We start from the raw sequence: 72,089 nt of genomic DNA on the forward strand, positions 1-72,089 counted from the left end.
TCACCTCTCCCCCATTGTTTTTATTATTAATGTTTAATTAAGTTCTTGATAATTTAATTTAATTTTGAATAGTTACAAGGTTACACTTCACAAAGAATGAAAACTCTTTCAAAGCAATTCTACCATGCACACAATATTAAGAACATAAATGAATAAAAGCAGCAGGGTACATTAAAAATATATTGAGTTTGGTAAAAAGTGCTAATGTCTAGCATCTAATTGCAGATTACTTTGTAAATTCAGGGGAAAAGCTAAGTGAATGCCTTGGAAAATAATTTAGAACTTTAAAAAAGCAATTAGTTAATGAGTTCCCCCAATCTTTGCTTTAAAATTGCTCTTCTGTCAGGCTGACCAGCCAAGTTTCTTTATTGGGGAGGGAATGTTCGTAAGGTTTTGAATGCTGGTTTCAAAATGTGAGTAAACCAGCATGGGAGAAAAGTGCTTTTAAAGTAATTTGTTTAAAGTTAGCCCCATAATTTTAATGAGTCATGCAACTAATACAAGGAAGGCTGATCACATGAGTCTATTATTGAGAGCTCGTTAATATCTGTATTTTGCATTCAGTTACAATTTCCAAAGTGACTAACTTATGTTTCTGAATGTCATGAAAGTACTGATAATGGAGATAAGGCAAACTCTGTACAGACAGGACTATAGTTAAAGAACTAATCATAACTGATAGAAAGTACTTTTCACTTCACTTACTGTATGCAACATGATCTTATTAAATGAGATCAGTTGAAGGAATTATGGGATTGGGAATGCATTGCAATTTTTGTGGACCATAGGAACTTTTGCTTTCATGGGCAGCATCCTCCATAAAAATAATAGTATTAAAATTATACTTCATCTGATTTCCAATATTCTTTTGATGGCATTTAAATATGACTGAGGTCTTACTTGGAATTAATGTATGTTTATTATTAGCAATAGCAATAGCAATAGCAGTTAGACTTATATACCGCTTCATAGGGCTTTCAGCCCTCTCTAAGCGGTTTACAGAGTCGGCATATTGCCCCCACAATCTGGGTCCTCATTTTACCCACCTCAGAAGGATGGAAGGCTGAGTCAACCCTGAGCCGGTGAGATTTGAACCGCCGAACTGCAGAACTAGCAGTCAGCTGAAGTGGCTGCAGTACTGCACCCTAACCACTGCACCACCTTATTTTGTGTCTCTGTATTCTATTTATGTATATATTTTCAAGGCTGAAAGGCAAGGCATGAAATTAAATAGCTCAAATAGCTACTTAATTTTCATTCTTTCTGACTTAAGCAAATTAAAGCATTTTCCTGGGTCTTGGATACTGTGCCTATCGTGCCTAATAGAAATGTCAGCTCTGGTTGGAATACTTCCTAGTCAAAAGTCCTAACTGTTCAGCATGCCTACGCAAGAGCAGCTATTCACACAGTAATGTTTAATTTCAGAATGTGCATATCAAAGGTTGCAGATGTGATGCCAGTGAGAAGAATTAAAGCATGGTAGTGCCCTATGGGTGTGGGAAATTTGTGTATAAGCTCAGGGGAATTCTTAAACTGTACAATTGTTTTTTTAAAAAAAATACAGATGAATTTCCTCATTTGAGATAAGTTGTAAACTCCAGCATACCAAGTTACCCTACATACAACATCTCCATCTTGTTGCAATTATTTTTATTAAAATTGCGTGTTCTTCATGTTTTTATCATTTTGTGAGCTATAAACAGCTACAGTATATAGTCATTATAAATGCATAAATAAAATTAAAACTCATTTTTATTTCATTGTTCAAGGTTATGTCAATGTAGTTATATCACTCTGATTTAAGAATAATTCCCAAGGCCCTAGATCACTCAATTTTTAAAATGTGGATTAGAGGCTCTTTCACCGAAAGAAGTCTTCCCAAAACTCAAAATGCACAGTAAGTGTTCTCAATTTGGAACATTGAAAAGATTTTTAAATGAAGCATTACACTTTGCTCAATTAATAACATGGAAAAATGTTAAATTACAGCGCTTTATAGAAGTAAAATAAGGCAAAAACAAAACTAGGTTTTAATAGTATTATTGAGAAAGATCATTATGATGAAAATTAGCATAAATATATTGTTCTTATCTCTTTTTCCATAATAATCTAATTCATGATGCGTCAGACTTATATGTATGCAAAGCTAAACAAAACAATTCAGTATGTGACTGTATGATGAGTCTACAAAACACTTTATCAGAGAAAGTTGCTCTATATGGACTATTGGGCAAACTAGGAAGAAAAATTCTGGTTTCTAGTCTAAAGCCACCAACTGAGACACTCAACACATTCATCAGAAGTGAAACTGCTTTATCTTGTAAAAACAGGTTGAGCAAACAAAACGTATTAATGGAAACCATTTGATAAGGGCTGACACAACAACGATTTGCTAGTGCAGTGAAGGGGACTTTGGCATTACCTTAACCTTGGTAGCAGAAGGAAATATGTCTACCACAATTTGCCAAGTGATGGGCTTTTGTGTCTCAGCCCTTGGATTTGCGGGCTGTATTGCGTCCACAGCAATGGATCCATGGAGCACCCAAGATTTATACAATAACCCAGTGACATCGTTATTCATGTATCAAGGCCTTTGGAGAACTTGTGTGAGCCAGAGTACGGGTCTTACTGAGTGTCGGCCTTATTATACAATTCTTGGGCTTCCAGGTATGGTCAAAGCTACCACAGTCATAAAATAAAAGTGAATGCTTTTTGTAATATGGCAAAAACAATATTTTAAGCAGCTTGCCTATATAAGTGATGATTATATTGACTACAGTAAGTAGATATATGTACTTTTAAGGTATTGTTGTCATTACAAAAGTAGTGAATAGAAAATACTAATGTTTAAACTTTGTTACCATTACAAAGGAAAAGAAATCAAAATTGATTTAAAGTTGTTAGCTTTCTTTCTGAGCCTGGTTTTTATTTGTTATGTTAAAACTAATTTAATATATACTTATTCATTATCTACTTATCTGAGTAAAAGGCATGAACTTTTTCCCCCAAGACAGTCTGATATTTTCCACTATGAAAAGTAGATTGCTGGCCTTAAAATATGAGAGAATAAAAACAGTCATTTTAATTATTTAAAACTTCCACATTTTTATCAGAATTTCCTATGGTATTAATGTTGTGCCTAACTCATGAGAATATAAACTTGAAGGAAGTTAGATATACACACAGCAGTTATTGAAAAAAAAGAACTTGAACTACCATTTGAATTGTACAAATAAGTTGCATATTATAAAACAACTCTGAGATCGATCAACTTTTAGAAAAAGCTCAATGAAACACATCAACTAGTATGTTAAAAGTTTTGTTTTGTCTAGCATGTTTTTTTCTTCCTATGGTCGCATATCCTTCTTCTTTTTTATTGTTCTACATTTTTTGGTACAAATTATGATACTCATTATGAAAGTATGTATTTACATGTATCATGTTAGGAATTTGAACTTTAGATTTAAATTACAAATCTAATTTACAGAATATCTTCTAATAGTCTTATTTTAGTACTAAAATAACTGGTAAAACCATGATTTGGTTTTACTTCAGTATTAACTATTTCATATTTTTAAGAGCTTTTATTTTTAATGTATTTATTTATTATTTATTTATTTATTTTTCTGGATGTGTTTGTTTCATCATCAGAAATATATCGTACACTTGGAATTGTTGGACAAGCATATGATGAAAAAAGTAGTTCTGAGCTAGACTGCGATGCTATAAATCTTAATGTTATTGATTTAATTTACTAACAAATGTTTACATTCCTTTTTTCAAATAAATTTTAAGATTTAATAGGTTATTTTTCAGTAAACATTTCTATAAACAATGATTTTGAAATTCATCACATCCCTATCTATTGAAAAGGATGCAAACCCAACCAAAATATTATTTTTTTATATCACAAAATGAGTTTAGAAGTAGCAGAGTGTGAATATCAATATACGCAGGAATGAAGTTCTACATCATTTTGGTCCCAAGTTTACTTCTAAATTATACTTATCAAACAACTACATAATCTGTATAAAACATAGTTTGTTTCTTATGTAATTCCATGTAAAAAGTAACAACTTTACTCAGTTGTTTACAATAATTGTATAATACTTATTACAATAATTATTAAAAGGAAATAAACTATTGTATTTAGGCATTAAGAAGTTAGAAGTTATCTTTAGCAAGTGAGTGATAGATTTTTTCTTGGGAGAAAGGACAAATAAATCAATAGTGAAGATATTTTATAAGAGGAAGAGCAGGAATAATATGAGTTCTTGATAAATATGCTTTCCAAATTTACTAGAGTCATCATTTCAACATTTCCAAGCTATGGAAATCTAACTCTGGCCTTCTCTTAATATTAAAAATTGAATAATTGCTGAAGCAATGAGAAAGAAGAAAGGAAATCAACCAAAATTTATGAACTAAATTTTGTCCATAACAAACAATTTACACAATATAATTTTGAAAAAGTAGCATATAAACATGTGGCTCATCTAGTGATTAGCAACGTATGCCAGGAAACTTCTGGCTTTTTAGTTCTTGTTTGGATATATTTTATTTCTGAATTTACAGTACACGTCTTTACAGAAGTAGGACCCAGTGCTTGTAATAAGATTTCCCCGTCAATTAAGTATATGCAAGAATATAGAATGGCAGTCCAAAATTGGGTTAGAAGAGAATCAAAACAGTAGATTTCTTTGCTTCTTTTCCAGTGTATGGAAGCAATAGACCATTACCTTTTTACCTGGCAGATATATTTCCAGTTTTCATATTAGCAGTAATGATACAAAAGCTGAAACTTGTGAGGTTTGTACCCCTGATTTTTATGCCAGAAAGAGACAGGGGATTTACAAATTAGAGAATAATGGCAAGATTTCCAAGGTCGGGAAAAGAACAGCTAAAATACCTGTTAAATTGAAAATGTGGAAGGGAGATGTACTGGATTTATACCTTCATAGGTTTCTTATGTGCTGCTAGAAGCAGAACATTTTCATTTGAGAACTGAACTGGTTACTAATTGGCTTCAGTAGAATTTGAGAGGTTGGTTGTTGCCTTCACAGCACTTCAGAATCCAGCCCTGGACAACTGAAATATTAAGACAAATATAACATTGTATAAATGATCATTCACTGAATAATTTGTTTTTTGGGGGGTTTTTTTGGAGGGGAGAAGCATTGTAAGGCTGATATGTATATAAGACTCTGAATGTTACACCAGGTTTCTACAAGTTGGGAAAGAACAATAACAAAAACCAAGGGACATTTCAGGGTCCAGGTGCTACATGCAAACATAGAACTGATAAGAGACACACGTACAGGCTTACAATTTAACTTTGTTCTACCAGGAAAAATGGATACACATGAAAAGACTCTATGAATGTGAACTCTTTTGAAAGAGATTTGGGATTTGCTTAAGAGATTCAGCTATTTCCTTCTTTCCTATGGATATTTTACACTAGCTTTGACTAAATTTCAACCTAGATCAACATCTAACTGCTGACTATTATGGCTATGCCAGATACTTCCAGGAAATGAATATTCAGATACTTCTAGATCAGGGGTGTCAAACTCAGTTTTATTCAAGGTTTGTGTTTGATCTTGAAAAGTGGGGGTAGCTAGCTTGACTCTTATTGGGGGCACCTGTGGTAGCCCAGCCAGGGCTGGGGGGAATCCATTGTCTCCAGAGGAGGAAGCCGAGACCAGGGAGAGTACCAATCCCTTGTCCTCCAGAGGAGGCTTGCCGTCTGCTGGTGGACAAGTGCTAAGGCAGGACTTTCCTTCCTTCCTTCCCTCTCTTCCTCCCTTCTTCCTTCCTTCCTTCCTTCCTTCCTTCCTTCCTTCCTTCCTTCTTTCCTTCCTTCCTTCCTTCCTTTTTACCTGCTTCCCTGGCTGCCTGACTTTTCTTCTTTTTCCTTCCCTCTTCATTCTCCTTTCTTCTTCCTTCCCATCTTTCCTTCTTTTTCCTTCCTTGCTCTCTTCCTATCTTTCCTTCTTTTTCTTTGTCTTTCTTCTTTGCCTTTTTCCTTTCCTGTCCCTTCTTGGATGCCCCATTTTCGCTGGCAGAGGGCTGCAGGACGTCGTCCAACCAAAAATGGGACCGGTTCTTCACTGTTTCCAGGGCATCCCCATGGGTCATAACTAAGCACCCACGGTCTGGATCCAGCCTGTGGGCATTGAGTTTGACACTTCTATTCCAGATACACAAGTATCTTGTGTGTGTTTTTAAAAATAAAAATATGACTTTTGACATGTTTATTCTTTTTGTGACTTTTTTGCTGTATGCTACCCACAGTTACTTTTTGTGAAGGGGGGCAGTTTATGAATTTGATAATTAAACAAATAAATTCTTAGCCAGATAGCTCAAGACAGCAGAGATTCTGCTAGTCAGCCTACCAATAGCTGGCATTTGTTGAGAAAAGGCCCCTGAAGATTATACCGTAATAGCAAATAGGTTTCCTGAATTCAGTTAGTCTTTTTTTCCTGAAGTCCCTTAATACTAATGCCCATTAAGGTCTTGTGTTAGCAAACTGATCATTCAGCTTTCTCTCCAATATTTTCCTACCATTCCTGAGTCTATGATGAAAAAACAGTGGCTGACACCCAGATTACTTCATGGTTATATACAGAATTATGAACAATGTTTTTATGTATTCATTCACTTGAGACATTTTTCTCCATGTCTCCCTCTACTACTTTTTCCTCTTTTTAACAGCGATGCTCCAAGCTGTAAGAGCACTGATGATCGTGGGCATTGTGCTGGGTGCTTTTGGTCTCCTGGTGGCTACATTTTCTCTGAAATGTTTACGGATGGGCAACATGGAAGATTCTGCAAAGGCAAGCATGACTTTGGCTGCTGGAGTCATGTGCATTGTAGCTGGTGAGTTAGATTTTATATAGATTCCATCTATTTTAAAGAGGTGTTTGAAATTAAAAGATGGAGAATGTTTTAAAATGTTACAAGTGTCAAGAACTGTTAGTTGACCACATCCCCACCACTTCCCAATTACTAAAAATTGCATAAGGTTCTGATAAACTTACCTTAGCAGGTTACCTTTCTCATACCCAGTTCAAACAGGCTTTTACAGCTTTAGTAATGAATCCCTGATGGGTCTTATAAGAGCCGGTATCAGAAGATCACATCTGAGACACATTCTCGTATTTGAGGCTGAAGAGATTTGCAACAAAGGGGATTTTGTAGGAAAAGGTCATCAAATGTACTGTCCCCCCCATTCACCTACAAACACTGACCAAGCCACCACCACTTCACACTCCATTCACTCCTAGCCAGAGGTGGTACTCAGCAGATTGTGACCAGTTCTGGAGAACCAGTAGCAGAAATTTTGAGTAGTTCAAAGAACCAGTAAAATCCACCTCTGACAGGGCCTGCTCCCATCTATTCCCTGCCTCCTGAGTCCCAACTGATCAGGAGGAAATGGGGATTTTGCAATAACCTTTCCCTGGAGTGGGGAGGGAATGGAGATTTTACAGTATCCTTCCCCTGCCATGCCCACCAAGCCACGCCCATTGCACCATGCCATGCCCACCAAGCCACGCCCACAGAACCTGTAATAAAGGTTTTGAATCCTACCACTGCAGTCCTAGCCCATTGTCATATGCAGATTTCAGGGCAGGGAGCTGGAGATGATTGTTGCCTGCTATTTCATATATTGTTGCTTATAATATTTATAATGATTTCAATCGATTTCACAATTTGCCTGCTGCTTAAAATTATTTGTTGAGAACAGATCTAACAAATTATTTCTGCAGGACATTCATGTTGTCATGAAACAGAAATCCACCAGATGTGTTTAGTGCAGTACAACATCAGAGGGTGTAATGGTTGGAAGGGACTTGGAAAATTGTCTAGTTCAATCCCCTGCTGAGTACAGGAATCCAATATTATGCATGCCAAATAGAGGACCATTCAGACTCTACTTCAATAACTCTTTGTTCACTATTGAACAGCATCTCAGGAAATAAGATGTCCTCATCTCCAGCCCAAATTTACTTTTTTTAGTGCATGTCCATTGTTCCATTTTTTTCCTTTTGAAAAAAACAACAACAACTCTAGACAATTTCATCCATCTTGTGCATGATAGCCCTTCAGTACTTGAAGACTGAATGTTTTCTTGAATTCTACTTAATTGATACGCTCTGAACACCCTCCAGTTGTCAATGTCCTTTCTAAAATGTGGTGGCCAGTACTAGATGATATATTTTATGTCCAGTTTTACCACCACAGATCAGAAGGGAACAATAATTTAATGTTTGGTCTCTAGCAAAACTCAGGGTGATGATACAGATGTAATTCAAGGACACCTGCATTTGCTTCTAGGTAGTTCTTCAATGTATAGTGTATAATTAGGAATCTAGTGAACTGGGCGCCTTTTCATTCACTTGTGCTGTAAACTGAAACAAGGTGTTCTTTGCTGGATCTACAATTTGTCTATATATAAGTACCCAATTCAGCAATGGATAAGTAAAAGCTTCTGGGAGTCCCAAAAAAAGAGCATGAAGATAATTGATCATTGTTCCTTCCTAGCAATAGATGATTATGGTTTGAGGATATAGTACACATAGCAATGATATTCCTAAACTTCATGAATATTACAGTGAAGTAAACCTACGATATTTCCTGAGAAATAGAGCTTAAATTTGGTAAGTGGAGGTTTAAAAAAACCCACTTGCATGATCATAATATTGCCCTGTTTGCAATTACATAATAAATAAAAAAACTGTTTTTAAAGTTTTGATAAAGTACAGACTCATTGGGTCTGACTGATACTAAAAATCTCTGCTCTGGTTTGATAGGTATTTGTGCTATCTGTGGAGTATCTGTTTTCGCCAACATGCTTGTCACAGACTACTGGATGTCAACGGCTAATATGTACCAGCCAGGAATGATGCAGTCACTCCAAGTAAGGTAAGTGCTTAGAAGGAAAATGTTGCTGCTCTTTTCTTAATATCAGCACCGAAATAGTAAGCTCATTTTAATAATCTTTTCGCTCTCCACGTAATGGACTGTGAGAATAACCCCGAGGAACAGGGTGAAGAGCTGCAATCAGGACTATGATCAGAGAAAAGAAATTTCCAAAGCAAAATTATAATTCATCTACTAAGCCCTGGCCTTTCCCCCAAGACATTTGGACCCAGACTAGCCAAGGCTTTTTGATCATCATTTTGTATATCGAGGTTTTACTAACATTACATGGTTACTTTCCCCCCCTGCATTTTCTTTGTTTCTCTTATACGTTGCCCAGAGTCAATGCTTCAGTTCGAAAGGACTATACATCAATCAAACAAACAAACATTTATTTACTTACCGGTATTTAGCATATGGAAAATACATGGACTTATTTGAAAAAAATCAAACATTGGGGTGGTGTAAGCTCTTGATGGGCATTTGGACACAATGTGATGGATATTTTGTTGAGGAGCACCAGAGCATAATAAGATAGGTAGGTAGGTAGGTAGGTAGGTAGGTAGGTACATACGTACGTACATACATAATTTATATCCTATAAACAAGATTAATATATGTAATATTATTTTCTCATGTTAGAAATTATAATTTGGTAGCATTTTGGTAGAGTTTCTGGGAATCACATCCACGTTAAACAGGAAATGCATACCATGGAATGGGCAGGAAGAGTGCTTTAGTCATATTGCAGCTAGTGAGGCAAATTTGACATCCCGGATTTAAGCCTATCTGAGTTCAGTGGAATTAATTCAGAACTAATTTAGTCTGGCCCAGTTTATTCAGAAAATTAAGCCCTGCCTTTTCTCTTCTTTTTGCAGATACACATTTGGCTCTGCTCTCTTTGTGGGATGGGTTGCTGGAGGCCTGGCCTTCGTAGGAGGCATTATGATGTGTGTTGCTTGCCGAGGACTGGTACCTGAAGAGACCCAGTGAGTGCTTATTCTTATACATGAACAATGTTGTTATCAGGTTGCTACAGTTGTTGGTGCCAGTTATATGATGAAGGACTATGGAAGATTATTTTCAGTTATTCTACCTTTATAAAAAAAAATATGAGCAACTTTTACAGAAAGATGCAATAACAATCAACAAACAATGTTTAAAATCAGAAGCAGGAGATAATCAAGAACAGTTTTGGAAAAAATACAGCACATAAATTTGTTTCAGTATTAGTTGTTTGTATATTACCTTTTCTCCTCTAGTTGATTTCTTTAGTAGATATCCAGTAAAACCCAACTTTTATATTAAAAAGAATACCATTATGTAGCACAGTAGTAGTTATTAGTACTACTATAAAGTACTAATAGAAATACTTGTAATTCATACTCCTAGAAAATCACATTTAATGTGAGAAAAAATAGATTATTCATGTTTTCAAATGTAATTCAGGCAAATAACCCACTCTATTGCTGAATTATGAGTTTGCTTATAGAAATGAAGTTTTAGGCATGCAAATTTCTCCCACAATAATATCACAAGAAGACCAGCTCTTTAGTGATGAAGCTTGATTTTTATGTGGTTAAGCCACTCATTCCCTGGAAAGTCTGCAAAATTCCAGAGACATTCTCCCCTCATTTTCCAGTTGATTATCTATCATTTTGGTGTGTAGAACATTTTGTTATTTTCATTTACTTTTTTCATTTCTTTCTAATGCTTGGACACTGTTATGTTGGCCAATGTGAGAAAATTAAAGAAGTGAGTAATTACTTGGCAATGGCATTGTTGCCCAAGCCCATGAATAAGGATTGTGACTTAGTGTGGAGTCTCTCAGTTGGCTGGAGATGATTGTTTGACTAGTTCTAAATAAGGTGCATAATACTGACATAGTTTTAATTCATTGTAATTGAGAGAGTGTAAAGGTAAGTAAGAAAGACTTTGGGAGACTGGGCAAAGATATGCTGCCAAGGAATGGGCATATAAGAGACAGCGTAGCTTTCTACTGGATAGTAGGTGGGGCAAGACACTCATAAGAGACCCTTCCTAGCTTCCTTGCTGTAAAATATATGGGTGGAGAGAAATGTACTTTCAGATTTGCAATCTGAATTTGTCATGTAGATTGCAATAAAATAGAATTAAATCATCTGATTATTATTCCTATATGGTTTTCCCTGGGAGAAAATTTATATTATATAGTTGTGTAGTCACTAGATATTTATAAAGTGTAGAGAACTATATTGAAAAAAAATAGTGTGGATAACTCCAGGATAGACTGTTACTTCCCACTTCCACTAAATGACACCTTGATTTACTTCTCTTTCAGTTACAAGGCAGTCTCCTATAAGTCTGCTGGGTATAAATCTGGAACTGCTTATGAAACCAAGAAGACTCCAGTAATGGATAATAATACTGTCAAAAGTGATGAAGGAAGACGTTCCTACCCTACAAAATATGACTATGTATAGAAATTGCTCTGTTATTATATAGCTCCACACTCTACTTGTTAAAACTTTAGCTTTAGTCGAAACTAAGTGAAGTGTTAACGGTATGTTTCATCTCTCTTTGAATTATTCTTAGGTTTGCCCTTATGATGCTGGAAATCCTTATCCAGTTGTTTATTAATGTTTGCTTTATGATTGTGAAAATCGTGGTAAGCTTGAAATGAACTGATTATTTCACTCTGCAAATAATTGCTTCCTTTTCAAAGTTGAAAACACCCCACTGCCCATTTACTATATTTTAAATAGGTGTAACTATATAGTAAAAAAATGGACATTGCAGTGTACAATATTGAATCCATTTCAGGTTCATGGTTTGAGACTTTACAGCAGTGTTTTTAAAAGTTTTGAGAATTTAAGATGTAAGGACTTCAACTCACAGAATTTCTATGCTGGCTAAGGATTTCTAGGTGTTGAAATCCACATATTTTAAAGTTCCCAAGTTTGAAAAACACTTTACAGTTTTGGACAAATCTTGATAAACTACTCGGGCGTTTACCTAAATCATTCAAAATTCAATCCAAGTTAAGAAAATTAGTTTATTTTCATTTCTAAAAGTAATAGGTAACATTAGAATGAATTAGGGTGAATATGAATAACATAAAACAAATACCCTTGCTGTATTTCAGCAGGTATTATGTTCTAGTGTGTTTTCCTTCTTAATTCATTAACTCTTACAAAAACACTGATATAATAAACATAAGTCAATTATTGTAACTTGCTTACAACAAATGTTTCCTTTATTTTTGAATACACTTTCAGCCATGGCACATCTTGTATGATGCAACTATGTTATAGTTCTTACACTTCAGTCTTGAATACTCTACTGACAAAATAAATTTGCAACATTAGTATCACATATTGTCTTGAGAGTGCATTACCAAGGTAACATTGGTCTGCAGCATTTTATCTTTTTGTTTAGGATGCTATAGTTGGAGAACAGCAAACTCAGAAATTAAATCCCCTGCTAGAGGTGTATCATTTTGGATGTGTGTGGGTTACTTTTTGTTAAATTTCTGGTTGGAACTAAATTACAAATGTTTATAATCCACAGAAACTTCAAAGAAACCTAGAGACTTGTATTCATGCTTATATTTTCCAGTGCAGTTTTCCTTTTCTTCACATTTTTGGAGGCATTTTTAATAGAATATATTTTGTGAGTTTTTTTTTTCTAATATACACTTTTTAGTATTGTTTTATATTACTTAATTTTAAAACTGGATTAAGTGTTCATGTATTTTTTGTCTTTTTGGGGATTCAAGATATGTATAATCATTCAGACATTTTGATGGGCCATATTTCTCACTTATTCCTAATTATTATTAGCTTTCTTCCAAGCTAGTAGTTTTTAGAATAACATAGAATAAAAATGGAGGTCAAATATAAAAACAAAATAATTAAAATAAGTATTTTGAGTTCAGTGAGTTGTTTAACTTGCATAGAACTGTAACCTAGTTAAAATTCTTTTGCTAGATATTGATAATTATTAATTTGACAATGCTACTGTTTTGCTTTCCAATCCTACTAATGAAAACTTCATTGTTGCCATTCTTCAAAAAATATTTAATGCTATCTGTTGTGTTTAGAATTAATACTTTGTCTTAAAATTGTGCAGTTCTATTATTTTTATAAAATGAAGCAAATTTTATAGTATTTTCCATAAGGTTAGAAATCTGAGAGTCCAACTTCTATTCCATTGCACTGATCTTTGACGGAATAGTGTGAGAGAGGTCTACACTATGTGACTCCATAGAAGTTACATTATATTCAAGCTTGCCAAAGGAAAACAAGGCAATTGAATCCTTGAAGGCCACAAAAGCTGCAGGAAGAAAGAACAGTACTGTTAACTTTGGACTGAAAGAATAAAACATTTTCCATAATCCATAGATTAATAAGCCAACACATATATTATAGTAGAAAATAAAGTCATACTTTTTGAACTACTCTTTTAGTGTCTAGTATAGTTAGTGTAACTGCTATTTTAGTTTCACTTTGTCTTACTCTTAACTTACTGTATTAGCTAAAGCAAAAATCATGGTTTGTTTCAAATTATCCAATTAATTGCAAAGCAATCCAACTTCTTCAGTTATAAAATTGAGTTAATTAGCATATTTTGTTTTAAACCATGATATCTGATCTTTATAAAAGAATAGGAAAGAGGAAGAGGAAAAGAAGTCCACTTCGCTAGTCTATTCGGTCACCATCTAGGAAGTCCAAAGCATGGTCACACTCATTCCAAGCCTTATGTAATGGTTTAGCATTATATAATTTGATGTGAATCTATGCTGGCAGTCATTTAATCAAGTGACCTACATTGACAAGATCTGTTATTATTTTATGAATACATCTCATATTGACTTGTTTCCACAAAACTGATAGTATAGAATGTTGAAAATATTGAATGTTTGCTTATTAAATTACTTACAACCAGCACTTTTGTGTGTGTGTGTGTGAATGTGACTGTTGTTACAGTCATGCATTTTCTACTCCTGTAGAAAATGAGCTTTTGTTCTTTGTGTCTTCCATTGAAATTACTATAAAGTTCTTTATACAATGCCAATAATGGGACTCCAAGTATTGGCATTTATTGTTTATCCAAGTGCATTTGGTACTATCAATAAAAAAATATATAAGTATTGTTGATCCCATAAGAAAACTAATATGTTGATAACAGTAGAAATATGGTTTTCCAAGCTTTGATTTTCCTAGACTTTATCTGAAGCAGCTGAAACAATTTCAAGTTGAACAATAGGAACACTTCTGCTGCATCGTGACATACAGTAATAACCCTTTAAAATATTGTACTCATACTTCACTGTTTTGTCCCCCATTTAGGTAACTTTAAATAGTAGCTTGCTTACTGAGAATCTGAGCACTCAGCCAGTTACACTATGCACGGTGCTCCCAATGTCACTAGGATGTTACAAAAGAGATAACATGCTTACATTTTTGTCTGCAGCACTACAGAATTACCATGGCACCATTTGAGATAATCTCAGGCACACTTGCAATGTGCCAATTATAATAAAGGTCAATTTCCCTTTCTTAAAGGCTACTAAAACACTTTCCAACAATTAAGAGGAACCTTGTCTAATCTTTCTCCTTTCCCTTCTCCCCTTCCGTCCCCTCCTCTCCCTTCTCCTTTCCTCTTCTGTACTCCTTTTTCTGCTTTCAGTCCATTTCAATTGCCTGACTAGTTCCTGCAGTTTTTTTGGCAAGATATTTAGAAATCTTTTGCCCTTGCCTTTTTTTCTTGCTGCAAGTGACTGGCCCAAAGTCAGCCAACTAGCTTTGTGTCTAATTTCCCAATTTCTAGTATGATGCCTTCACCATTAGACAGACTGACTCATCTGTTGTACCAGTTATATAAGGATTCCTAAGTAGATTTTTTAGGTTTTTAACAGGTATAACAGATTATATTTTTTTTACAACTGAACAACTGGAAGAATTGTACATAGCGATATACAGATCATGTTCAGAAACAAAGTCTTGGGGTATATACCACACTCAACCATTTTAGTTTAATTATTCTTAAAGTAAGAAAATGATAATTCAAAGATACTGTAAAACCCTGAACTGAAAAAATAAGCATCTCAAAACAGAAGAGTCCATTAAAGTTTAATGAAGATTAAATGATTAATGAAGATTAATGAAGATGTTTCACAGACAGCTGCCACCCTCCCATCTCTCTCTCTCTCTCTCCGCCTCCCCATCTGACCTCGGCTGCTCCACGGCGGAGACCCCAGAAGGCAAGCAAAAAAAAAAGGGGGGGGCTCAGGAGTGGGGGAAGAAAACAAACCCCATCATGTTCCTATCTGTGAAAGCTCCCCGCTCCCTTCCTGGGCAGCCAATTGCCAGAGAGGCAGTGTGTGTACGTGTGTGTGTGGGGGGGGGGGGTTGGCAGCCCGCGGCGCGCCTAGTCCGCTGTGGAACGCGCCCAGCGCTCGCTCTCTCGCTCTCTCCCCCCCCCTCCAATCTCCCGCTTCTGCTTCGGCCGGCCAGCAACTTGTCCCCGCTTGCCCGGGGACTGGCCTCTGATTGGCTGGCGGGGAGAAAGCCTCGCCAGGGAAGGAGGCAAGGACTCCGCGGTGATGTCATGGGGACGGCGCCCCCAGGTAGCGGCGAACCGAACGCGCTCCGTCTCCACGGGCTACCAAGGCGGCCGGGCGGGCGGCCGGGGTGGGAGTGGGGTTTGGACCGGAGAGGCGGCTCTCAGGTTCGAGTCCCGGGGTTGATCTCAGGCTGCGCGTGTGGGTGAAGAGGCAGCAGGGATCATGGCCCCCGGCCGCTGCAGCGATCATGGCCCCCGGCCGCTGCGCGGCCCGGTGCCAGGTACTCCACGGCCCGGCACCGGTCCGCGGACCGGGGGTTGGGGATCACTGCATTAAACCATACTAAGTCTTATTGTGCTTTATTAATGCAAATATAACTTGCTTCCTTTCTCCACATTTAGAGAACACTGTCTGAACCAGTAGTAGGCATGTAAAGTTCTGCTTTTTTTGCAATACTGTGGGAATACAGTTTCCTGATTTGCTTGGAGTTTTGTGTGATTTCATACTTTTAGCATCCACTTTCTCTCTGTTCTGTTAGGAAAGAAAATCATTGTGCCAGTGTTCTTTTGACTTACCACATTCATGGATAGGGGAAGTCTGCCAATTTACACCATATAAAGATCAAATCCGAAGATTCCAGACAACAATTTTCTGAATGTTATTGAATAAAGGATCCATACAAGTCATATTATATATTAACATCCCTATTTGCATAAAATGCATCTTCACATTGGGCACAGACCTACCCTAATCCCAGTGGTACATGCTGGTAATAGGATTTCATTGTCTTGGGTTGTTTTCAAGTCTCATCTTTGCAAAAAGAAACACAATTATTTTGGATTAAGCTTTTGTTCATTTCTATTTCCCTTGTGGGAAGGCTAAATTTGTTGTCTCATGTCATTACAAACAAATCTTTGTGCCAAAGAATTATCAGGGTACCTGTTTCTCAATTCAACTTGATTAAAAAAAAATAAGTTCCTTCCCTTTAATGCGAACTTTAAAAAAACATTGTCTGCGATGGATTTACACATTTATTGTGTTCTCTAAGTCTGTAATCTCTTTACGTTCTTCCTTTTCTCATATGTATTATGAGTGAGCAATACACTAAGAACATGAAATAATTTTAATATATTTTTGAAAAGGTAAAGTATTGAACTTTCAAACAAAAAACAATTGCGAGTGGTTACATCCATAACAAAGACAGAAATGCTTAAGGGGATCTATTGATGCTATAAAGCAGATAATACCACTTTGTCAAATATGCTATAAAAGGCACACTGCTATTAGTAGGCAAAGAAATAGGAATGTTTAATTGGACTATTTTTATAAGGTATTACTTTCATATACTTTCATTTCTGTTACATTGTTTCATTAACCTATTCTTTTAAACATTTTTAACATAACAAATCCTGAGATCTGCATGATTTCACAATTGATATTAGTGAATAAATATTAATTTTGTCCAAAGTATACATTTCAATATGATTTCTAGTAAAATAAGTGTCACTTTTCAAAGTATCCATACACTCATTAGCCCTAGATAAAGGTGAAAATAACTCAAATATCCATAATGAAAAACCTGCAGACAACAAATAGAATGAGTTTGGAAAGCACATTGCTGAGAAGACTTAGGGAGTTACAAGGGTTATTAATCATGCTTGCCTAGTCGATTCTACCAGTTATACATGTGTATCTTCAAATAAAAAGATTACATCTCCACCCCTTCCATCTCAAGCCTCTCTTCTCACAAATAAACAGTTGTTGTACCTGGAAGTTACTACCAGTCGAGAAGGTTTGAGTGGGCTCTCATGTTGCCAACAAGCACACAGTTGAAGAGATTTCACATTGCATTACTGGCCTTAGTGCTGTTCAGTATTGATGAGGTGAATGAAGAATCAACTCAGCACATCATGAGTTGAATAGCAAGCTGAGTACATGCTTCCTCTTTGTGGTCCTTTTCTAATCATTCAAAGGAAAATCAGGAGGGAAGGTTACTGACAAGGGTGAAAGGTGATGTCAGGAACTAGATAGTCTGGAAGGTCTATTTGCAGAATTGCACAAGGACAAGAGACTCGGTCATTTCATCCTGACTTTTGAACTTTACTTGCTTCTGTACAAAATGTATATGCAATCTGACTGACAGAAAACCCCAAGCTTCTTAATTTGAACAGGCAGGCAGTAGAAGGGCATGAAAAATATTTGGGTTGCCAAAATTGTCATTACTTAGTTAAATCCTGCTTTAGAAAGTATCTATGTGGATTCAATAACACATTTTAACAGAATGAATGGCTAGATGAAAGCTTATATGCACAGGCATAAATAACCTCCAATATTCATCAAAGATGGTACTTTTGTTTTTTTCAGTCCTCAAGGGACACAGAAAGCATGGCCAGTCACACATGATATCAAGACAGTAAATCTGAATTTTTAAAATCCCATTTTAATCATGGCTGGTATTTCCTTTATCTTTTCCATCTAAACCTATTAAACATGCTAACCAATAGTAATTTATCACTGAATATTGGCAGCACTCTGGAGGCTACAGAATTTGAGTTTCCAGGTTGCCTGTATATTTCATATTAAGGAAGACTGAAATTGAAAGTTAAAACAAGCCATTCCAGATGTGATCAATGCTGATTCAGTATTCTGGATGATCCTCAAGTAGCAATGAAAGTATCTGCATTATTTCTATGCATTCATCATTATGTTGCATCTAACTATGAAACTCAGAACAATTGACACATATTGAGTTGCTTCTTAGTCAAAACGTATCTTGTTCATCAGTTGCGGGAGAGATAGCCAGTGATAATATCTGGCTTTTTGCTCTAATCAACTGTAGTGTAGCACAATCTCTTTAACATCTGTTATGTATTGTTTTCTGGTTTGGAAATTAGTGTTCAGAGGTGTCATACTTATTTGTTTTGATCTGAAGGAATGAATATTGCGACCCTTAGTGGCATTTAATTAATGTAATGACTCATTCCCTGGGAAATCTGTATATGAAAGAGTGTTTGCATTATTATTATTGTATTGTTATTATTTAAATTTAATTTAGCCAATTTGAATGTGAGATATTCATAATTCTTGAATCACAGCCTCATTAATGCTTCCAAAGTGGGGACATTACTCATCATCAATAACAATTGTTCATCTGTTTGTAAAGTTAATAAAGCTAGTGTGGAATAATCTTATAAACCAATAAGGCTTTTTGTAATAGTTTCAAAAAAGGGTTATGCTTGTCCTTTAATGGCATGGAAAAAACAAGCAAGGCTGAAACAAAAATAAATTAAATTTAAATAATTACACTTACCTTGAATTACGTACACAGTTCTTATAATTAATACACTTGTAGTTTCACCCTTATGTCAAATCTTGAATTACAATTTAATAATAATTGTTTGTAGCAATATCTAAGTCTTTCAGGAATTTCATATGAGTGATTTATCAAACAAAAATATAAGTTGCATAGATTTGTAGAAAACAATGGCTTTGTTATTGTACTATGAAACATAGATATAATCCTGTACCTTGTCATAAGAATAGAGTATAAATTTTCCAGCTTTAATAATTGATTCTAGAATATTAACTAAGCAACACATATAAGAATAGATGTTATCAGTATTCTGACCGGACATAGAATTTGTGAAATCCAGTTGCATCTGCCAACCAAGAAGATGAACAGTGTTGGATAAAACAGATTCCTGCTCTTCCTTAATCTTCATTCTGATTCTGTTGCAAAAGAAAGTTCTTGTTTGCTTCGTTGCTTGCTTGCAACGAAGTTCTAGGAACCAAGGTAGTTGTATTAAAGTGTATGGTTATTGTTTACTGGTGCCTACAAAAGCTTTTAGTAAATTGAGCACATGATGAGAGTTCAAAGAAATGGGAATTTGGTTTTTGTTCTTGCAAAACCTTTTCCTGTAAAAATCCATGTATGCTTTGACACAATTAGTGAAAACAATTGAGTGTCTTTATCATTCCATCAAGAATCATTAAGAAAGTGGATTTAACCACTTTTTTTAATTTGCTTGCTATACCCAAGATGATATAAATGGAACATTTTCCTTGATTAAGCAAAGCATTTATTTCTCCAAAAAAGCTCAATTTCACTTAACTCTATATTCTATAAAAATGAGTTCAGGACTCAGAATCAGGAAAAGGGAGACAAGGAACAAGAGGCCTGAATTAACTTTTCCCAGACATCTACTTTGCCATGGACTTTGAACATGGGCTAAAATTCAAGATTTTATTCAAGGGGATTATATGTTAGCTAATTAGGCTGACTGATTTACTTTATTTGGAATTCCATGTGTACGATTTTTGTCTTCCTTTATTATTTTCTTATTACCCCCTTTCCAAGAAATGCTTGATATCTAGATACATTTTAACTTCTCATTAAGGACTTCAAATCTTTATTTTTAGATCAAGCATTTAATTCAACTCTCTGAATTGCCCAGGACTCTGATTTGAAGATTTGATTCAAATGAGGGACTTGTTCAGATCTCATTTCTTCTCATCATCTCTTGTTACTTTCTTAAGCAAGCTTTCCATCTCACTAGAGGAAGCTGGAGTTGCAAGGTAAAAGCAATAGCAATAACACTTAGACTTATATACTGCTTCACAGTGCTTTACAGCCCTTTCTAAGAGGTTTGCAGTGTCAGCATATTGCCCTCAACAATCTGGGTCTTCATTTTACCGACCTTGGAAGGATGGATGGCTGAGTCAACCTTGAGCTGGTGACATTCGAACTGCTAAATTGCAGGCAGCCCGCACACAGCAGTACTGCACTCTAACCACTGTACCACCACGGCTCACACAATTCTACAGGGCACATTCTTAACATTCCAATTTTAACATTGGAAACATTTTTTTGGAAGTCTATTTTCTTTTTACTACCACACAAATTTCTATTCTCTTTTATACAGTATATAGTTTTTCCCCAATCTGAGGTCCTCTAGATGCATTAAACAAGTATGCCGGTCTGGGCCACCATTTCTTTAGATACTTTACACACACTGAAGAAGGGCTAATATTTTACCAAATGTATCTGTGTATATGTATGTATGTATCTGTGCATGTGTAACCATATTTGAATATGTAATGCATATGTTATTCATTATTCATAGCACATTGTCACCCAATTCACAAAAATGTGTTTGTATACCAACCATTAAAAACTCCAAAGCAATCTAAAAACAATGAAAAATACATAAAAAAGGCATATAAAGTGAATAAAGTAAAAAAAAGAGGGAGAACAAACATAGTAAAAAAAGAGGGAGAACAAACATCACAATTTCATACAGCTGGCAGGCTATCCTTGGGATCCCCAAGGCTAATAAGAAACTCATGTTTTAAGATTAATGCAAGATTAATAGGTGAGACAAATCTCACCTTGGGAAGAGAATGATAATCCAGAAGGCATAATTACAGCAGAAAAGATACTGCTAGGTTTCACCAGATGGAGCTCCTTTGGAGAAAGGACCTCTCCTGATGAGACACACACATACAAACAGACATACTGAATTGATATATGAGTGTGTGCACATAAACTTTCCTATATATATCAGATCCTGTTGGCTCATCCTTTGAGAGAACTTAGTGCAGACTGACATGACCAGAAAAACAGGAGTAATGGGTTCTTTGGATTTCCTACTGGCTTCCCAATTGATTTTGCTTTATTTTTTGCTTGTAGAAAGCTGGCAGGAAGCATTGGAAATCATGATCACGTGATTGCAGGTATACAGCAACAATCAAAACTTTGTGACCAAAAGTGCTATGCACATTCTGGAAATTTCAATTCCACAGAAATAATGGGATGTGAAGTACCTGGATTAAAAAAATAGTTGTGGTATAATGCATGTTTGGATTAGCCAGAGGACAGATAGGAGAATTGATATATGAGTGTGTGCATATAAACTTTCCTATATATTCATGTGTGTATATTTTGTAGCTAGATTTTTACCTCACATGACTACCTGGAACAAGTTCCTGAAATTTTGGTGGCAAGATTTTTCAGAAGTGGTTTGCTACTGCCTCCTTCCTAAATTGAGAATCACTAATCCAGGGTCAACCAGATGACTTTGTTCCTAAAGTGGAACTAGACCTCATGGTTTCCCGGCTTCTAGGCTGATGCCTGAACCAAACTGGCTGCATTGTGTATTGAGGTCATAGATCCCAACTTAACTGGCAACGACCCTCTTGGCTGGAATTCTTGAGATTATAGGAACAAGTTATACAGCTCACACAGAAATCCTAACTAATAAACATTTTATAAAAGCAAATTAGAAATGGTCAAATATTTGCTGTCACGTTTTTCCTTGCACAGAATTGCAAAGCCATGCAGGTTGCCTGTTATTTTTTTTTCACTTCATACTTAAGTGGCTAAAAAGCACCACCTTGTGGCAATCTCAAAATCTTATTTTGCTTCTATATTGCTGTGTATAAAATATTATTTAATGATATTTTATTTAAAATTGGTTCATACTATACTTTATTCTTTTTGTAGTCATTTCAAATTTAGTTTTGTTTCCAGGTAGATATTTGTTCTGTATTTTGCTGGTTTGAGGAACTGTTTGAAAATAAATTCTACTTGGTATTTGCTAGGATCATAAAGCTATTTCAAAATATAGTGTATAAAGTCTCATCCCTCCTTTTAAAAGAATATTTTTTTTACATTTCCTCATATAATGTGATTATATATGTAGAACTGCCATTTAACAGATCATTGTAGAATTTTCAGAAGTTATGTTTCTTCTTTACAATTAAAAATGCCATTATCTGCAGTATTTTTTTTAAAATTGAAAATGGAATAATATTCCAATGTCTTCAGATGGTCATGATTGTAAAATTATATTTTATTCAATTTCTCCATTCATAGTACTGTTGTAAAGTTTAGGATTCCCACACTGTTTCTTTGCAGGAGAGGATGAAAATTTTAAAGAGTCAGTTGAAACCACATGCTGCAAGTTTCTGGGTTCTCATCCCAGCAGAGGTTAATAATGATACCAAGAAAAATCATGCTGGGGTTGTCTATTCCAGCTTCTTTCAACTTCCTGCCTTTCAGGAGGCTACAATAGTTCTGAGTTGTGTGACTTTTATGATTCCAATAACAGCATATGCGAAAAATAAAAATCACCTGGCCTTCAGAACACACATTCTTACTTAGACAAAGAAATGAGAGACAAAAAAAACAAACAAAAACTGCTGCCCCCCCAAATATCTCCAGATATTTTATAGGACTAGGAGCCCTTTTACTTTGTACTCCACTATCTCATTTTACTTATGGCATAACAAATATTCATAGAAAAGTTCTGATGATACAAATATAGCTTTAATCTTTCATATAAATATAATGTCTCTGCAGTTGCATGGGTATACAAAGATAAGTTAGAACAGTTTATGCAATACTTTGTATACATTTTGTATTAATATTATAATCCAAACATTACTTCACCATGAAAATTGCTAAATCCATTCAATTTTTTATTTTGTGATGGGATGAAACCAGGAATCTACCAGATAAGCAAATGACTTGTAATTTTTCACCTTTCCTTTCATTAGAAATATTCCAAAAATTAAATATCTCTGTACCTAATTTTACATTAGGAGAAAAAGCAAACATAGTAGAAAGGTAGATGATATCTATCTTCCTTTCTTCAGAAACACTGTCTGATGTTTTAAGTTTTAAGAATTTATAATTATTATTTATAAATATTCACTTACAGACAGAGCTCTGTGACTGAAAAGTATTAGACTCTCTTTAGGGTATAGTCATGTTCTTATTTTCTTTCTCCTTTTCCACCCGCCAAAAAAAGATAATTTTTCATATACATAAGACATTTGGTATTTCATGTAACCCCACAAGAATTTTTGATTTACACTACAGTATTTAAAGGAAAACCAACAAATATTTTACACTCATTTGCACTATTTCAAGTATAGCCACTAAACATTTTCCAAACATTTCTAAGTGCAGTTTGATTCCCCCTCCAGTTTTTTCAGTTCAGCAATTTTGAAAAATCTAGTTATGCTTAAAATTTGTGGGTAAGAATACCTCATGATTCCTTGCGAAATATTGTTTTGAGCAATTTTTTGTAACATTGACCTCAGTATGGAAAAGGCATATTAAGAATGGAAGAAAATAGAATCAAGAAAAAGTTTTATTTCTTTGACTTTCAATTTAGAAACATATAAAGGCTGGCTTATTCACTATTACTCCTTTGGGAGTTCTATATGCTTTGCTTTAGGGGGAAAAACCCTTTTCTTATTGCAAATATCATTTGCAAAGTCTCAGGAAAAACATTGCATGTTTCTTCAGACATGGTGCCATCAAGTGGCAATAGCCAGCAACTTTTCAGTTTCAAATATATTTTCTAGAGCTACTCAAATTAAGTTGTAATTTATGGGCCAGCCTGACCACATTGAACGGTCCACATTTTAAGAAGAATAGGGTCCAGAAAAATATCTGCAAAACGTAATGTTCAGACTCAGCCTGACTTATTCAAGCCAGAGGATATCTCATTCCTTAACTTTTCATGAATGGAGATTTGTCAGGATAGCCAAAAGTCCAGTTAGCAGAGGACCATTTGTTTGCTTGCTGAATAGTCAGATTAGCATCTTCTTGGGCATCTTAAGAGCTGAGGTGGCACAGTGGTTAAATGCAGCACTGCAGGCTACTTCAGCTGACTGCAGTTCTGCAGTTCGGCTGTTCAAATTTCACTGGCTCAAGGTTGACTCAGCCTTCCATCCTTCCGAGGTGGGTAAAATGAGGATTGTTGCTGGGGGCAATATGCTGACTCTGTAAACCGCTTAGAGGGCTGAAAGCCCTATGAAGCGGTATATAAGTCTAACTGCTATTGTTATTGGGCTTTTGTAGATAATCCAGCTCTCATTCTCATTCATTTCTTATCATGGAGGATTTATGCATCATTGGAAACCAATGTAACTGTAAGTCATTCCTATTAGTAGTGGTTTAGGAGAACAATACTTAAGAAAGGTGGTTCATCCTTTCTTTTGCTTGAACAAGCATACTGCATTTCTGTATGTTTATAAAACATATATAAAATTTAATTTTTAAAATTTATATGACTGTTCATCTTAAATGGATAATCCTGTGTACCTCACAACAAATCCTAGAAAATACATTTTTAAAAAAATCTATAAGCAACCATAATACATCAACCAAAGTAGCATAATAAAACTGCCAAAAGAACTGCACCTACAGTATATTAGGAGGTCCAACAAACATTTCAGCCAGTTTCTGGTGGAAGAGCTAGGCCTTCAAACCTTCTAGAAGGCTAAGAAGGTTGGGGCTTTCTGAATCAGGGAGTAGTTGTTGTAATGGAAGATTCTAGAACAGAGAAGGCCCATCTTGTAGGCCCAGGGCGACCTCGATTGTGCTCACCTTGTCAGAACTGGTGGGATAGGCTATCCTTGGGAAGTTATATTCCTACAAATAACCTTTCCCTGTACCATAAAATTCTTTAAAGATGAAAACTAGCACTTTGGATTGTACCTAAAAAAATATGGGCAGGCAATGAAATCTGGGCAACAGTAATGTAATTTGGGCAAACCTTGGGATATCCAAAATAGTACAGAGTGCTGCATTCTGGGCTTATTGAAGCTTGAGTGTTTTTCAAGGGCAGCCCTATGTAGAGTGAATAGCATTAATCCAACTGGGAAATGAGTATGAGATGAATATAGCATATCCCACTCTTCCTCCTAATGCTGAAGATAGCAATTACAACATTCCCATCTTTATTTATCTTCACAACAACCATCTTGTGTTTTAGATTAGACTTTTGGAGCCAGGGGTGGCCTAAAGTCCCTATGAGCTCTCATGACTGAGGATGGACCTGAATCTGGATCCTTTCAGTCCTATTGCTTAATTTTTATTCTTAAGTGGTTATTATTAATTTCCAATATTTTAAGTTGAGGTTCATGAATCATGGTTCATGATATTGTCAACCCTTCAAGATAGGAAAGTTATGAAAGAAGAGCAATAGGGATTCCAAGAATGCTCAGTATTGTTGCAGAGTAGAATAACAGAATCTTGAAAGCCACTCAGTTTTTTTTCTCCCACTCAGTTTTTTTCTCCCTGTCGCATCTTGGATCAAACAAAATGGAGAAAGGGTGTATTTTGGTTTTCATTTTCTGAAAACTTTTTTTTCTTCTGCCTTAATGATTTAATGTGATCCTACCTAAATATAATATAAAAATACTTTGAAAATGCTAAAAGTATTTCAGAATTAAATAAGTATATCTGTGAAATAATATAGATCTGACCTTGGGATAGGGAAAGAGTACAATAAATCATTAAAGAAGAAAAAGGTTTTCAGAAAACGAAAACCAAAATACTGTACATTGATTGCACTTCAATGTGCAGTAATTCTGAAGTGCAGACTACTTATTTAATTCTGAAATACTTTTAGCATTTTCAATGTGATGCTACCTAAATACTTTGAAAATGCTAAAAGTATTTCAGAATTAAATAAGTAGTTTGCACTTAAGACATTGAAATGCAATCAAGCTAAGAATGAAACTGAAGGCTGATGGGATACAAAATGTTTGAAGCCTTTTCATTTCATTTACTTTTATAGCTATTCACAAACTTATCAAAAATAGAAAAAAGTTGGACCCATCACAGTACTAGAAAGGAAAAATTGCCTAATTGCATAAACAATTCAGATTTTTTTCAGAAACATTATGTATCACAGTACAATATAGCAAAAGCCTCTTTCCCATTAAGTAGATCACAACAATTACACCTCTTTCCCTCTTGTAGTCACTTAAATTCACTTAGAGCATCAGTGAAAGGTGTACTGTAAATTTCATTACAGCCCACAAATGAGGCTATGATGCCATGGCTGCTTTTTGATTCAGCCTTACATCTATTGCTGCATGTATATACTGTGCTAAGATTTGTTTTGTTTTAATAATATAATGCTAAATCATATCCTATGGTCCATGAAGGCTGGGTTCACATACTACACTAAGTCAGACCCAAGTGCACAACACTATAGTTGTGCATGATCTAAGAATCGGCTTGTGTATTCTGGAGAAAATTTAATTTATAATATCATGTCAAGATTTACTTTAAACAGAAGAACAAATCTAGGAGCACTAGAAAAACTCATGTTAATTAAATGTTTGCTCTGAAACTATGTACAGAACCTAGAACCTTGAACGTGATACTTTTGGTATTTGGTATTTTTTGTTCTTTCTTTGTGATTAGTAAATTTAATCTAATTTCTCTGTCATGGAATCTTCTTCTATCAACTGGGTTCTGTACTCATCTAACTGTGGGAATCACCAGGCCGCAGCCTTTGTGGTGCTGGAAGTCAAGATACTGGTGCCCCGCAATCCAGTGGAACTCCCACTAACTTTCACCCCCTGTGGCTTCTTTATCTTAGTTTCAGGTTCCAAGTGCTGGCTGATTTCCTCGAAGGAAGAAATCTCCAAATCACTGTCCTCTTCACAGGCAAACTACATCAGGAAGAAAAGAGAAGACAAAGAGAGAACAAATGATGGAATCCTGTAGAGATTGGATGCACCAAGAAATGCATGAATGATTTGATCCTTGTGAATAAAAATATATGATTTGCAATTACCCATCAGATTTTATGTTTCACTGAATTTTATAAAACATAGATTTGGAAACATATGCATTTAAACAGAAATTTTCACTGAGCATTTGTAAAAACTTGTTAAAATATATTTTAATATTTATTTCTAAATACTATTTCTAAGGATGTTTTAATGCTGTTAGACATTGCACACGAATGTCTAAATAAGAATGGCTTATCAATGAATTCATACAACGTTCACCAATTTAGGCAGGCTTTCATACAGGGGTGGATAACTTTTAGCTCCAAGTCTGTTTCTTGAAGCATTTCAAAATTTAACAAGTTTTCCAGGATGTTGAGGTGGGAAATAAACTGCATTTTAAGCCTACAGGCCTAACACAATGTAAAAAACAAAGTCCTTTCCCCAGTCCCTGGATGAAAACTACTGACCAACGTTAATGGTTGCTGTGGCCCTACCATTTCTCTGCCTCATGTTGTTTCTAGCCCTTGAGGTAAAAACTAAAAATAACTGTTGTCTCTAGCTATTAAAAATATCCACTTTTGATTAAATGATTACATGCTAGTAACTCATTGCTAACTTTTAACTATCATCTCCATGTCTACTTTGCCTTGCATATTCACAAATTATTTGCAGCAGTCCTTCTCTTTCTGATGCTCTCTATCTATGCTGGCAATCTAAGGAGTCCTAGAAATCCATAAATTGTATTTCCAGTGTTGTGGAGGGCACTAGATATTTGCTAGGTGGTGTATGTGTGTTTATAAATAATAATGTCACAGAAAAACAAATATGGATTCTAGAAACATATTAAATTCAATATACCGAACATTATTATACATTATAAATAACGTTATCAACATTATACTCAAAGCTTTAATACCTGAGAATTTATAAAGTAGGGCTACCAGATCCATCTTACAAAAGTCTAGACAATTACTACATGATATCCAAATATCTTCTGTATTTCCTTTCTGCAGATGTTGGCCATCTGATTTTTTTTGCTCCTAAAATGTGGTAGATCTCATAATCTTTAGGCAATTTAACCAAAATTATGGATTAACCCAATGAACATTCTTTTCATTGACAACATATTGACTAATCTTGAAGTATTCGCTATCTTGATCTTTCTACTTTTTGTAAATAATCTTAAATCTATTTACTACCATGGCTTGCAGAATACAATGTAACTTTCTTAGAAATGTGCAGACTAGTGAATCAGTTATGAAGAAGAGCTGTACTGTTAGGAAGCAAAATTAAGAGATTACTACCTACTACCTTCTTGTGTTTTGAAAATAACACCAATACCTGAAGCTTTTTTGTGGGATGATTGGTTTTAGCATCTTCTTTGCTTTGTACGGCAAAGAGCTTCACGCCACCTGGAGGCTTCTTTGCAGGCATGTTCAGTTTCTTCTCCAGATTTTTAGCCATTGACTGCACTAGTGTTTCTAAGTGAAGCAAGGAGTCAGTTAGGCTCAGAATTATTGTTGACGTCATCATACTAACCAGCCTTTCAGCATATTGCTAGGCCTCATACGAAATGGTTACTTTATGTTATTTAGCCTAAACAACTATTAACTCATGTCTTCTTACTGAATTTTATAAAAATAATCATGTATGTTTTACAGCTTTGTAGTATAGCAACACACCCTGGCAAATCCCCATAGTAGTATTTAATTCACTTAGAATTCATTTACTAAACATTGGTATTAAAATAGCAACAACCAAAATTCAGTTGTCTGTCATTTAAGCCCATAAAAATGTAAAACATGGTAACTGTTGTCCCAGTTCATAGTAATCATTTGATTACTGAAGTAGTGGATAGACATCTTAGTATTTGGATTGCTCTTTTTTTTACTTCTTTGACACTGAAACTTGTATACATTAAGACAGTAATAAACCCAATTAAATGATAGTCACCTGAATGAATTCCTGCTGCAACTGAAGAACTTTTTCCTATACCAAGTTTCTCTTTAGAAAAGTCTGTGTCAGATGAATCCCACTCACTCTCGTCCACCTGTGCTGCTCTGGGGACAGGTTTGCTCTGCTTTGGTTCTGTCTTGAGGGATGTGTGTTTTGGAGAGCTCATGTTTGTTTCTTCCTCTGACTCTTCAGTCTCAGAGCTGAAAGGTGAAGTACTAAAGGAGAGAAACACAACAGAAGGAAAAATTGGAAAAGAGTAAACATTATGAACCATTTTATATTGTATCTTACTGTATTTTATCTTGTTTCATTATGTTGTGACCTGCCCAGAATCAATCTAGGGTCAGGAAGTGAATAAAACCCATAAACAATTATTATAGAGACCTTGCTTTGTGAGAAAGTTTTGCAACTTTCCTAATAGAATCCGAACTACTTTCAGAGTAGTCAAGCTAGGGAATACACATCAATGACCTATTTGTAAAAAAATATGTCCCACCTTTCTTTCAAAGGTAAACTCCAACAGTTTACAAACAAACACCAAAATACCTTACAAAAAATCAGTGTGGAGCTTGTAGGGGTGGAGCTTGTAGGGGTGAAGGCAGGTGGTGTCCATCCTAATGTGAAGAGGTGACTTGGTAATTCTTGCTAAAACATTTATCTGCCGAGGAATACCATGTCTGGCATCCTTCTCATAAGTGTGTGAAAGATACTTACCTGATACGCCTCTTTTCATAGTGGGGGAGGAGTATCCAGGATGGGTTGACCTTGTCCTCTCATTGATTGGACTGAGTCAGATAAGCTCTTTGGGCCACACCCTGCTCACCAGGTACCACCCAGTTATCGGCGAAGAACCTTATCTGACTCGCTGTGTCATCCACTCCAGACGTTATCTGTTTCAACCTTTATTTATTTCTTCAACAGAACAGCTCAACCATCAAACATAATGCTCATGTTACATACTCCTCATGATACTCCTCCCCCAATATGAGAAGAGGCGTATCAGGTAAGGACCAACGCCTTTTCTCCATAGTGAGGGGAGGAGTATCCAGGATGGGATGTACCAAAGCTTACACGTCCCTGGGGGCTTGGAGCTGCAGCCTGCTTCTTTGACCCCCTTGGAGGAGACGTGCTTTCTTTTTGCCTTTGCCTTGCCTCCTCTTCCCTTAGCAGCCTCTGTAGCAGTCTCTGACTTGTTTAGCTGCTCCTCTGCTCTTCCGGTGGGGATGCTGGCTGCTGGGCTGGAGGTTGAGTCCTGCCAGCATCCTCTGTGCTGCTGGGCGCCGCTATCTTGGATCACGTGGTTCCAAAATGGCCGCAGGCTCCAAATTCAAAAAGGTCCTCTCCCTGGGAACACGTGGAAGCAGCTTGTGCCTTTGGGGCTGCCGTGCAGCTTCTGCTGCTGGTGGAAAGCTCTTCTCTCACTTCCTCTGCTCTCTTCCAAACTTTGTGAGCTACTGAGGGCCACTATCTCTCTCAGGCACTCCACTGTGTTTAAAAACGCCCCACTCGACCCCCTGGGGGGGACAGGCAGCAGAGCGCTCCAGCACCAGCTGAGCCTCTCCGATGTGACTGCTTTCTTGGGACTTCCAGGGGAGCATCCCCTCACCCGCAGTCTCGAATAGTGCCCTAGGTCTCTCTTTATGACCTGGGTTGCGCGTTGCCCTGAAGGGCTTGCTGTGTGTGCTCTCTTTCTCTCTTCCAGGCCAGGGAATCAGCCAAGAGCCAGTTACTCACTCAGGCAGGGAGGCAGCAAATGCAATCCGGTGAGTTCAGTCCTTTCTTTAAAATATTCCAGGAGCTTGGGATGATCACAGCCACCCGTTGAGGGGCTGAGTCGATAACTGGGTGGTACCTGCTGACTATGGCATGGCCCAAAGAGCTTATCTGACTCAGCCTAATCAATGAGAGGACAAGGTCAACCCATCCTGGCTACTCCTCCCCTCACTAAGGAGAAGGCCATAACAACCTGTACAGTTTCTGGCAATTACATGCTAAAATTGCAACTGTATGGTTACTTAGCACGGAGGCATTTGATTAGACAATTCACCCTCCTCCTTTTCTTGGCAGTTAGACCAATACAACCATTTAAAAAACTATTTTAAAAGAAAAGAGACATGCAGAGATATTACTGAATTTAAATATTTAAATGCAAAATAGTTGATGAAAAAGGATAAATTACAAAAGCTATACTGCAAATCAGGCAGACCACAAGAAGGCTACAAAACAGAAGAAAAATAGACTGTTTGGGGAGATGCTGAAGCAGTTTTTTCTTCTTACAGATCATAAAAACCTCTAATAATGTGAAGGGCTAAGATTGGAATTACCCAGAATTCCCTAACTTGCACAGAAAAATACAGAATTTCAATTTGAGTAGGTAACACACACAAAAAAGGAAAAAAGGTAAAGCAAATTTATATTGTTTCCAAACTAGTATTTTTTTTCATAGCAAAAATTCCTCTGCTTTTTTTAGTGAAACTTTCTCCAGGGCTCTGTAAAGATTCTATTTTAATGAGAAGCTGATTAAGAGCTATGTTAAATTATTCTCTTTTCCAGCCTCCATTTATAAACTTACTTCATTTTTAAAAAGAAATTTTAAACTTTTGTTATTTCTAGCAGAGAAGAGAAATGCAGCATTCTCAAACTGTACACAACAAAGAGTCATAGTGCATTCCTGAATGTGGAATTTATGTCTGCATTTGTCTGTCAAATGAGCTGAACTGTGACTATCAAAGTTTTTATAAGCTTTTTCACTGATTATTTTCCACATTTGCAATTACTACAGTAGGTAAGCTTCCTAAATGTCATGCAAATGAATGGGCAACTATATTCAATAAATAAATAATTGACTTTAATTATAAGAAGATTGAGCACAGGTTAAACATCAAATCAGGAAAATACAATTATAATCCAGAACCTACCTGAGGAAGTGGACAGCAGATTGTTGAAGAGAAGGTGAACTGCTTCTAATTAGAGTTGGAGATGGTACCTTTGGAATCTCTACTGAACCAGTCATGGAACCAACTTTGCTCCGAGGAGCTGGCTTGGGTGTCTCTAGGGCATAATATGGTACTTCTACTGGGTGTGTTCTAATCTTCAAAGGTGTAACCTGGAGTGGAGAATGCTGGCCTCTTTGGGTTTTTTCTGAAGAAAAAGATTGAAAACGTTTCATAAAAAAACCAATTCACTCTTAAAGATTCCCACATCAAAACAATTACAGCTGAACCACTGAGCATTTCACAGCATTTTTCAAAATGCAAGGTTTATATCTCCTTTGCTTTGTGAATAACCTCTAATAGCATTAATGCAAGTACAAAAGCAGGATTTGCAGTTCTAACATGACAAAAGTTTTATGTTTGCCCCAGAAACCAAATGAAGCAAGAAGCCTAAGTAAAAATCCTCTTAGTGACTTGGCTTCAATTATCCAGCTGACTCAAACATGACACAGAAATTGTTTTGATCTATTTGCCTCTTACATGTTCATAACTGAGTCACTGATGGATCCTGAATACAGCAAGTAATCTCACAACAAGTATTAACCCACTAGTAAAAATGAATTATCTATTCTTTCCTTTTCATACACTTGATCCACAGATTTAATACTAAAGCCAGAATCTCAGGTTCTTCAACTGCAGACACATGGATACATACACAAATCTTTTGTGACTGCATATGGCTCACTCATGTTGTAGAAAAGGGTCCTGGATTAAATGAATTTAAATGTCAATTTAAATTTAAATCCCAATCTTCATTAAAGACTACAACCCATCTTTTAAGCATGATTTTATAATAGACAGTTATAAAAAGAATATTTATTCTAGTAAAAAAAATGCACACACTACCATACATAAATACATTAAAGTATACTTTTTCCTGAATTATCAATATTAAGAGCTGTGGGAAACAGCACTGACCAAACAATCACCATGACAAGAACCTTGAAAAAGTCTTTAGTGAAGGATTTACTCTCATCTAGATCTTTATGATAATTTTCACTTTTGTACAATTAGTATCTTTATAGCATTTTGCTTGTATTATATACCATGTTTTCCTGAAAATAAGACAGGGTCTTATTTTATTTTGACCCCCTCAAAATAAGTGCTTGGCCTTATTTTCAGGAAGGTCTTTTTATTATTGAGGTGCAGGAGGAGGAGAGAGTGGTCCCTGAATGGCTGCTGCTGTGTTGCAATATTTTTAGGGAGAGCTTATTTTCAGGGGATGGCTTATTTTAGTGCATGTGCACAAAAGCCCGATTGGGTTTATTATCCAAGGAAGTCTTATTTTCAGGGAAACAGGGTAGATGTTTGGTATAGGTTTATCCTTCTTAACATTTAAGCTGCCCAGACTTACCCTGTAGTAAGATGGGTGGTAAACAAATTTAATAAAATTTTTAAAAAATAGTTAAGTAACACTTTATTAATTAGTTTTATTGATACAAGTAACCTTTTGTACAAAAAATACTGAATATGGTTAAAATTTAGGATATCTCAAGATTATAAATGTTATTTTGTATATCTCTCAATTATTGCTCTGTGTCATTTTTATTTTGTTTTGTTCTTAATTATTAGGACTGAATAATAGAAGAAAAGGAGAAAAACATTTTTTGGAATGCAATGGAGTCTTACATAGTACCAATCAACAACTTGTGTTATTAGTTGAATATTTCCCTTCCTCATTCTGCTTTTAGGAATTTTATTCACATTATTTGGTTTATACTTATGGTTTTACATTTCAAAAAGTAACAACATATGGCATGTGGCCTATGGAAACTAAGCAGGGTCAGGTTAGTTAGTACTTGGATAAGAGAATTTGAGGGAATGGCCAGCCTAAAAGCTAGATTCAAAAATCAAAAACATCATGGAAGAAGGTCATGGGAATCCACTTCCACATTCCTGTCAAGAAAATCACACAAAATACATCTATAAAGTCACTGAAACCTATGTTGCAGATTGTACTGAACCCATGCAGTAGCATGTATGTGCTATGCTAATAAACTTTGCTGCTTTCATAATCTGAATGATTAAAGTCTATACAAAGAATACCTATGGGATCATATATTCCATCTGTTGTAAAAGTAGCCATGCTATTTTTTTATTATGAGCAGGGTCTTTTCATCTACATACATAAACTTGAATTTACAAATTAGCCTTTAGATTAATTTCATCTTATCTTGAAAAAATTGTAAGAACAAAAATATATAACGCTAGAGTCAGGGAGCACAGCATCATTTAAGCATCAAATTTGTTAGTCTTTTTGTTGGTTTTACATAAAATGATAAAATATTAATAAAATAAAATAAATGTTATGTTTCTAAATAATATAACTGAGCATCTTACCAAAGATTTCAGAATATGGCAAGGACATATTCTCTTCATCCTTCTGAACCGCTTTCTTCTGAACTTCCTTTTCAAGTTTAGCTCTCAAGGTCAGCAGACCTGGAAATGTTTTAGCCTTCTGCTGTTGCTGTTTCTTAATCAAAGCTCTCAAATGTTTATAGGTTTGAGCTGGGATACCTTTTGTACCCTACAAAACAGAACAAATGTTTTTAATCAGCATAAATATGTGTGTGAGCCCTGCTCTCATCATTCATGCAGCAAATAAGTTCCTGACATCTCAACTTCTTCAAATTAAACAGGGAATTCCTCATGTAAATAATAGTAAGGGACATGATGGTTCATTGGCTAAGACGCTAAGCTTGTCAATCAGAAAGGTCAGCAGTTTGGTGGATCGAATCCCTAGTGCCGCGTAATGGAGTGAGCTCCCATTGTCCCAGCTTCTGCCAACCTAGCACTTTGAAAGCATGTAAAAATGCAAGTAGAAAAATAGGAGCCACCTTTGGTGGGAAGGTAACAGCATTCTGTGCACTTTCAGTGTTTAGTCATGCCGGCCACATGACCATGGAGATGCCTTTGGACAGTGCTGGCTCTTCAGCATTGAAACGGAGATGAGCACCCAATGGAGTTGGGAACAACTAGCACACATGTACAAGGGGAACATTTACCTTTACCTTTAAATATTGGGAGCCTCTATTTAGGTGAAAAACTTGGTTCAACTCCTTTGAAGAGTTGCTGCTGAATTAAAAAGGATGGAAAGAAGGAAGATTAAACTGCTGTACAACTCAGTGTTCCAATCTTAAATCCATTACAAAAGGAACATAATTATCATCTGATCTCCCAGGTAGATGAGCTATGTCTGGGGTCAACCAACTAATTATGAGAAAATATCTGGGAATGAAACAGAAAGAGGGATGCTCATGGAGAGTGGGAAGAAAGTTGAAATAGACTAAGTGGCTTATACAGAAGGACTTGTGGATGGACTCACTGGGAGGAAAAGAAGACGGCCAGCAAGTCAATGGGATTCAGGCAGTTTTGGCTGCCAAAACTATGCCGGTTTTAGATGTACTGAAGATGCTCCCAGAGTAGAGGGAAGATTACTGAAGATTAACAAGGATTATGTTTTGAGGAATCAGACTCTGAGCAGAATTTTGGAGAAAGAAGAGGATCTGAAGGTCATCATTTTACTAGCTATGAGAGGGTGCCAGCTGTTAATGAACAGCCATCTATTAATTCTAAAGAGAACCTGATATACTGTAACTATGCAATTTAAGACCACTGTTTTCTTTAAAAAACATTACTTTGCAATAGGAAAATAGTTAATTACCGACAGCAGACCATTAATGTCATAAAGTTTTTTTTATTATTATTACTGCAGTCTAACTTTTCTATGGCAGTTAAGTCAAAGGAAAAGAGAGGGTCTTTAAGACACATTATTTGCTTTAGATGCATGTCACTGATAAACTATCTAGCTATGAAAGTAAAAATGTGAGGCAATCCAGAAGTTTGTTTTAAATTTTGCAATATTACAGTTAAAGAGAAATAATAAATTAGTTCACAATATAGTTTTTGTTTATTGTGAATGACGGTTTGATCCTAAGTATTTCCACACTCCCTGCAACAGCTACACTGCATAAGCAAGAATGCATTTCTTCCAAATATATTTGTCTCATGGTTTCTTATTTCCTTGCGTTTTATTGGTTTGTTGCAATATACTGAGACAAAGAAGTCAAGAATGAATCTTAAAAGAATATTTTTTTAATTAGCACTTCCTGATTTTTGGAGGCAAAAGATAAAGTAGTTCCTTGGGCAAGCCATTTTCCTGAAAAAAAATGTTCAGAGGAGGAGGAGGAGGAGAGGAAGAGTAAGATTTTTTTTTGTGTGTGTTGGGGTGCTTTTCAATTTTCTGTCAAGCATGTGAATGTGTTGAACAGGTGTTCACAGATTATTTTATGTCACTTTTCGGTCAAATTAATACATATTGCAATACTCAGAATAGGATCCAGCTGAAATTCAAAGTAAGTCTAGTAGATAAAAAATGAAAAATGTTCCTTTTTTCTTCTCATAGCACTTACTCGTTTCACTCCCATGGTCTCCAGTTTATCTTCAAGTGTCTCTTCCAGAATTGGCCGGAATTGCTTCAACAAATTGGGATCTTTCCGCAGTGTTTCCAGAACTCTATTCTTCCTGTCCAAAGTATCCTCCAGTTCTGCAGAAACTGAAGCATGGTTAAAAATTTCAATTCTGGAATGTTTAACATTTATACCCTACCCCAAAACTGCCACTTAAACATTTATTTCAGGCAAACAAAAAACAGACTTCTTCATCTGACTTCAATTTAATCTGCTATTGAAGGAGATAGGTTACTCTAACTCCATTACTATCAATTTCTACACTGCCAACCTCTGGAATTAATTACGAAATTCTTCTAAAACCCAAAGTAAATGACTAGCCCCTCCTTCCCCCCTCTCTCTTCTCTCTCTCTCTCTCTCAGTAATAGTAATATTTAGCTTATAAGAACAGTGGCAGGTGTAATTTACAAAATATACCTTCTTCGCTGGATTCTTCTACCTCTTCTGTCTTGGGTACTTGTTGGATTTCTGGAAATTAAAAGCATTTTTTTAAAACATGTCTATATTCATATTTCAAAACACAATCACATTTTTGACATTATCAAGGCATTAACATGATGAGTTAGCCATTATTTTAATGGGAACTAAGTGTAACTTAATTTGGCTCCAGCCCAGCTCTCTTAAAAGGAAAGAGAAAGCAATTTGAAGCAAGTAGCACCATGAAACTATTCCATTAAGAAAACTGATAGGAAAAAATGGACCAAATGAAAAGTAGTATCACTGGGACTCCCTGCAAAACCCGTGAACCATCACTTTATATTATGATAAATATCTCATCTGGATGCATAAAGTGAACAGGGGGAGAGAGAGAAATAATAATATGTAAATGAACCTTAGGTTTTTGTACGGGTTTAAAAACATTACCATACTCCATTACAAGTTGTTCAGCAAACTTAAGCATGGTAATGAAATATATGTATATTGTTTTTCTCTCTTTCTCTTGCCTTCTCTTGTTGTCATGTGGAATTTCATATTTTACTAGACAACCTACAATCTGAAATATTTCATTTCAGAAATATTTCCTTATCTAAACAGAGAAACAGAGTGGGTGAGCAAAAACAATGGCTGACTTCCTGCGGGCTTCTCCAGTGACTTCTCTTATGAGATGCTGACAGGGAAGATTGGAAATTATGATTGTGTAATTGTAGGGCTGTAGCACCTCCAATTTTGCCAAATTCCAATTCGATGGGAGTAATGGGGACTACATTATGGATGCATTCTTTAAGTTAGCCTATTTCAAGTATGTTGATTCATAAATGATTGCCTTATGAGCAGTGGTGGGATTCAAATGATTTAACAACCAGTTCTCTGCCCTGATGACCGGCTGGGTGGTCATGTGACTGGGTGGTCATGGCCAACTTGTCTGGTCTCACCCTTAGGAAATTTCTCTTTAGTCCAATTCACAATAAAATAGCACAATAAAATAGCACTGTTTCAATATTTAGAATAAAATAGAATCGAATAACAGAGTTGGAAGTGACCTTGGCGGTCTTCTAGTCCAACCCCCTGCTTAGGTAAGAACCCTACACCACTTCAGACAAATGGTTATCCAACATCTTCTTAAAACTTCCATTATTAGAGCATTTACAACTTATGGAGACAAGTTGTTCCACTGATTAATTATTCTGTCACAAAATTTTGAAGAGCTCCTACAAAAATGGATGAGTCGATCTATTTTTCAAAGCACCAAAAGGCATGACAATAAACAATGTATAGAAACTAAGCAAAGACAGAAGCAACCTAGGACTAAGAAGAAATTTCCTAAGGGTAAGACCAATCAACCAATGGAATAGCTTGCTTCAGAAGTTCTGGATGCTCCATCACACACAAGAAACACAATTACAAGATAATCTGAAATCTTTACAGTCTAATACTGTAAACTAACTCTTAAATGATGAAAATGCAGGATCAAAATACATAAACATAGAAACAGCATTGCACCCTATTCCAAATTAATAACATCAATTCTGCTAATTAGAATGTGCATTTAAAAAGACATTAAGAACTCTGACATGAACACTCCTGCTCTATATTAACATTTTTGAAACTCCTTCCCTGGCCTAATGCTGTCAAGAACAAGGAGAGATTCAACCTAGAAATAAGAAGGAATTTTCTAACAGTGAGAACAATCAACCAATGGAACAGCGTGCCTTCAGAAGTTGTGGGAGCTTCATCACTGGAGGCTGGAGATTGGACTGCCATTTGTCAGAAACAGTATAGGGTCTCCTGCTTGGGTGGGGGTTGGACTAGATGATCTACAAGATCCCTTCCAACTCTTGTTAGTCTGTATGATCTGTAAATTTCTATTGTTTCTGTGCTGACTGCATTCCTGCAGTTTTGTTATCGCAACTAAGTATTCGCCTGTTAAATGGTTCTTGGCTGTCGGCCCGAACCGGAGCTATTAACTGACGGAAGAGAGAAGGAAAAACACACACACTTGCATTTTAAGCCTGCGTTTTAAAAGAGCTAGAATTTTTCTGCTGACAAAATGGCTAAGTGGTTATTTCTTCTTTTTCTTTTCCATTCCTTTGGTTAATTACAAATGAGCAGGAATTTCTGATGTGTGTGTGAGCTACTGGAAACGTTAGGCTGGCAGGCTGGCAGCCTTGACTATTTAGCCGGTCCACTTAGAACTCCATAAAGAGTTAACAAACGGCTCCTCCGAACTGGTGCCAACCAGTTGAATCCCACCATGACAGAGGCACCATTTCACCCAATTTAAGATTATAAACAGGATAATTTTACTAATATATAGATCTTCTTTCTGGATGTAGAAGCATGGCTATTGAAGAATTCTGTAGTTTTGTCAAAAGAGAAAGAAAATCCACTGTAATTATGGACAGTTATTCAATATAGGGATTGGTCATTACCTCTGGGTTTGCTGGAAGTCAGAAGCTTAATCTGAAAGGTAATATAAGTATGTAAAGTAAGTCAGCTATTATTTACAAGGTCTAATAAGTATTTAGCTGATATGATTGGTACATAATAACGTAAATCAATTTACAAAGTTACTACTCACATTTCGAAATAAAATGTGTTTCACCTGCTTCATACGCCTAATCTACTATCAAGAAAGGAGTGACATAGCAAGAGGAAGAACCTGCCTGGCACTTTACAATGGCCAGAAAAGGAGCAGTGAAAGAGAATTTTCTTTGATCTCTCCCAGATACAAGACTCAGTTACTACTTTGAAGACGAATTAAAAGAAAGCACATTTCGGCCTCTTTCCTTCAATCCAGGGATCAAAAAGCATGAAACATTATTCAGGCAGGAACTCAATCAAGGGAGGATCAACATGACCGCAAATGGATATTAATATCACCTTAAAGTTCAACATTTTATTCTGCCATTGCCTAATAATTTATTTTTTATCCTCATCTCCCCTTTAAGCCTATATGCCTGAGTTCATGACCAATCATTTATTTCTAATATATCAAGTCATTTTAGAGGTGTAAAGTAAGTAAAGGAAAACTACATTCTGGTGTAAATCATATATATTGTAGGATGCAAGTTTCTCACCAGCCCAGCAATTAGATTATCTGGATTACAGAGCTGTGCAACAAATTGGATTGAAAAGCAAATTGTGATTTGGAGCATGTGTAGTATACAGATAGGATCTGCAGGTATTGCGTTAAAATGGCTATATCTTTTTCAAGATTCAAGTTGTTACCTCCACAACTAATGCATAATCCATTTTATTTAAGGTATTGTCAACACCACACATGTTCCAAATCACATTTTGCCCTTTAATTCTGCATCATACTTAGCTCAATTGATTGTGTTTGGAATAAGGGGAACATTAAGACACACAGTTTCCATACAAAATATGAAATGGCAATATAGTCCAGAAATGCTGACTCATGGGAGTCTACTAAAAGTATAGTTTGACTCTCAGAATACAGGAGAGTTCTGGTTTGAAAACAAACACAAGATCATCTCTACATTGAAGAATTTAGACCTGACACCCTCCTCACCCAAAGGAAATCTCCAGCTGGGGATGGACTCTCCGTTACTCTAATGCTTCTGGGTGGGTTTTGATCTGGGTCATGTGGTAATGGGTGTGTGTGCGCGCGCGAGGGAGAGGGGGCCAGCATAAGCATCACAAATAGTATAAAGGTGGTGGGGAGCACAGAATCTTAGCTCTGACAATTTATTCATCACCTTAGTGCTTTGTTGGTCAGTTCGTGCCGTAGGAGATAAACTACGTTTCAAACCATACCTCTGTTTAGCTGTTATCCTTTCCCTTCGGAACCTGACAATATAAAGAACTTCTCAGAAGAATTGTATTCAGCTTACTGTTTTCTCCTGAGATTGGATAACACCAGCTTGTTCTCTGAGTTGTGTGATAAGGGAGGCAAATTGTTTCTTGTTGTATTCAGCCATTTTAGATTGGTCAGAAGACAAGGAAGCCCTCAGTTTTTCATTCTCATTCTTCAGCTGAGACAGAAAAATAACATGTGGGTGAAAGATTATTCCATCCAACTAAACACTTCATTAATAGAGGCAAATGGTTAAAAATGCAATTATGCAGACTGCAACTAAATGGATTTAGTTGTCTATGGTCTAATGTCTCTAGAATCTGATTTCACAATGAAGGCATGCAATCTCGATCGATCCACCCACCCACCCACCCACCCACCCACCCACTTACCTACCTATGGCAAAACGAAACCCATTTGAGTTGAATTATTCTGAATCTTATTGCTTAGTCATACTATAAAACAATAAAGCATTGCACTGAAATATAATTCAGATACAATTGTGGAGGGAATGGGATTATATCTGTAGATTTTGCTGTCCTTCAAGAACATGCAATGTAATGTATGTGCACCATCGACAGTATATTTAAAATATCTACACATACGATATCAAACATAGATAGATGGCTGGAGACCCTTCAGATTTCCTTTGTCCACTAGAATCCTCTTTATACCATGGTGGAGGGTGTACCATCAGTTAATCTCCTTGTCTATAAGGATGGTGAAGCTATTTTATTTCCTCTCCATGATAGTTCCTCCTGCCCCCTCTGCCCTAAATGAATAGACATGACTGGCATTAATTATAGAATACAATGTCCTCATTTTTCTACTAATATAAAAAACTGCAAAAACATTTGAGTGTACTCACTTTTTCTTTTTCTTTCTCATTCTCCTTCTGAAGTTTCCTAAGTTTCCACTCCCACTCGGTTTTCTGATAAATATTGGAAAAGGTACTCAGCCTCATTGACAATTATCTTGCCAATTATCTATCACAAGTTATTAGACTCTTAGCAAAAATGTCAGTCTTCACATTTTCTGATGCACCGGATTCAGAGTGCCAACTAATGATTTGGGAAATTGCATTTAGTCCTACAATGCCTTGTTTCACTGAGGAATCTGTAAACCCATTTAGTACACACCAGTATTTCCCAATCTGATGCTCTCCTGATATTCCCAGATACATAATTTGGGAATTTAGGATATAGTTAGGAACGCTTGAAGTCATGGTCAATGTACCTGGAGAACGTGGCACAACAAAACCACGAAGCCCTTATCCGCGGAGACATACCGTATATACTCGAGTATAGGCCGACCCGAATATAAGCCGAGGCACCTAATTTTACCACAAAAAAACTGGAAAAGTTATTGACTCGAGTATAAGCCTAGGGTGGGAAATGCAGCAGCTACCGGTAAATTTCAAAAATAAAAATAGATACCAATAATGTTTTTGAATATTTATTTCAAAGAAAAACAGTAAACTAGCGGTGTATTCAATGAAATACTTCACTCACCTCATGATGCTGATGTCCCGCTGTGATGATGATGTCCCGTGCAGCCGCGGGAGCGATGTCCCGCCTCCTATGACACACGGCACAGTGATTCCTATCATTGGATCACTGTACCAGAGGAGGTGGGACATCGCTATGTGGCTGCTTGCCATAACAAGGAGGAGGTGGGACATCGTTGCAGAGCGGCAGGAGGGGGAGGAAGGGGAATCATAAGACAGCCCTGCATTACATTAGAACGTGAGGAGGGGGGATGGTGCGGTGCGCGCTGCGCGGCAAACTGACACAGAGGGAGGGGAAACTCACAGGGGCACTGGGCCATTCACGAGTGTCACCCAGCGGCATGGCCCCGCCCCTTTTTCTCCTCCATTTCGGGCAAATTTTTCACTGACTCGAGTATAAGCCGAGGCGGCTTTTTTCAGCCCAAAAAGTGGGCTGAAAAACTAGGCTTATACTCGAGTATATACAGTAAGCGCGGCGCTAAAGCCGCGATGTCATCATCGCACATCATCACCGCCGCGACAACAGCGCGGCAACAGAAGGGCGCTTTAAAACGGCGCCGCAGCAGAAAGCCGATTTCAATTAAGGTAAGGATTAGGTTTACGATTATGTCATCGCGGTAGGGTCACATTTTTCCTTAGCGCTTCGAATGGCGCAAATTAGTCTTTGCGCTTATGTCTCCACGGATAAGGGCTTCGCTGATTTGTGGTGGAACCCCTGGAGAAAGGACTACTAGAGGATGATCCTATCATATTATTAAAAAATGAGTTTTGCAGGATTCATCTACATCTTTCTTTGTAACTATATATGTATATATGTGTGTGAGTGTGTGTGTGTTAGCCATTCCCTGCTCTAGGAGGCAGTGCTCATCTCCGTTTCAAAGCCAAAGAGCCAGTGCTGTCCGAAGACATCTCCTTGGTAATGTGGCTGGCATGACTAAATGCTCAAGGCGCATGGAACGCTGTTATCTTCCCACCAAAGGTGAATCGTATTTTTCTACTTGCATTTTTACATGCTTTCGAACTGCTAGGTTGGCAGAATGTGTGTGTGTGTGGGGGGGGTTAAATTGCACCTTGTATAATTACTGATTAAAAATTATTGTCTTAGAAAGATCAATATAAATAATCTGTTCTGAGCAATCTGTTCACTGTGGTCCTGATAATGTTCTTTAATGGTTATAGAGCTAAAATTAACTACTGAATACAAAGGGCTATAAACAAAATATATTAATTTTAAGTGATAAGTGAATCTATTAGTATACAATAGCTCAAAATCATCAAAATTATAATTCCCAGAAAAATAAGTCAGTATGCTCATGGCTGAGTTGATTGTGAACTCTTGGAGCTGTTGTCTCAATATGACTGACAGACAATTGAGACTGGAAAAGGCTACATTATTCCTTTAGGTTCCCCTACCTGTTGTTCAATCCTTGCCTTCATCCCATGTAATTCTTTCTGAGTCTTAGTCCACTGTTGTTTCTCTAAAGAATCATCATCTTGCAATGTCCCAAGATGTGAGGCTACTGTATTCTTGACTTGTAGTTCCTGAAGTTTCTGCAGAAGGAATATGTGATCTATGACAAAATGACACACTCTGTAGCTGCCATAAAAATCAAAAATATTTCTCTACGTAACATGCAACATCTTCCATTTGACACATATACTTACATACAGCACTCTAATTGAGGTAAGGGTATATGTCAGAGGGATCAGAATTCCCAATTGTATCTTACTTTAAATCTCTGATCAAGGTTTTATCCTGATTGGGAAAATACTGATCTAAATATTATCACAATCACTCATATGGCAACCTATTGTCTGCCATAGGAAGAAGTCTGGAGAATAATAGAGAAAAATATGATTGTAAGGCTTCTTGTGGTTGTTTTACTCTTTCTCACAGATCATAAAACTGCTCACTCTTCCTTCCCAATAACCCAACCACATGTGATAGAAAGAACAGGGGAGAACATGCACTTGAATGCCAATTCATGATGTAGAAAACTGAAACATAATCTTTGATATCAAATGCTTATTGCCTACAACTGTGATGACAAAACTATGGCATGCCACAGGTGCCACATGGAGCCATATTTAGTGGCATGCCAGTTGTCAGCTCCAGCACACATGTGCATGCTGGACAGGTGATTTTTCAACTTCTGCAGGCTTCAGCAAAGCCTCTGGAGGCTGGGAAGAGCAAAAAACAGCCCCAACAGGCCAACCAGAAGTTTGTTCCCAAACATCTGGTTGGGACCATTTTTCACCCTCCCCAGGCTTCAGCAAAGCCTCCGGAGACTGGAGAGGGCAAAAAAACTGGCCTCCTCCAGAGGCCCTCTGGAAACTGGAAATGGATTGTTTCCAAACTTCCGGTTGGGATGTTGGGACCATTTTTTTGTCCTCCCAAGCCTCTGGAGGCTTTCCTGAAGCCTAGTAAGGGTGAAAAACGGCCCCAAAGGGCCAACTGGAAGTTCGGAAATGATCCGTTTCTGGCTTTTGGAGGGTCTCGGGGGTTGGGGGAGGCTGTTTTCACCCTCCTCAGGTTTCAGAAAAGCCTCTGGTGCCTGGGGAGGGGTCACACGTGCATGCACAGGGGGGCAGGGAGATTGAGTGGACACGCACGTGCACGCAATTTTGGCACGCCGTAAGAAAAAGCTTCACCATCACTGGCCTAGAATACCTCTATCACATCAAAGATATTGTATTATTATCTCCTCCTATTATTCTTGTAATATTGGTAAAGTTCTAATAAGGCTTCAAATATTTGGGGTAAGCTCTCCTCAGTCAGAAAAATTGTTTTCCTAGTCCTACCCAGGTTTGGACCTACCCATTTTGCTATCTGCAGCAAAGGACAGAATGCACCGTCTTATCATTTTATGTTAAATAAAAGAATGATAGGATTAGTAATAGCATCCTGCATTCCTAGTCAGAAGCTTAGTTTAAGGCACTTGGAAGTAAATCATATGATGTAAACTGCTCTGTTTTCCAACATTTTTCTAGCAATTAGATTTTTATCCCCTTGATATATAAATAAGGCAGTCATATTTATTATCAATATATCACATATTTTCACTTCAAGAATAAAGATGTGTCCATGCTGAATTAATGATGGCAAACATGTTGAGTGTTCAAGAAAATAGGAAAATTGCAAGCCATGTATTTTCCTTACTCCTTCCATGACAGAATTTTTGTTGGAAAAGTCCTTGATTTCCGTGACAAAAAGTTGCCTGAGTTCTTCCATCTCTGTGTGAAACTTCGCTCTCTCCTCTTCCTTCCATCTTTCAAATTTCCTCCTTTCCTCATCTTCCTTTTGGCGAAGACGCTCTGCTTCCTATAAGAAAAGAATTACCCCAAAATGGAAGATAAAGTAGTTATGGGGCTAAGAGTAGATTCAGGGAATTGAAATGTTTTTAAAAGTTTAGCAGGCAATCAAACTAAACAAATATTCTGAATGAAAAACTGAATGAGGATTCTGGCCCAGACCTTGAGATCCTAGTTTGAGCTGAAAGTTTAGCATTGCATTCATCAATGACTTAGAGCTGGCTGGGGTATTTTGGGAGTTGAAGTACACACGTATTAAAATGGCTGGGCAAACACTGATAGACCAAGCGATAAACTGAATGACAGTAACTTGCAAAGACAGTTTGTACTATAACAAATCAGTGACGTGCAGTGAGGTTTATGCCTGGTGAGGCTCAGCTGGGCATCCTTTTGCGAAGCAGCTCAGCAGGGCAGCGGTCGGCCTCGGCGGTGTGGGGGGGGGAATTTGCATTGCGGGAGCCACCAAGCGCCCAGGTCTGCAGCAAAGGCACTTGGCGGCTCCCGCGATGCAAAGTGCCCCGCCGCCCCCGCTGCCGTCGCCCACCTGCTGCCCCAGCCTGCGGCTGCTGCTTCTCCAACCTCCGTCGCTGGAAGTCCCGGATCGCCTCTGGGGGAAGGCTGAGTGAGAAGCGGAGTGAAGCTTCTCCACGGCCTCCTGGCGCTGTGCAGAGGCTCTCGCAGGAGTGCGTGCCAGCGGCTGGCGGCCCGGAGCGGCCCCGGCTGTGAGACAAGGCAGCGCTTAAAGCAGCCGCTGCTGCCGCCACCGCCCCTCCTTTACCCGGCGGGATGTTCCTGCCACCTTGGGCCACTTTGCCACGTGGCAGCTGCTTCTGCAACGAGGCGCTGGGCCAGGAACTGGAGAAGTCGGCGGATCCTGTCTTCTCCTCCAGTTGTCCAGAGGCGAGAGCCTTTGCGCAGCACTGGGAGGCCGCAGAGAAGCTTTGCTCTGCTTCTCACTCAGCCTTTCCTCAGAGGCGATCTGGGACTTCCAGCGAGAAGCAGGCTGGGGTAGTGGGCGGGCGGCAGCATCAGGGGCGGCGGGGCACTTTGCATCGCAGGAGCCGCCAAGCGCCCAGGTCTGCAGCAAAGGCGCTTGGCAGCTCCTGCGATGCAAAGTGCCCGTCTCCACAAGAAAGAAGCGAGGGCTTCTCCCGCCTGGCTCTTGCAAGGAAACCCTCAGCTAAGCGTTTTATGGCTGGCTGAAATGCGCGGACGTTTCAAGCCACCCACAGGGGGACTAGGAGGGAATGGGTCGCTCCTCAGGAGTCTATCTAGCCAGCAGCCCCAGGAGACACCCCCCCATGAGAAGAATTGGGCCCACCAAAGGTCCCACACCCACCCACCTTTGGGATGCAAGAGACGGCAAGGCTTGCAGTGAAGGGAATCTGGACCCTGGGAAGGTTGGGGAGGGGTGAAGAGCGAGCCTCCTCCTTCTCCCCCACTCCTCTCTCCTCTGAAGCGCACCCTCCGAAATAACCCGCCCAACGTAAGCGTGCTCAAGAAGACATGATTCGCTGCTCCCAGATCAGGAGGCGGGAGAATTAGTGCCTCTTTTGCATCTGAACTTTTTTGCCTTTTAACTCTTTCTTAACTTTTAGAAGGCGAAAAATTCCTTATGCAAAGGAGGCCCCGAATTCTTTCGCCTCCTGCTTTGGTTAACACTAAGCAGACACCAAGCCACTGTGACCTGGAATCTGGTAGCAACTATCTTGGCTTTAATTATTTTTAAAAAATTATTTAAATTTCTTTCCTTTTCCTGAGGAGACTGGTGAGGCTCCGCCTCCCTTGCCTCTAGTGACTGCACGTCCCTGTAACAAATATTTGCAGTGCAACCTATGCCCCACTAAGTTTATTGGGATTTAATTTCAGTCTTGCAGACCCTAATACTATCATGCCAAGTCTAATTTCTAGTTATTGTACAAACAACTATTTACCATTTTGACTACTTGTAGATATTTGAGAGCAAGATGGTATTTTCAAATAGCAACTGGAGAGGAAACAGAGATCTGGTAAAGATCATTCTGAAGGAATAAACTTATCTGAGTTATTTGATTTTGTTTTACCTGGGAAAATCAACTGGCCACACCAGTGTAGAAGACAGGGCTTTCCCTTCAAGCTGAGCTCAATTCCTGGTAAATTCATGGATGTATCTAGGTAGTTGATGGCCAGTAATACAGAAGCCTTCTGCTGCTATTTCTTTTGAATTTTCTCTAAATTATTAATCAAGAACGAAGATGCATTTTACCAATTTAATCTACCGTCCTAATATTTCTCAGAGGACGTCTATTAAAATACTAATTAAGAGTCATCCTATTTAGCTTCTGGGCCCAGAGAAGATTGGCCTGTTGCTGAATCACTGCTGACATTTTTGACAGAGCATGGATTATTCCCATTTTGCCTACCTATAATTAGTTTTCACCTTGACAAAAGGCATTCGACTTTTGCTTTCCTTTTTATTCATACTCTTACCAATTCATACCTGAGCCCTTTGCTGACTCTCAGCTTCCAGCTGGACATGGGTCTCCTTCAACTTGACTTTCAGGTCTTCGATCTCACTTTCCATTTGCTGCACCTGTTTCTTCTTCAAATTCTCTTCCAGTCGATTAAAAAAGAGGCAATGTTAGTGAGGGCCTCAACTAGAAATTGAAGCTGTATAAAGAAGCTGAGATAGGAATTCAACTTCTTACTAGATTTTTATGCTGAATTATTTCTCAAGAATGAAGATGCATTTTGTAACAAATGCTGCAAACTTTTTAGCCAGTTTGGTTAGTGGTTAGTGGTTAGGGCCAGGGTAGAAAACAGGACACCACCACCTTAGCATTGAAAGCCATCTGGGTGACCTTAGGCCAGTCATGCTCTCTCAGTCCAACGACCTCACAGGATTGCTGTTTTGGGGAAAATAGGAAGAGAAACGTTTGTTCCGTGTGTTTGCCACCATGAGTTACTTATAAAAATATTAAAGGCAGGACACAAACCGATAATAAGGTAGGTAGGTAGGTAGGTAGGTAGGTAGGTAGGTAGGTAGGTAGGTAGGTAGGTAGATAGATAGATAGATAAATTCAAAATGCAGGGAAAACCAAGATAAATTTTAATTTTAAACCATTTTCACTTATTCAAAAATGAATTGGCATTTTCTGTTTCAAGAGAAACGAGGTTAGGTATATAACCACTGTAATTTAAAAAGTTTTAAAAAGTCTATGGCATTTATTAAATATAGGTCTCCCTAATTTGACAAGATGCTGCAAACAGTTAACAGTCTAAACCAGGGGTAGTCAACCTTTTTATACCTACCGCCCACTTTTGTATCTCTGTTAGTAGTAAAATTTTCTAACCGCCCACCAGTTCCACAGTAATGGTGATTTATAAAGTAGGGAAGTTAACTTTACTTTATAAAATTTATAAAGCAGAGTTACAGCAAACCCCTACCGCCCACCATGAAAGCTGGAATGCCCACTAGTGGGCGGTAGGGACCAGGTTGACTACCACTGGTTTAAACCTTAACCTCCTAAGCTATTATTTAGATTTTAAAATTGCGATGATGATATAGTGATTCAGAAAGTTTACAAATATTTTCAGTTCCAGGTCCATTTTACCTTTATGTAAAGACAGATACACAGTGGTTTGGACATTATGGCAGTATCAGATTTATTGCAAAAGCTTTGTTACATTAAAATCTACCTTAATTTAGCTTCACACACAATGTATCTCCTTCCTTTACTCTGAAAGTGGATATAAATAAGCCTCTGCATGCCAGTATTAATAAGTTAATAAGTGAACTTCCTTTCTCTCTCCCCCCCCCCCAAACCTTTGGATTTTCCTCCATAGGAGAAATATTCAGGCCTATTAGTGCTTACCAAGTGCAGTGGCTTCAGTATGTCTTCGCTCCATGTGGCCTTGTAGAAAGGAATAATTCATGAAGGTCTTGTCACAGAGCTGGCACTAAGAAACAAGCAGAAGGACGCAAAGTCATCTAAGGACAGATTAAGCATGTAATCCGATCGTAGAAGAATTTCTCCAAGTAGTTCTCATTCTCTGCTCATTTATTTATCTTTTGAGACTTTGTGACAAGCAAAGTCAATGGAGAAGCAAAATTTACTTAACAACTGTTACTAACTTAACAACTGCAGTCATTCACTTAACAACCATAGCAAGAAAGGTGGTAAAATGTGCCCAAACTGTCTTCCTTAGCAACATAAATTTTGGGGTCAATTGTGGTCATAGGTTGAGGACTATCTGTTTTTAGTTAGCATCATATTTTCTGTAAACTTAAAATAGTTCTAAATCTTGGGTTAATGGAATAATTTGAAGCATTTTATCCAAACTAATATTCCCAATCTTTATATACATATACATACACACACAACACACACACACACACACACACACACACACACTGTATGTGTGTATGTGTATATATATACTCTCAATCTTACATGGGAAAAGACCCGAATACACCAAAACCTGTGTGTGTATGTATATACATACATAGATACATAGATACATGCATACACACATACATACATACATGCTTGTAATGTTGCATTTGCATTTGTGTCAGATGTCATTGTTATTTAGGACAGTTTCTATTTTTCAAATGTCAATCTCTAATAAACAATTATGAGGGATTTTAATCAATTTCATCTGTTATGAAATTTAAATATATTTCTTCTACCAATAACTGCTCAAATGGTAATATTGTTCTTTGTATTCAAAGACTGAATGCTTTCAGCACTCCATAATTATGGTCAGAAATATGTGCAACACAATCTTTACTGTGAAAACCAGGTGCTAAATGGGTCTAAATGTGTCTTTATTTACATATCTGAACTCTTGAAAGTGCAAATAAGTATAATGAGGTATGCTGAAAAAATAAGCTTGAAATGAGAGCAGAAAACTAAGAACTAATCCACATGAAGGGTAAGGTTAGAAAGAGTTCTGTAGGTGTTAGGGAAACTATAATAAGGAATTCCAGCATTAACTGGGGAGAAGACAATGGCAAACTTTTTCTGTATGGATGCAAAGAGAATTGTATACACATAATTGGAACATTTAGATGAATTTGGGTATTTCATACGGCTCTTCTGTTCTGTGACATTCAGAAGGCAACCAGGGGGCTCCCTTGTTTCTAGGGCAAAGTTGTTCCAAAAGAGGGAATTCCTCAGATAGTGTTTGCTTCATGACACCTTCATGACACAATTGAACCACACAACCGTGAGGACTTTCAGCAGATACTCTAATGGCTTTGATCGGACAGGCAGAATTTATCTGGGAAAGGCAGTCTCACAGATATTCAATCTCAAGACATAGAGGCCTTTATAAGTAACAAAAACTTTTTAATTTCCGTTGGAAATACACTGTTAAGTAAGGGAGTTCCTTACTTAACTGCAACAAGACTCTCCCTAAGAATATGGGCACTGCATTTTCTACTAGTTGAAGTTACTGGACAACCTGCAAGACAAATTTCGTGTAAAGTGAACTACAGTAATCAGGGCACAAGATGGTAAGTGTATGAATGACCTTCAGTACTTTCTGTTCTAGATAATGTTACTGGTCTCCACTCTTTCAGAGACACCATAAGTTCATAAATATTCCTAAATTATTACCTTGCCCGGTGTGGGATAGCACTATTCTACTCAGAAACAAAGTTGGTACTTATCCAGAAATAAGAGGTTTTTGTATGTACAGCCACTCTTTTTTGTTTGGTTAAGCCTAAGCATTTTTAACATATTGATGACACCTCACTCTACACTGGCAAATGACTTCTCTCAATGGTTCATGTAGAGCAGTGATTCCCAACATGGGCTCCACGCCCCACAGGGGGGCAATTTGATTTTTAATGGGGGCAATTTGAACCTTGTTTAAACCTGGTTAATGGCCTTTTAGGCTTCCTCCGCGTGGGTAGAGCTCACTTTTTGAGTACAGTAAAAATTATATGTCATGGGCGGGGGGAGGAGATCAGGATTTTAATGATGCTTAGGTGGGGCATGGCCAAAAAAAGGTTGGGAACCACTGATGTAGAGGTTAAATAGGATAGAGAAAAGAACTGACTTCTGTGGTTTACCATAGCGAACTGCATTTTCAATGATGTATGCATTTTTCTATGGCTTTTCCACTGGAAAAATTGAGAATTTAAAATTGCCAACTTTCAGTGAGTCTCTGAAAAATTAGGCACATTTTGTGTTAAAATGCAGACTGAATAGATTTCTCATGCATTTCCTATACCTCAACCTCACCTTGTGGTAGTTGTTGGCTCCAGCTTGCAAGAGCAGCTGTTGGGTGGCAATCATTTTTTTCCGTCTCCTGCTCTCTTCCTTCACCCCCTTTAATTCTTCTGCTTGCTTATCCAGGTCATACTTGATACGCTTGCAGTCTTCAAGGGCTGCCTGGTGCTGCTCCTCTTGCAGTGCCAAGTTCATACTTAAGTACTCCTGAGAGTGCAACAAATATTCAATGGTCAGCTGGGCCATCTTCAGAAACTTAAGGAGAACAGGGTCTACTGGCTGCTGACAATAGGGACACTTCTCCGCATCAAGGTTGCAAAAGGTGATACTATTGATATTTTCTTGAAGAGTGCCAAGATCCAGCTCACGAGCTACCCGTTCCACATCAATGGCACTGAATCGCCTCCAGTCAATGGTTTCTCGCCGCAACTGGAATTTAAAGGCTGGGATCACGGAGGGGATGGGTAGCATGTTGCCCGAAAAATCACCGGTGCGTTGGAAGTTCAGAGGAAACGTGGAGCCTGGCATATTTATCCAATAATGTCGAGATGTAGGCAGCGGAAATGGGTAATAGATATTAGATACGAAAGGCTAGGAAAAACAAGAATATATAGATGAATCAGAATGAAAAGAAAGTAATTGTAATATATTTACTTGAAGATATACAAATGGTTCTTGTTTAAGGACCACTCATTCAGTGATTGTTTGTATTATGTGTTGAACAAGTGGTAGATATGACTAGTCCTCAAAGTTCTGGCCAGTGCAGTGCTCCTACACTTCTGGGCACTTTTGTCCACTGGCCCAGATTTCCTCTCAGCATGTGATAATCACATGAACATGAGTTATGCCTTTCTTACCAGCTTTTCACAAGCAAAGTCAGAGAAGTTGGCAGAAAGTTTAAAGTGATGGTCATTTGAAGTCCTCACTTAATTACAAAACTGGGTAGTGAACTGCCATTGATAATAGGCACAGTTGCGTGACTGCCAGAACTGACTTGCTATTAAGCACAGTCAAGCTTTATGACTGCATCACTCAGCAATGGAAATTGTGATCCCGATAATCATTAAGGACTTCCTGTACTTGACATGTCTATACTGAACTGGACTTCACAAAATTGGCTTATTTTTACCTTTATTCAATACCAATACTCAAACACTGAGTGTATTATTGTTTGCATGTTAACTTACGTGATAACACAATTTATATACTCAAAAGTCAACTGTAACTCAATATAAGAGTAAGATAAGTGAGTTAATATACGTATTTCATTTTCTAATTAATTTACTAACCATTCAAATTTAACACCAGTTATCAATAGAAATGTTTCCGATTTCAGACTGAAAACATACAGTATCTACAGTATATGCTGAAAGGCATACAGATATCACTCAGAATTTATACATAGCTCTCTCAGACATTCAAAGGGCTACAAAAGTGCACACACCTGTGACCACAGAAAAATAAAATACCGAAATAAATAAATAAATAAATAAATAAAATACAGAAAATAAAAGCACTACTGAACTCTCTATAGTGAAAAATCAATGTAAGTACAGACATGTGTTTGCAGACCCATAAGCTTGAGGATGAAAATTTCAGTAATATCCAAAATGCAGCTGTATTGACCACATAGGCATGTATAGGACTGAGAATGTGACTTAGAAGGGTATATTTTAAAGATACTTAGTGGGAAACAGTACTACTTAATATTACATGAAAAGTTTCATTACAAAAAGTATGTTACCTTAATATATGTGAGAGTAATAGTTTGTTAGAACATATACATAATTTAACTCTAGCAATATATTGAGTTCTCTGTTTACCACAGAATAAAATGTGGAGGCCTTTTATTATTTTATATATTTTACCATATCATAAATTATTTCATGTTTACAGTATATATTTTTCTGTATATATGTATTTAGCCAAGGATCAAGCTAGGTGTGTTGAAGTCTATGAAAACTAAATAATTTCAAGTACTGGATATCATTCAGTAAAGTTTGATATATTCTTTGCATATTATTAAAAACACTCCATAAAATCTAAAAATAATTTAAACAAGGGCATGCAAAAATTGTATGTAAACATTACACTATCTTTCACAGCACAATTAAAAGTATTTCCCTCAGTAAATTCAATGGAAGTAGCGTCCACATAAGTCGACACAGGACTCAATCATAGCATACAATTCCCCTAATGCTAACAGAAAAATGATTTTTGTTATACTGCACTCAAGACACTTTCTCCAGGATTCAGTCAAAAGAGGAAGAAACGGTTTGCAAAAAGATACATACCATGATTTCAATAAAGAAAAGCTGTTCAAATCAACTTGGTTTTGTTACTTATCTTCAATGGGACAGTTGTGTTGAGCAACAGTGAGTTACCAGGTGTGTCTTGTGCAATGGTAACAGGATTCCAATGTTCTGCCAATAGCAGTGCAAATATACTGTGGTCCAATAGAATGTTCTCTCAATGGTAAAAGAACAATTCTTTACATTGTAAGATAATTTTATTGTCATTTTTTACTGTGAGCACACTTGGCACCCATTAAAAATGAAATTCTGTTGCCATACACATACATAACACACATATACACATGCTATATACATACACACACACACACCACTGTCCATTTTGAATACAGAATGGAAAGAGGAAGCTTAAGAGTCACAAGGTTGATGTTATATGGCCGCGATGGCAAACCTATGACACGCGTGTCACAGGTGGCACGTGGAGCCATTTCTGAGGGCATGAGGGGCGTTGCCCTGTCAGCTTCAGTGAGCATGCGTGCACTGGCCATCTGATTTTCAGCCTTGATTTTTGGCTGTTTTTCACCCTTCAGCTTCAGGGAAGTCTCCGGAGGGCGAAAAACAGCCCAACGCACAAACTGGAACGGACTTCCGGTTTGCCCGTTTGGCTGTTTTTCGCCCTCCGGAGGTTTCAAGGCATGCACATGCACAGGGGTCATGGTGGGAGGGGGCATTAAATTATGGAGATAGGCACACACGCGCCCACAATAGTGTACGCACACATGTTCTTCATAACTGCTATATGGGGAAACAAATGGTGATTGAATCTGGATATTCTGCTTCGGATACCACAAAACCTTGTCCCAGAAGGTAATAAAGAAAACATGTCGAGAAAAAGAAGGAAAAGGGGGGGGGGGGAAGCACTGTTTCTAAAGTGTTTTTGGGGAAAACATTTAATTCTGTTAAATGTTCAAGAATAGAACTACAAAGAAAAAGATGCTAAATCATTTAACAATGGAAAAATGTTCAGTAGAAGGCCTGAAAACTAGAAACCTTTTCTGTTAGGAATCCACTAGTACTTCTATGTACTTGACTTATCCAAGTTATATATGTTTGTATGTGAACTATAAAGTTCAATTCCATTTTTTAATGCAACAGCATAATGAACATTCAAAATCATTATTGGAAGTCCTAAAATAATTTATTATTCTTATATAAAGTGGAATTGTTAAATCAGCTTATTATTGCAGGTAAAAGAAAACAGCTAATTTGAGAAGTCAGGCCTTCCATGGGTTTAGCATATATCACAAAGAAAAAAATGTTTTCCCCCATTACCTTTAATATTGGAGAAATAGCACAAACAAACAGAAAAATTTCACATCTTTAACCTGGGCAACTAAAAACCAAATTTCACATCTTTAACCTGGGCAACCTAACACATTGCTTCCTCCTAGCTAGATGTCTGTGAATTAAATTCTTTCATAGGCTGAGCATGTGAGCATGGATGCTAATTTTAACTGAAAGAAAAATAGTAACAAAAAGTACAGTATATTAACAAAAAACAAAATGGTGGACAAACTGGGTAAATTGAACATGTATGTATTGAAGGATCTCCTGGTATTATGACATGTTCTGAGTTCCTCTACCTACACACCTTCACCAATGAGAACTGAGCTGTATCAAGCCGAAGTGTATGGAACATATTGCATTACTATATCCACTTATTGGAAGTTATATTTTAGGCAGTTAGCCAGAAGACAGTGTCATATAAAAATTTTCTGGTAATTCATGTCATTCAGATCACCTAATGGTCATCTGAAATCCCATTTTTGGCACAGGCGAAAGTTATTTTTGGGGTTGGAAAAAACTATTTGTATTTCTGGAAAAACCATGTATCACCACCACAAGGCCTACATATGTTCATTATGTTTCATAAATACTGATTCTAAGCAAGAAGTTTCATTTGGGTCATGCCCGCTTTGTATGATTAACTTATAAAATCTGGTTTCAATGTATGGGACATGGAATTCATACAAGAGTTGCATACCTATCTTGCCTTGAAGCAGTCCACATCACAAATTTATTTATGTATTTATTTGCTGCCCATCTAGTGGCAAAAGACTCCGGGTGGCTAAAAGAATGTTGAATCCTCATTTGTTGATTGATGGATAAGACATGTCCAGTACAACTGTTACTTCTCCTTTCATTTTAAGAGGACTATCCCAGTGTTTTTCAATCTTAGCAACTTTAAAATGAGAAAATTTGTGAACTTCGACTCTCAGAATTCCCCAGCTATTCCATTCTGGAAGGAGAATTCAGGGAACTGAACACATCTTAAAGTCGCCAAGGTTGTAAAACACTGGACCAAGTTGTGGGAATCTCTCCTATGGTCAGCCCAAAGCTTTCTAAACTCTGGTCTTTATAAAATACACATCAGATAGGAAGAGGCATATTCAAGGCATATTATAGGCAATTAACATTTTTTATCCATTAAGCGCTATGCTATTTACAAGGATTCCTTTCTAAAAAAATTCAGAGGTGCAAAAGAATATTCAGTAGAGTCATGCACCTCAACCAACAAAACTGAAAAGGGGGGAGGGATTGATGGAAATATAGTAACACCTTAGACCAGGACAGACTCTTTCTAGGATTCCACAAGGGCTGTGTAGACAAAAAGAAAGCATGACTTTTGAAACAATGTAGACAGGTGTTAAGACTCACTCCTGTATACTCCAGAACTGCCCTTTGGAAATTGAACCTTTAGTCCTCCACAGCTAAACTATTCACACAAACAAATAAGATGTAGATGTGAGGGCTAGGAATGCTTTGAAACTGATTCAGAATTGCTTAGGACATCATATGATGACATCTCTCTACTGCAGGTAGCCCTTGAGTTAGGACCACAATTGAGCCCAACATTTATGTGGCTAAGTGAAACATGTGTTCAGTGAGTTTGCCCCATTTTATGGCTTTTCTTGCCACAGTTGTTAAGTGAATCATTGCATTTGTTAAGTTAGTAACACGGTTAAGTGTATCTGGATTCCCCATTGAGTTTGCTTGTCAGCAGGTGGCAAAAGCTGATCACGTGACCCCGGAACGCAGCAACCATCATAAATATGAATCATAAATATGAATACTCATTAAAGCAGTGTTTCTCAACCTTGTCGACTTTAAGTCCTGTGGACTTCAACTCCAGAATCCCCCAGCCAGTTGAAGTCCACAGGATGTAAAGTCGCCAAGGTTGAGAAACACTGCATTAAAGGGTCCTCTCTTTATTCAGGCTTCCTCATTAAAGTTAATGTCATTTTAAAGCTCTTGCAGGTCTGGAGCACTTCTGAATCAAACTTACTGAAAGCTCTACCTTTCCCAGGCTTTCAGTCGGCATTTTCATGAAACAACCCAACTGGCAACTGGTTTATACTTATGACCATGGCTGTGTCCCAAGATCAGGTGATCCTTTTTTGCAACCTTTTGACAAGTTAAGTCAATGGGGAAGCCAGAGTCACTTAACAACCGGGTTTCTAATTTGTCAACTGCAGTAATTCACTTAAGAACCATGGCAACAAAGGTCATAAATAATATGGGGCAAAACTTGCATATTAAATGTCTCATTTGACAGAAATTTTGGGCTCAGTTGCGATCGTAAGAGCACTACCTGTACTAGTGTACAACCCACGAGGATTAATATTAATATTAAGGATTAAATATTAATATTTAGCTCACAAGAGGCTTGGATCTGGGCATCTCCATCTCTGGATGGAGGCCACAATCGGTCCAGTTCTACTGGATCTCTTGTCCTCATAAAAAAGAGCCAGCTGATGATCAACCTTTCCTTTCCAATATGGAAACGCGAGCCCCTATTTTCCAGACTTTCAGAAACGCTAAAGCCTCAACAAAGACAGGGGCAACGGGCCCCGATTGACTGTCCAAGCATCTTCCAAGTCGCGTAACTTCTCGAGGCCAGCAGCCTTCCCCACGCGGCTTCAGACTAAGCAAGAAGAGCCGTTCGAGAATCCGGAAAGCCGCTTTGTTACTAAACCGTATCCGACTCCCTGCCTCGGTTTCCCTTCAAGCCCCCCTCTATCTCCCCACCCCCCGGTTATAAGCCGCGTATTCTCCAGGGACCTCGCATTCTCCGGGCCTAAGGAAACGGTTCCAAAGGAAACGGCTTTCGAAGAAAAGTTAGACTGGTGAAAGCTGATCGCCGAGGGAGATCGTTTCGTTCCCTGTTCAGCAGCCAGTATCATTATTCCGATATGCCAGAGATTCAGCAATGAACAAGCTGGCAATGGTTAACCGAGAGAGCGATGCAAATCTGCACGGGGAGAAGGAACGGGCTCGAGCGAGTCGTAGTTCCTCCTCCTCGTCTCCCTCCCTTTCTCCAGCTTTTTTTGGTACTAAGGCACGGGAACTACATTTCCAACAAAGCAAATCCTTACCTGCCCGCAGGAAGCATATTTTGTGAAGCAGGGCGGTGTATGTGTGTGATTGTGTGCCTGCACTCGCACTTAAAAAAAGGCCCGGTACAAACCGCGGTGGGTTGGAGACAAAACTCGGCGCTGAAATCCTCCGTCTCTCCCCTCCCACCCAGGAAATTCAACACCATCCAGGCAAAAGATCCCAGCGCCACAGCAACGAATCGCTTTCTCGGCCCGAAATTTGCAACGTCAGAGGTGAAGCCTGAAAGCAATTCCGAGGCTCTCGCTGCGCCTTCGGAGCTTCTCCCAGGAGGGTTGGAAACAGCTGGTAAACCGTCCCCCAAGCCAAGCTGTTGCTGTAGTAATTTATGAAAACACGGCACCTGATTGCTTTCTCTTGCTTGTTTAAGCTTCATTCCGGTTGTAATCTATCCACAATGTACAACATGGGAGGATCGGGCAATCACAGTCTGTTAAAATATTGGTCCTCAGAGGTCTATTAAGGCTTCGCTTGTTGAATAACAAAGCTCCGTTTCTGGTTTGGTGTCTCATCGCTACCAGCAGAGAGGAGGCGAGTCCAAAGGTTGGGGCTGCCTTCTATTGAGAATTGTATCCGTCTGTGCCCCGTTGAACGAACAAAATCCCCCTGAATGGGAGAAAGAGACCCTTTAATTTGCTGCTGGGGCTTCCAAGGAAAGCGGAAGTAGCAGCCGAGATATTTTACATTTCAAAAGAAGGCAGCACTTAATAAACCTCAGAGCAGCCTTCCAAAATTATCAGGCACTGATGAGAGAAAGCAGGAAAGTTCGTTTCTTTTTGCATTTTTAAAGTTTGCTTAACTAAATGGTGAAAGGTCCCTTTCTGGGTGGAGAACACACCAAACAATTCTTGTCAGGTTCCAAAAAAGAAAAAATGCTGAACCTTTTATGGCACATAGGTTTTAAAACACAAAGTACAGAATACAAAAAAACAGCTTGCTACAGTGTGGGGACTAACCTTATATTAAGTGGGAAGTTGTTTCATCATTAGGCCCAGCCATAGAATGAACCTTGGCATAGCTCAGGCCTCCTCACTGTGCATTATTGAGAGCCCATAAATAAGCCTGAGAGTCTTTCCTATGGAAGTGTGCTAACATACTGTAATTAAATTATAACCAGTTCTAAAATAGCATATATCTCTTCCCTGAATTGCATTCTTTTATTTCTCTTAAAATAAAGGTGATTTGTTTTTCTAAACCGAAAGGAGAAATGTAACAGTCTACTTCCATCTTTGCTGTCAGAAGAGACCAGTACTTAATTGTATTAGATCAGTGTTGCTCAGTCTTGGCAACTTTCAGATGTGTGGATTTCAACTCCCAGAAATGCTGGCTGGAGAATTCTTGGAGTTGAAATCTACACAGAGAAAAGTTTCCAAAGTTGAGAAACACTGAATTAGATTCTTTTGAGCTTTCTTAGCTTTATCATTAAGCAATCTTAATACATGTCAAAAGCTAACATTTTTACATACATTAATACAGTGGTACCTTGGTACTCAATTGCTTTGAAAGTCATCAAATTTGGTACTCAATGCATTCTGACCCAAAACTTTTGTCCTGGTTCTCATTGTTTGGTACTCAACACACAAGAACTTGTCAGTGTTGGCAGTCTTGTGGCTCACTACATTATCCCTTATGAGAAAAATTTGTTTGGTATTCAGTTTTTGGTCCTCATAACACCTCCCAGAGCCAATTAACAATGAGTATTGAGGTATCAATGTAGTTCATTTCTATATGTATCTATTTGGAGTAATACACCGGGGATTATTCCCTGGTTAGTAAGAATAAAATCACAGCTTTACACAAATACATTACATCTTTGAGGCCTTCAACTGGTCACTGAAAATTGAATAAGAAATGTAGTATACACAACAATGAGAAAACCATGTATACTTTAGTGATGTATAATTCAATATTTGTAAATGGCATTCTTAAACAGCAAATGATTTTTTTTAAAGCTAGTTTCATTTCACATCATTACATTTATTATTCATCTATTCATTTCATTATTTATGCAGTTGTTCTTATAACACAGATACTATTGCTACCAAAATATTACATTCCAAAACTATTAGTGCCTTATTCTCAACTTTTTAAAGACCCCCACACCTTGCACAGCAACCTTTCTGATCATTATCACAACTGCAATACTGGCCAGTTATAAAGTTTCCAGTAAACATAGATGAAAAAAGTCAGAGAATATCTGCTGACAATTTCCCCATTCCTTCTCCCTTATTTCCTTTCTCTATTGCTAGTTCTGCATCAGAAGAGACTGTTATATGACTGCCATGCTAATTATTGGGTTTGGCTTTGCACTACAGAGAGTATTACATGGTGCCTGAGAATTTAAGCTTATTTTGACAAACATTAGAAATAGTTTTCAGCGTAATTTATTATAAATGAAAAACACATCTTAAATTTCAGAAGATACAAGAACAATCTGAAAGAGTAGTGAGGAGCCAGCTGAGGCCAAGAGACATGTGTACATGTTTATATTGTGTTGTCTTACTTGAAATTGGAAACTAGCTGAACAAATATTGCAAAATATAATGTATGAGATATTCTTCCTAAAAAGTATTATACTGTTCCTGGAGAGATTTAGTGCAGTAGGTTTGCTATTAGAAATGAAGTGATCTATTAAGTGCCAACTAGAATAGTTCCAAGTGAAAGAACATGTCTCAACAATGTTTAAGTGCCCTATTGGAGAAAATATTGAGGTTACAGATGTGAAATAAACCTACTTTGGATAAAAAATATCCCATTCCTAGTCTTTTTCCTAAATGTTAAACATATATTCATTTGATGTGAAGTTACCACAAGTTACTGGTTTCTAAGTTTCTTCATTATTCCACTAAAAACGAAATGAAATTATTCTTTCCATAGCCAAAGATAACATTGCAATTTTACATTACGAAATATGTAAAAGTGCAACGGGCATCTCCGGAAGATACAAATTTTATCAGCAATGATAATTTTGTAAACTTTCATCAAAGAGAATTGATAAAAGAAACATTCCATAGGTTGCTGTTAAAAGGAATAGAAACAAGCACAAATCTGTCTTTAAGGAGTCCCCATATTATGTACTCATTGCTACCTAAAAGTCATGAGTGTTTTTACAGAGGTATTAGAAATTACAATAAAAAGTTATCATCTTATCTCTGATTTATTCTCCCTGTTCAAAGACAAGTTCCCATAAAAATATTTGCTATCAATAAAACAACAATAACATACAATTAAAATTATTGGTTTTATTTTGTTTTTAAAATAACTTAACCACAGTCCTTAGCAACTACATGTGACTGCTTCCCATATAGCATTGAGGTCTGCAATCACTACCACATAGGGTTTAGTTTTCTAGTGTGAAATAAAAATGGCAAAAAGATTTACATTTGGAAAATCCTAAGAAGCTGTATATTTCCTGGGATCAAATAGAGGCTCTAAGTATATTGCTTGTTCATTCCCTGTATTCTAAAAGTGTTAAATATTATCTTTGAAGATTGCCAAATTAATATTTGAAGGATTACTACATTTCAATCACAGTTGTGATATGCTGGAATTACAGAAAAATCTCAAGGCAAGATTGGAGCTCTCCTGTTCAGTATAGGAAATAAGTTTCCCTCTTATTTCATATGTTTCTGAGCAGTCCAGTGGTTTGTCAAAATTCCCACTGTGTGTTAGTAGCATGATGGATCCGGGCAGGGAGGAGGGAAAGGGGCAGGGCTTAACTTGTGGCCTAGAGGTGGAGCTCTCACCTCACAATCAGGATGTTGTGAGTTTGATCCCAGGTAGAGACAGATGTAGGGTCTCCTGCTTAGGCAGGGGGTTGGACTAGGTGACCTGCAAAGTCCCTCCCAACTCTGTTAATGCACCTGTTAAAACTTGCTTTTATTCCTTCTGTCTCTTCCCATCCAGAATTTACTATGTTCTATTATGAGTGTTGGAGACCTTGATTTCCTGGCCTTTCAAATATCCAGCATCAGAGACTGGCATGCCTGTAAAAAGAAAGGAAGGACTTCTTGGAGTACTCACAAAAGAACAACGAGTTTTCAACCTTAACTAGTTTCATTTTGAGGCAACTGTGTTTTGTGGAGCTCCAATCTATATGTATTAGGACAATGTGTTCTGACCAGGTTTTCTACAAGTGTGTTGCTTCCAATGGTCATATTCTTTTTCTCTTTCTGGTTCATGAAGTTCCATAAGTGCAAAGCATAGGAATGATTGAACTCTGGCTTTGTGTTCCATACTTCATAATACTTTGTCCATGTTTGATAAGGAATGGGATAGAAACGTTGAGGGTGCAAAAAGGAAACGTTGTAACATATGTGGTCTTCCACATTCTCAAAATTTCTAAGATTGCATTTCTTCTGTAGTATTCTTGTAAATAAGTAAGGTCCCTGATTTCCCCAGATGTCTCCATTGTAATTCTGAACAAAATCGTTCATGCAATCCCAGATGAACCAATGATGATGCTGAAAACCAAAGACCCCATTGCTGGAGAATTGGGAAGACTGAGCTGCCAAAAAATTAGCCACTGGGATAGGTTTGATGGAAATAACATCAGTGTCCATATAAATACCACCATATTTCCACACTACTGCCAGTCTGATTGCATCAGAAATAACATAGGCCCAATATTTCTCCTTTGTTGCATTGACCTGAAAAAAAATCAAAATTGATACATAAGCAAGAAATAACAACTAGCTAAGATAAAGCAATATTTGTGTACTTGCAGTGAAGAAATTATATCCATATCGTACAACTTGCCTAAGATGTTACAGATTCAAATTCTGGATGTATATATAGGCTTTGTCCCTGAGATTCTGCTTAATCAAGATGTTGCAGGATGTGTGTGTGTGTGTGTGTGTGTGTGTGTGTGTGTGTGTGTATGTGTATCAGTGGTGGGTTTCAAATTTTTTTAGAACCTCTTCTGTAGGTGTGGCCTGCTTTGTGGGAGTGGATTGCCGGCCATGTGACTGAGTGGGAGTGGCTTGGCAGTCATGTGACTGGGAGGGCATGGCCAACTTGTAAAATGTGGTGAAACTCACTTAACAATGCTCTTGCTTAGCAACTAAAATGTTGGCTCAGAAACTCTGGCATTTGAAGTACGCAAGTCTTAAAGCTGTCAAGTTACAAGACCCTTGCACCCGTAACCCTTTAGAAAAAAAAGAACCCCAGGGGTGTTCAAACTTGACAGCTTTAAAACTTTAAGGTTTAGATAGGACTCTTAGAGGCGGGCGAGATGGTTGGTGAGCCAGCCAATCAGTGAGCGGTGGGGGGGCAAGCGTGGTCCGGATGGGCGTGGGTGGGAACTGGAACCAGTTCTAAATGGCATGGTAGATTTGTAGAACCTCTTCTATAGAAGAGGTTAAAACTGGCAGGAACCCACCCCTGATGTGTATGTACACTCCCACATATACATATATGCACACATACAAACACAGAAATGTGTATGTGTGTATTTGTGCTAACCAAAGTATGTTTTTTTTAAAACATATAATGAATCCACTAATATAAGTTATACCATAATATTCTTTGAAAGCTTTAAGCAACAAAACATATTGTCATCAGTACATAAATACTGCTGCAACTTGTTCAGAATGCAAGTCTTACTAACTTAAAGGCAATATTCTACATAGGGTGAAAACTATGCCCAAATAAAGATATATTAAGCAAAAGTTTAAAAGCTTCACAAAAAAATGTTCATATTATTCTTTTGATGTCCATAGCAAGATATAGCATAATGTTTAAAAAGTTACTTCATCCTTAGTGTGGGTAGCTTTTTCCAAGCACATGTAAAATATTTCAAACCCAATTGTTAGCTCTTTACAAATGAGTCAGAAATTACATCATGCTTAAGCCTCTTTCCTAAAAACCTGCATATCTGCTGCGGTATAGATTAATAGCCTGATCTAGTGATGAGCTTTGTTCTTAGAGAATATTTTTTCAAAGGATGGAGAGCCAATGTGGTTATTTCCTGATATGTTGTATTAATTTTGCAGAGTTCAGGCAACCTCTTAACTTTATTTTTTTTACTCTTAAAGAGACCATTGAAGATCAAGTAAAATCCTTTCTATGTAACATTTATGTTGGGAAAGTATTCTGAATCAAGATTAACCTTTTTTTCTCTCTTTAAGAGTAGTCTCACAGTCATTCCTGGAAGTGCTATGGATAAGCTAGGGTCTTAGAGAATCATCCCGCCGTACTGTACCATGAATACAAGGTACACTTAATGTTAAAGAAAACAGAAAAATTCTTGTAGCACATTATAGTATATTGTGAGTAATATTCTTTTTGCTATGGTCTACACTAGGAGAGAAACTTCTGTATAAGCATGTGTGTGTGTGTGTGTGCGTGTGTATTCTCTTCTGGTGAGTACTTAAGATTGCTAGCAAAATGTATAATATAGAATATAAAGAATTAAAGGCATAGAACACAATTAAGACTCCATAAGTAGTAAAAATCATGTGACAGTTGAAAAACTAAGGAAGAGATGTTCACAGATCTCTAAGTACTGAGTGAATGAGGCTGGAGTCAAACACAAGTCCCAAAGGCGAGGTTTTTTTCCTGATAGATGCAAGAGCAATAACAGAGTCAACAGAACAGATCAACTGGAATTAACGTTGTTATTTTTTCTGGCTATTCAGAAAAAAACACTCCCACTTCCCATCTTACCTGAAGATGCCATGACAATAGAGGTGTGTCCTGGAATAAAATGTCCTCCTGAAGAGGAAAAAGGAAAACATTCTTCATAGTTGATAAGAAGAAAAGTGAGGGGTAAGAAGACTTTACATCCTGCAATGTGTTGTTGTTCAGTCCTTTCATCAAGAAAATGATGGGTCTGTCTGGATAAACTCTGGCAGCAGATTCCACAGAACATAATACGAGTGGAGAAGGTTGCAGATGATCAGTTGTCTCCAGAAAGATGATACTTCTGCCCTGGGACATGACATCATTGGGCCTCAGGAAATGTTTGGGAATTGGATTGCAGAAAAAGAAGCAATCTGGTTCTTGGGACAGTTCATAAACTATTCCAAATGCAAATAGAAAGGCGACACACAAGAACAACTGAATTTCTTTCATCTTGTTGACTGCTTCTTAGGCTTTTGACATGAGTGAAAACAACATGTTTTAGTCAGGCATGTTCTACTACCACAACAACAACTGCATACACCAAAACTACTTTCCTGTTGCTACTAAAACTTTTCAGCTATCCTTCATCTAGGCTGAAAGTATAAATCTTTATAGGTGTTACACAATGATATAAGAATCTGTGTTAAGAACACTTTTGAGTAGAACTAAGCTGATTTCTTCTAGGAAAAATTTCCCTGGGGAAAACTCTAATCATTCCTTTATGGGCTTTCTACAAATGGAAGATAAACATATACTCTCCACCTCAAAACGCATTAAGAATTATGTAGTGTAAGCTATTAACCAGCCCACCAACCCGCCTACTGCCATCCTTTCAGGAACAATGCTATTATACAATCTCTTAATAGCAGAAGATCCAACAACAACACATACCTAATTATATTTATTTAGGGGGAAAGTCTAGCTTTTTTTTCAGCTGGGTTTATTTCCAGATAAATATGTATTACACAGCAGCCTGAATCGTGAGAATGCTCATTTTTTCCTCGACATCACCACTGTATATCTCCACCCATGCCAAAGTCTGTGAAAATAATTCTGCAAATTTTAGAAGGAGTGTAACAGATATGTTCCAGAATGCAGCAGTTTTATATACAACATGCAGAAATAAAAATAAAATCTCATGCTTTGCCAGAAAAATATGGAGATTTCTTTCCCTCAGCCACCTTGTGGTCCTTTGTCTTATAATTGCTGTAGATACAGTATTGCTGATGAGGATACTGCTTTTCTGTTAAATATCAACATATACTTTAAATTCAGTTCCCTGAACATATCTCCTCGGCCAACAGACCTCATGTCAGGCTACAACTCTGTTAGAGCTGTGTTGCTTCTTAGCTCTATTGGAATATTGATGGAGATTTGAAGCGATGGGAATGACTGAACTACTCTAGTGGAGCAACACTAGAGGTGGATGAAAAATCCATGACATTGCTTCATAAAGATCCCAAGATTGAATATATTTAAAATTTTTAACTTAGAAAATCCTGGGGTTTTTTTGGGTGGGGTGGGGTGTTGAACATCCCAATTTTCCAAACAATAACTAATGTTTGTCAGATTACCTGATTTTGTGGCTATATTCTGATGAAATCAGTAGATGCCTGCAATGATTTAACTCCGTTGTCTCAACAGGAGGTTCCAGGAAGATGCAGCAGTTGGATATCTTCTTAATATCCAGAGTATTCATGTTGTTGCTTAATATTAGTTTCCATGTGACTGATAGAAATTAAAAATTGGTATCCTCTGACTTCTGGTACCTTGGAATATCAACTGGTTTTGAGCAGTAATTCTGTCTTTCCCATAGCTTTCATATTTTACATTAGAAAGATGATCATGAGAGAGCAGGTATTTTTCTTCCAAAATTTCTTTAGGAATACATATTTTAAAAAACCCTTCCTCTTGTAGACTTTCCTGAGTAAAATATTGGTTCCAGTGATGTCTGCTTAATAAATACTATCCATCTGCCTTTCCGTTTTCCTTTTCAAATGAGAACCTGGACTTGTAATGCTTTACTGAAAAGCGTTGGAATCATCTCAATGCTGCACTTGTGCAAAAAGGCTGCAAACACTTAAGTGAAATGAATAATTAATGTTCTTTTTTCCCCCACCAAGGCTTAGCTCTGGAAAAAGTGAGGAATGTATTATAAACATCCCTGAGGACTAACTTCGCAGATTAATCACCTGTTTTATCCACAACTGAAGGAACTGAAAAGACATTTTGATTCTCCATTGTATAAATATAGGGGTTTGCTTATTTATTTAAACAATGTTGAGGTTTGTAAATATATCTAAATTTCCTAATTCTTTGGAATGTTCAAATGCAAAGGCAAAGAACATAAATTTGTATCTGAAGAAAAAGGAAGACAAACAAGTTACTGTTGGATGGGATCTCAATGAGAAACAAAAAGAGATACTGGCAGTTAAACTAAAGAAGGAAGATATTAAAATACTTATTAAACACAAGATGGCTAGGGGAAAAGGGATGTAATTAATTTCCAAGAAGATATATTAATGAAAAGGATCAAAGAAATAAAAACATCAAGGAATATTCAGGGTGCTTGATTTCTTGTTTAGTAGTAATGGCAAAAGGTGCCATCTAGATTTATTTAAATATAGGGTTAAGTAAAAAATCTGGGCAATCAAATTTCTGATGATGTGGTTAAACCTTTGAACTGACTTTTTTAATTTAATTGAAAAGTCAAAGTGAAACATCAAATTGAATGCTTCTGATTCTTTTCTAATCATTTTGATGCTTCTGTATAAAAATTGAAATTTCCCCAAAAAACTATTAGGAAAAATACTTAAGAATTTATTTTGAATATCTGGATTGGATTAACTTTCAGATTTGATTCAATTTTTGAATTAAATTAATAAATCAAATAAATTTTGCCTGACAACTCAGGCATGTTACTTAATACAGTTGTTTTTATTTTGTTCAATTTCAGAAAGTTCAAGTGAAAACAAAGTCATATGCATTATTAGATAATATTTATATACCTATATTCATATAAACTAAACTGTAATCTGATGCATATTTTCTTGGGAGATAGTCCAACTGGAGTCATTGGGATTTATAGTATTTAAATAAAAGCATGCAGTTTCAAACTGTGAGTTTGAAGGTGCTATGGTAATTGTCCTAATGCACTAAATTAATGCACAGAAAACTCTAGAGGTTTTTAGAAAGATTTTTAATTTATGCAACGGATATCTCATGATTTATTGATTTAAACATTATTGGAATGAATACAACTGATCTAACATCTACCTTGCCCACTGTGCTTAAAAGAATATACATTTCCAAATGAAGACTTACCTGTTTTGAAGAGTACAGCAGATAGTGCTAGATTGACACTGAAACAGCCCATACAGTGAAAATTATTTATAAAACTTACATTAGATTTGAATAAACGTAAGCTTGAACGTCAATTTACAGGACCTTTGATATCTTCAATATCACTCCAACTCCTAACTTTTAGAAGTGATGTTTGTACAGTACTTGCTGTGAGATAAAAAGAGGAAACAAAAGACTTTTTGAAATTACTAGTTGAGAAGCAATACAGCAGCTGATATAGCTGTACCAGGTATATAAGAATTTGCTAGTAGAAAAGAATAGGTAAAACTTCAGAGTGTGAATGAGACACTACTAGAAGAAAAGGTGTGTGTCCAAAATAGAAAAGAGATAATATAATGCAATACCCCACCCCTCATAGTTTAAAATGATTGCTTAAAACCATCAAGAAGAGATCAGATTCTTGTACCCAATCCTCTTTTGGATTATTTTTCTTGAGCAGAAATTCTTTAATGTCCTAAAGAACAATATTGGGCTCAAAAAGAGATGTGGGAGATGATCCAATTCTGGCGCCTACCAGATTTGTTAGACTGCAACTAGTTTGGAAAAAAAACTCCAAAGGGATACTAATAAAATGGTGTGCTGAATTTGAAAGATGTATTTAGGCTTGCATACCTAACTCCTAAGGGAAGCAGCGGCTCAGTGGCCAAGACGCTGAGCTTGTTGATCAGAAAGGTCAGTAGTTCAGTGGTTTGAATCTCTAGCGTTGCATAACGGAGTGAGCTCTCGTTACTTGTCCCAGCTTCTGCCAATCTAGCAGTTCAAAAGCATGTAAAAATGCAAGCAGAAAAATAGGAACCACTTAGCTGGGAAGGTAACAGCATTCCGTGCGCCTTCAGCATTTAGTCATGCTGTTCACATGACCATGGAGATGTCTTTGGACAGCGCTGGTTCTTCAGCTTTGAAATGGAGATGAGCACCACCCCCTAGAGTCAGGAACAATAGCACATATGTGCGAGGGGAAGCTTTACCTTCACCTAACTCCTAACTCTCCTAGGTTCCTAGGAAAACAATTTCAAGGCTAGGCACAATTTCTTTTCCTCTGTATTTCTGTAGAGCAGGCATTCTAAAATTTTATTAGCCAAGTGTAACTGCACATGTGGATTTTGAGAGATAGAAGCCATTCTCAAGTGCAACTATAGTGTAATTTTAATATAGGGATATTCATAAAAATTACATGTTACCCCTGCTGCATCAATACCCTGGAAGAATGAATAATTACTATATGGACCTCCTGCTCTCAAATATGTGTTTATCTGTTACCTGAACACTAGCAAAATACTGTGGTTGTGATAGTGAAAATGAGGCAAAAGTCTAAACAAGGCAGTTTTACTTTTTTTAAATTATGCTTTAATGCAATTTCTTGATCATTGATCAAAATTAATTGAATCCAGATAAGGATGTTATTCAAACATAACCAGACAACTAGAACAGAGAGTCCAAGCCTTCCCCTTGTGAAAATCAAATGGGGAGAGTAGAAAATGTACCCTGTCTTTCAATTCCTACAATTGTAAAATGTGCGATTGCATCAAGTAATTTCAACTTGGTTAATCAAAGGCAGCTTTGTATAAAGAAGATTGAAATATCAACTGACACAGTCAGCTAAAGCATTGGTTCTATTTGATAAGAATGCTTCAGTTCACAGTGTACCACAGTGTTCTTTATATTTTATCTTTGCTTTGATGCCAATAAAATAATCAAGTACCTATATTTTCAGAACTTTATTATCTTCAACCATTATTTATAACAAACAGAATAATATAAATAGGAAGTCACTATTATCAAATAGTTCCTGTAAGAAAATGTTGTAGTCTAGAATGTTCCTATCAGGAATTTGAGCAGCCAGGTGTGTTCTCTTCCCAATCACATTATGTTAAAATTATTTTTCTTAACAAAACTCCAAATACTTCAACCATTAACTATGTTCAGCTTTTGTTCATTTTCTCAGCCCATAGATCCACCCATTACAGATTTTAATTGTTTTAATGTACAAAAATGTAGATTTTTATCTGCCTATTAATGTCCTCTATTTTAGCTATGTAAGGACATTATGTTGGCATTTGAAAAAGAGCTTCCTTTTAATGCCAAGAATAAGTCACCCCAAGCATGAATTATTTAATATAAAAGGGTTTTAAATGTGTCTTTTGTAGAGAAAAGTTTCAGGCAACCCATTCACTCATGAGTTCCATGTTTAGTAGCACATATATGCTGGTATGCAAGTAAGTCTATTAAAAATAATATAATTGATTGAGATCCAAAAATATAAGGTAGTTGCCCTTGTCCTTTTATTAAGGAAGGCCCTGCGTCTCTGAATTTTGTTTTCAGGTAGAGCAGAGAAGAAGAAAAGGAAACAAGGAAGAGAGGTAAGGCCCATTTCCCCATCTGTGTCTAACCACTTGCATGCTTTGCCTATGCCTATCCCTTGTCTTCTTCTCATCTCCAGCTCATGGGAAGGTAGACTTCATAGTAATGTTTTCCACATTGTCTCAGGGCAGACTCAAGGTATCTAAAATATGTCAATCTTTTTTGTGCCTTCCAAACAAAGACAGGTTCTTGATGTTTTCTTTGCAAGATTTCAAAGAAAATGGCCATTGTTTTCTTACTCGGGCTGAGAGATGATGACTTGTTGTAGATCACTGAGCTGACTTTGTGTATAAGATGGCACTAGAAATTATTTTTTTCAGGTTTCTAAGCTGGTGCTTTAACAGGAGCTAACACTTTTTCTCAACCTTATTACTTGTTATCGTAAATAGAAGTGTGGTGACTACAGTAACTGAAAACAGAGAAAACAGAGATAGGCTAAGGACCAACAAAAGGGGAGCCAAATCATGCTAGAATATTTTTCTGCTTAATCAGGCAGTGAAGAAAGAAAAAGGAGAAGAATAAAAAATCAGGTTTCCCCCTTTTATTTGTACTCCTAACATTAGCAGCATGAAAAGTGCAAATAATAGACTACTCCAACGTATTTAGTATATAGGAAAACAGCTAATAAAGAACAACATTCTTTCAGCCCTCCAAGTGCTAAATGACATTTGTCAGTGGTTTGTGTCACAAAAAGACAGAATATATGTAATAAAATAATAAATATATGTTTCTTCAGATATTAAAATAATTGATGTAAAAATTTACATGAAAAAACTGCTTGTTTTTACAATATTTCCATTATTGTTCTTAGGGCAATGGGTTGGTTTTCTGTCATCAGTCAACACTTGGTCATTTTTGAAGTCCTAACTTTTATTTTTGTTTTATTTTGTTGTAAATCTACTATTTAATGCCATGATATTTTGTTCTATATGAAAAAAGACCTGGAGCTAAATTTTAGAGGCCCTTAGCATTCTGTGGAGTTCTCCATCTCAGTACTTCTCTGATAGTAAGCAGTATCTTTCCTGCCCCAGCTCTTCCTCTTCAAAATCAGGGTCATTAAAGAAGAGTTGTAATGGATGCAAGTCCTTCTGGCCATTGTAACCACCCCTAAAGTTCATGAAGGTTGTCCTGAGAACTAAAAAAGTAAACAAAGGGCAATAGTAGAATTACAGTATATTGGAGCACAGGAAATTGCTTTGTATTATGTTAGACCATTGATCCATTTAGCCCAATGCTGTTAGCACTAAATAGCAGTGGCCCTCCAAAGCCTTCACTTGGAGATTTTCAAGGCCTATGTTAAGAAGC

At 37.2% G+C, this 72,089-nt stretch overlaps 3 protein-coding genes across 4 annotated transcripts; 1 reads left to right on the forward strand and 2 right to left on the reverse strand.

Annotated features, from left to right (window-relative positions):
• Positions 1–2,447: 2,447 nt before the first annotated feature.
• On the forward strand, positions 2,448–11,384 carry CLDN18 (claudin 18). The gene is made up of 5 exons (XM_032224865.1): positions 2,448–2,667; positions 6,715–6,879; positions 8,814–8,925; positions 9,801–9,911; positions 11,243–11,384. The coding sequence occupies exons 1-5, from the start codon at positions 2,448–2,450 to the stop codon at positions 11,382–11,384; spliced, it is 750 nt and encodes a 249-aa protein (XP_032080756.1).
• A 12,874-nt stretch (positions 11,385–24,258) lies between these two features.
• DZIP1L (DAZ interacting zinc finger protein 1 like) lies at positions 24,259–58,543 on the reverse strand. Of its 2 annotated transcripts, none has more exons than XM_032225995.1 (16): positions 58,418–58,543; positions 51,742–52,320; positions 49,363–49,447; positions 47,988–48,100; positions 45,357–45,518; positions 43,610–43,747; positions 41,558–41,620; positions 40,727–40,867; positions 39,302–39,332; positions 36,849–36,899; positions 36,375–36,508; positions 34,303–34,489; positions 31,888–32,110; positions 28,967–29,184; positions 28,355–28,494; positions 24,259–26,950 (listed from the first exon to the last, which is right to left on the reverse strand). In XM_032225995.1, exons 2-16 carry the CDS (start codon positions 52,255–52,257, stop codon positions 26,774–26,776), a joined length of 2,379 nt encoding a protein of 792 aa, XP_032081886.1. In that variant the 5' UTR covers positions 52,258–52,320; positions 58,418–58,543; the 3' UTR covers positions 24,259–26,773. The 2 variants fall into 2 exon arrangements, with proteins under 2 accessions (XP_032081886.1, XP_032081885.1); XM_032225994.1 differs by having other exon boundaries at positions 36,375–36,517.
• A 3,939-nt stretch (positions 58,544–62,482) lies between these two features.
• Positions 62,483–65,510, reverse strand: A4GNT (alpha-1,4-N-acetylglucosaminyltransferase). Its single transcript, XM_032225655.1, has 2 exons — positions 65,103–65,510; positions 62,483–63,085 (listed from the first exon to the last, which is right to left on the reverse strand). Exons 1-2 carry the CDS (start codon positions 65,508–65,510, stop codon positions 62,483–62,485), a joined length of 1,011 nt encoding a protein of 336 aa, XP_032081546.1.
• Positions 65,511–72,089: the final 6,579 nt, after the last annotated feature.

The sequence above is a fragment of the Thamnophis elegans genome, chromosome 10, assembly GCF_009769535.1.
Source record: "Thamnophis elegans isolate rThaEle1 chromosome 10, rThaEle1.pri, whole genome shotgun sequence".
Lineage (NCBI taxonomy): Eukaryota > Metazoa > Chordata > Lepidosauria > Squamata > Colubridae > Thamnophis > Thamnophis elegans.

Coding starts and splice junctions, on each gene's coding strand:
- A4GNT (XM_032225655.1), bottom strand. CDS start 65,510: ATGAAAGAAATTCAGTTGTTCTTGTGTGTCGCCTTTCTATTTGCATTT. Junction 63,086..65,102: donor TATTGTCATGGCATCTTCAG/GTAAGATGGGAA, acceptor ATTTTTTTTCAG/GTCAATGCAACAAAGGAGAA.
- CLDN18 (XM_032224865.1), top strand. CDS start 2,448: ATGTCTACCACAATTTGCCAAGTGATGGGCTTTTGTGTCTCAGCCCTT. Junction 2,668..6,714: donor TACAATTCTTGGGCTTCCAG/GTATGGTCAAAG, acceptor TCTTTTTAACAG/CGATGCTCCAAGCTGTAAGA. Junction 8,926..9,800: donor ATGCAGTCACTCCAAGTAAG/GTAAGTGCTTAG, acceptor TTCTTTTTGCAG/ATACACATTTGGCTCTGCTC.
- DZIP1L (XM_032225994.1), bottom strand. CDS start 52,257: ATGCCAGGCTCCACGTTTCCTCTGAACTTCCAACGCACCGGTGATTTT. Junction 48,101..49,362: donor TACTGAAGCCACTGCACTTG/GTAAGCACTAAT, acceptor ATCGACTGGAAG/AGAATTTGAAGAAGAAACAG. Junction 34,490..36,374: donor AGACCATGGGAGTGAAACGA/GTAAGTGCTATG, acceptor TCTGTTTTGTAG/GGTACAAAAGGTATCCCAGC.